Below are 71,547 nucleotides of genomic sequence, written 5' to 3'. Positions count from 1 at the left end.
AGAACCAGTAGGGAAAAAATTTGAATCTCACCACTGGGTCAATCATTGGCTTTCCCCATAAGTAGACCATAAGTTTATTAAAAGAGAGTTTATCTTTTATTTCAGTTTTTGAAATTTGTACTGTAAATAGGGATAGGAAGCAAATCAGAATGTCCAATAATGTAAACATATAATAAACATCTATGTTCAATACAACAAAAAGGAAACAACACATGGTTTTTAACATAATATATCCTGGTTAGTTGCATTCAACAACTCATTGTGATTTTACAGGAATTGTTTTTCCCCCCAAGAATGAGAAATGTGTATTTCAGATTGATGTTGACATACTGACATTGTGATTTCAAATTATTGAGCATTGGCAGGAACTGATAGGGATATTTATCCCTTTTCTATCTAATCAAAGAAAGGCACCAAATTTGACAGGGGATATGTGGAGAGATGGTCAGGTAAACTTTAAAATCAATATTTAAAATCACATTGTCCAATATGGCTACAACCATACATTATGTTCAACCAAGTTGTTGATACACCTGTTGGCTGCACTTCAACAGGCACAGATTGGCAGTGGTTATGGTGGTAGGTTGTGTGTGCACAGCTTAATGTACTGTATACTATACTGTATACTTGTGACCTATTGTGTTATGCTTTGAGAGAAAGGCAGGCAGGCTGATGTTTATTTATTTTATTTTATTTGGTTTGTCAAGTTTGTATGAGAAAACAAGTATAAGTATGAAATAATATGTAAACATATAAGTATAAGCAGGTTTAAGTACAGCATAAGAAATGAGTACAAATAAATGGGAACAATAGGACAGGGATGGTAGGCATACTGGTGCACTGATCCACGCTCCCTTACAGACCTCTGGGTTGAGGTCCATGGTAGACCGTTTGAGGTTAAAGTTACGAGGGTTTTACGATGTAACAACAGTTTCAGGCAGTGCATTCCAGGCGTTGACCACTCTGTTGCTGAAGTCGTATTTTCTGCAATCAAGTTTGGAGCAGTTTACTTTGAGTTTCAATCTACTGTTTGCCCATGTATTATTGCGGTTGAAGCTAAAGTAGTCATTGACATGCAGGACGTTGTAGCAGAATAAATATTTAATTTTCTACTGACTGTATTTTTTATACAAATATGTTTTATTTTCATTTTTTCATTTTCATTTCATACAGTCAGATGTATACTGTGCATGACTGGGGCCATATAACATTGGGCAATAAACACAGCCATCCTTGTCGAAAATACTCCCCAAAATACAAAACCAATATACCACTTCAACCCTCCATACACCCTTTCTTTCTCCCCCTCCAACTTTCCTTTCTCCCCTCCAACATTCCCCTCTCCTACTTCCCCTCCCCCTCTATCCCTCCTTTCTCCCAATACACTCCCTCCCTTCCATCTCACCCTCCTTCCGATCCTCTCTCCCACCCTCTCTACCCCTCCCTCTTCTTTCCCTCTTCTCCTCCCTTCAGTGTATTTCTACTATCTATCGATATATTCAGCTTCTTATTTTTACACTAAAATTTTTAAAAAAGCAACAGTATACAAGTGCAATCATGTTACTTAAAAATCTGGCACATACTATATTTCCCCCCTCCCCCCTCCCCCCTATGAGCCCACCTCCCTTCCCCCCTCCCAACTTCCCAGAGCCCGTACACGGTATAGCTTTTTATCAAACACAGTCTAAGATGTATTAAAACCAAGAAAATTAAAAAAAATAAATAAAGAAAAAAAAAGGGAAAAGAAAAAAAAGAAAGAGAAGAAAAAAAGTCAGTAAAATCTCTGCGTTGAACTCAGCTTCTTACCATTACACAAACTTTAAGCAGTTTACATTGTTCCTGATCTTAACTGTTTGGTTACCTGCAGGATTTCCCCAGAAGTTATTTGTTGATTCAACTTTTGCCTGTACTCTTCTCTAGCTAGGGGCCTTATCTCTTTATCTAAGTATCTGTCTATTTCTAAACCCTTAATTTTGTCCCCTTTATACCTCCTTCCTCTATAACACAATTTGAATACATTTCAAATTTTTCTTTTGGTTTCCTCTTCCAACTCTTTTCGTTTTTGCCCTTGTTTATGTCTATATATTTATTTATTTTATATTCATCAGTACTCCTCTCATATATGCTTTACTTACATCTTCTACAAATTCCCTGAATATACCCTTATTCGTATTCTGAACAAAGTATTCAGATAGCAATTTTTTACAATCATTAATATACTTTTCATATCAAAATAAACTCCCATTCGACCTCCAAGACCTTCTTGCCTGCACTACCCTTCCCAATTCCGTCCAGACTGGGTTATGATCCAAGAGAACCCTCGCCGCAATCTTTGTCTTCTTCACCCTAGAAGATAAATCATTAGTAATTTGTATAAAATTCAAAGTTGTCCATCAAGTCTTTTTCCCTTCTAGAATTAGGTCTAATGAGATATATCTTCCAAAGGGATCTGCTTCAGTTCACTCAGCCTTAATATCTTTTCTTAAGTATACAACTATACCATTTTTCTTTTGCGTAGCAGAGGTCACAAAATATTGACCAAGTTCGAGGTTGAACCGATATTTTGGATCAGTTAGTTTAATATGAATTTCTTGCAAACAAATTATATCGTTCTTGAACTGTTTGAGATAGTAAAATATTTTCTTTCTCTTCTGCAAAGAGTTCAGACATGACTCCTTGATCAATGGCCGATGATTATTGAGGTTGTTGCAATCTGCCTTGTTTTCCCATTTGTCTGGTAGTCATACAGCTAGGTCTTTGTTCTCTGGTCCCTTGCCCTTCCGGAAGGAGGAGATGGTGCTTTCTGTCTGGTAGTTGTGTGATTTGCTGCTTATCTTGTCCTTCTCGTAGTCTTTCTCCAGATCCAGATGATTCAGGGTGTCCCACCTTCAGGGTCTTATGGTAGAAATCTCGGGCTTCCCATACAGAGTTGAGACGATATTTTTGCTTATCAAATGTAATTATAATACCAAATGGCACATCCCATCTATACTGTATCTGACGGTTTCTGAGTTCTTCCACTAGAAAAGCATAATCTCTCCTGGCTCTTAGCATTTGGGGTGGTATTTCTTTCAAGACAATCAAGTCCTGTCCGCCAATTTGTAGCCTGGTATTATAAAACTCTTGTGGTATCATGTTTCTAGACTCTCTTGTAGTAAAATATATAATTACATCTCGAGGAAGTTGTCTCTGTTTTGCCACCTAAGAGTTAATGCGATAAATTTTTTCGATCTGCCAGTCAAAGTTGATCCCCGGTCTTCCCACCAGACAGTTAAAGGCCTCTGAGAAAATCTGCTTCAAGTTCTCCTGTTCGTTTTCACGCAGCCCCCTGACTCTTAATGCAAGCTCCATCTGTTTGTAGTGAATCATAACAATTTGTTTTTCTGCGTTTTCAACTTTTTGTTGCACCACTTCAATTTTGGATGTCAAGTTAGTGTTGGCTTCATCAAGAACCTCTAGCTTATCTTCCATTCCAGCAACATATTCTGTCAATACAGTTACAAGTCCCACCATATCGTCCTTTGTTTTGGCAATCCTAGTATCAAGCTTATAGCAATAGCAGTAGACTTATATACCGCTTCATAGGCCTTTCAGGCCTCTCTAAGCGGTTTACAGAGAGTCAGCATATTGCCCCCAACAATCTGGGTCCTCATTTTACCCACCTCGGAAGGATGGAAGGCTGAGTCAACCCTGAGCCGGTGAGATTTGAACCGCTGACCTGCTGATCTAGCAGTAGCCTGCAGTGCTGCATTTAACCACTGCGCCACCTTGGCTCTATCATATAAGTCTGCCTTAAATTATCATATAAGTCTGCCTTAAATTTCTTTATCTCCTCTCTAAATTCTCTAAGAGTCTCAAAAAAAATTCTTTCATTAGCGAATCTCCAGTAGGGGGCGTAGAGGGTGAAAGCTGCAGCTTTGTGCCAAGTGCGTGAGGTGTATTCCTAACAGGACGTCTCCCCAACTTTGATTTTGATGCCATTATTTCTTTTCTTCAAACAATTATTCAACAATTATTCAAACTCTGCTGGCCCGTTGTGTAGCTTGCGAGAGAAGAAAGTATTAAGTCCCCCCTTTATTTGTTCTTAGAAGTTTTTCAAAAGGTTTCAGAAAAGAGCATTGTAACAAAGCAAGTTTCAAAAGATTAGCATTGTAATGAAACAGTTCACATTCATCTCTGTTTAGAATGTCTCTATGTTAACAAGGAGGCTTTTACAGCTTTTAAAAGTTGATAAGAAAAAAAAATCTTGGAAGCTCTTCAGAAAAACAAAACTAATTAGTCAGAGAATGCTATCTGGCTGTTCCTTTGATCTTTCTCTCTGTCGGACAGTTAAGAATGTGGCATCCGCCATTTTAGGAGCTTATTTTTTTAGAAACCCGATGCACAAAGAAAGCTCTTTCTTTTTTAAAAAAAATAAAAAAAAGGACAGATAAGGTTCTCAGGTACGGACTCTGCTTGTATTAATCTCAAATAGATATATCAAAAATTGTCCTAAGCGGGGGTTCCTTACTTTGCGCCGTAGTGGTTACGGCTGAAGTTCCTGGCTCGGAGGTGTGATTCAGCCTTCGGTAGGCCCCCCTTCCGTTCGCAGCAAAAAAAAAAAAAAGCTGCAAACTTCAAAGAAAATCTCTTGCCAGCTGGATCTCTCTCTCATCTTCTTTGCCTGAAGAATGAGTTTATCTACCAGGTATTTTTTTTATATATATATATTTTATTATGTTTTCATTCTATACAATCACATATTTACTGTGCTTAATCAGGGCATATAACATTGAGTAATAAACACGGCCCTCACTTATATAGAAAATGCCCTCTACAATACAAACCCAATATACCACCTTGGCCCACCATACACCCTCTTTCAACCCCCTCCAACTTTCATTCTTCCTTCTCACACACCCCTCTACGCCTACTTCCCTTCCCCTTCTTTCTAACCCTAATCCTATCACTCCCTCTAATCCATTCCCTCCCTCCCTTCTCCTCCTCCTCTCTCTCACCCTCTCCACCCTCCTTCTTCTTTCACTCGACTCTTTCCTTCGGTATATTTCTATTACCTTCCAGTATATTCGGTTTGTTCTATTTTCGCACTAACATTGAAAAGCCACAGTATACAAATACAATCATGGAATTTAACACATATTGTATTTCCCCCCTCCCCCCTCCCCCTAAATCCCCGCCTCCCTTCCCTCCCCCCGACTTCCCAAAGACCATACGTGGTATAACTTTTGGACAATCACAGTCTAAAATATCTCTACATTGAACTCAGCTTCTTACTGTTACCCAAATTTTAAACAATTTAAATTGTTACTGATACTAAGCATAAGCTATCTGGAGTTTCTTAGTCCCATATTTACTTTTTATGTAATCAATCCATTTTTTCCAGTCTCGTTTATATCTCTCGTTTGAATGTTCTTTGAGATATGCTGAAATTTTGGCCATTTCGGCTAAGTTCATAACTTTCAAAGTCCATTCTTGAATTGTAGGTAAATCTTTCTTCTTCCAATACTGCGCCACCAAGAGTCTTGCTGCTGTTATTAAGTACAGAACCAAATTAGTCTCTGCTGCTGTAAAGTCAATACATATACCCAGTAAAAACAACTGGGGGGTGAATTTTATCCTTCTTTTGAAGATGTTTTGCAGGATCCACCATATTTTTATCCAAAATGCCTTGACATTACGACATGTCCACCATATATGAAAATATGTAGCATCACAAGAACCACATCTCCAACATTTAGGTTGAACATTTGGATACATAGAGGCAAGCTTTTTAGGATCTAGGTGCCATCTATAAAACATCTTATAAAAATTTTCTCTCAAGTTTTGTGCTTGTGTAAATTTCACATTTCTTACCCAGATTCTTTCCCATGTTTCAAGCATTATTGGTTCCTCGATATTCTGAGCCCATTTTATCATACAATCCTTAATCAGTTCCGTTTCAGAATCCATCTGTATTAGTACATTATATATCCTCTTTATATGCATTGAGCTTTGATCTCTTATTTGTTTAAACAAATTATCCTCAACTTTTACAAAGCCAATTTTTTGATCTGTTTTCCACCTAGCCTGTAGTTGACCATACTGAAACCACGTTTGAACTACCTTCTCTTCTTTAAGTACCTCTAAAGATTTTAGTTGCATCACCCCTCTTTCTGAGATAAGAAGTTGTCTATAGGTGGTTCTATCGTGTTTTTGTTCTACATTCATATTTTCAATTGCATGTCTAGGAATTGCCCACATGGGCACTTTATCATTTAATTTATGTTGATATTTTTTCCAAACCCGCAATAAAGCATTTCTTAAGATATGATTTTTAAATTTCTTATCCATTTTTTTGTTAAATAACAGGTAAGCATGCCAACCATATAACAAGTCATATCCCTCGATATTCAAAATTCTGTCATTAGTTAGATGAATCCAATCACTAATTGCAGATAAAGCCACTGCGTCGTAGTATAATTTTAAGTTAGGTAATTTCAATCCTCCTCTTTCACGTGCATCTTGCATTATTTTCATCTTTACCCTCGGCTTCTTTCCTGCCCACACAAATTTGTTAATACCCTTCTGCCATTCTGAAAGATTCGCATCTCTTTTAAGTATTGGTAACATTTGAAAAAGAAATAAAATTTTTGGTAAAATGTTCATTTTTACTGCCGCTATTCTACCCAGCAAGGACAAATGCAGTTTTTCCCACCTTTTCAACTCCAACTGTATACTATGCCAAAGTGGTTCATAATTATGCTTATATAATTTCCCATTTGAGATTAAAATATTAACTCCAAGATATTTAACTTTTTTAACTACCTCACATCTTAGCATCACCCCCAGTTCTTCCTTCTGTTTGATAGTCATATTTATAGCTAATATTTTGGTTTTTCCTAGATTTATTTTAAATCCCGAGACTTGACCATATTGATTGATCGTGTTCAATAATACCCTACTAGATTCCTGCGGTTGTTCCAATATTATGACCAGATCATCCGCAAATGCACGGACTCTGTATTCTTGCTGTCTAATCTTAATCCCTTTTAGACCGCCCAAGCCCCGTATCTTATTCAACAGTATTTCCAAAGTTATAATAAACAATAATGGGGACAGAGGACAGCCCTGTCTTGTACCTTTTTCAATTTGAAAGGAGTCTGTCAGACTTCCATTGACAATGATCTGGGCTGTTTGCTGCTGATATATTGCACCAATTGACCGTAAAAAGCCATCTCCTATCTGCATTTTTTGCAATGTCTTCAGCAGGAATTGCCAATTAACTCGATCAAAGGCTTTCTCCGCATCCAAAAATATGAATGCGGCCGGGATTTGATTGTTCTTTCCCAGGTATTCTAAAGCGTTAATAATTAATCTAACGTTGTTCTTCATCTGTCTGCCCTGTATAAAACCAGTTTGATCGGTATGTATCAATTGTTGAATTACCACCATTAGCCTATTTGCTAATATTTTAGTTAAAATTTTATAATCTACATTGAGTAATGAAATAGGTCTATAATTTTTTGGTTGGGTAAGGTCTTGGTCTTCTTTGGGTATCAACGATATGAACGCAGTCTTCCATGAAGGGGGCACTTTCCCTCCCGATTGAATTTTATTGAATAGTTCTCTGAGGGGTTCTACCATTTCTAACTATAAATTTTTATAATAAACAGCTGTTAAACCATCTGTGCCTGGTGCTTTCCCTAACTTTAATTGTTTAATTGCCTGCAAAATTTCCCCAGAGGTTATAGGTTGATTCAGCTTATGCCTATGTTCTTCTCTAACTAGGGGGATTTTCTCTTTATCTAAGTATTTGTCTATATCTCCGTCCTTAATTTTATCCCCTTTATACAACTCTGTAAAAAATTCCCGAAATACCTTTCGAATCTCTTCCTGTTGAAACACTTCCTTCCCTCTGTAACACAATTTGGATACATTTCGAGCTTTCCTTTTTTTTCTAATCTGATAAGCCAACCACCTACCGGGTTTATTTGCATTGCAGAAAGTATTATGTTTAGCATATAATAAACTGGTGGCTACCTGGTCAGAGATCAGCATATCAAACTGAGATTTTAATATAGCAATTGTTTCCCTAATCTTTGTATCTCCTGGATTCAATGTTAATTCTGACTCTTTCCCTTTAATTTCCTCTTCCAATTCTTTTTGTTTTTGCCCTTGTTTGTGTCTATGTATTTTGTTTATATTCATTAATACTCCTCTCATATACGCTTTGCTTGCATCCCATACATATTCCATAGATGTACCCTTATTCATATTGAGAACAAAATATTCCGATAGCAATTTTTTACAATCATTAACATACTTTTCATATCTAAATAAGTTTTCATTCAACCTCCAGGACCTTCTTGCCTGGGCTACCCTTCCCAATTCCATCCAGACTGGATTATGATCTGAAAGAACTCTCGCCATAATCTTTGTCTTCTTCACCCTGCAAAGTAAATCATTTGTAATTAGTATAAAATCAATCCTTGAAAGAGATTGATGTCTATTGGAAAAAAAGGTAAAGTCATATTCTTCTGCATGCCTCTCGCGCCAAGCGTCTCGCAATTCAAAGTCGTCCAGCATGTCAAAAAAAGGTTTTGGTAACTTAGCTCGGAATTTGGTGTTCGGGCGAGATGTCTTCTTATCTCTTTTGGTGTCGATCACGCCATTCCAGACACCCAATAATATACAAGACTCAAAGTCCCACTGTACTAATTTAGCATGGAGATTTCTATAAAATCCATCTTGTTGTTGATTAGGAGCATAAATTCCCAAAAGTAACGTCTTTTTCCCTTCTAGGATTAAATCTAATGCAATATATCTTCCAAAGGGATCTGCTTCAATTAGCTCAGCTTTAATGTCTTTTCTTAAGTATACTACTATGCCGTTTTTCTTTTCCATGGCTGAGGTCGCAAAATGTTGGCCCAGTTTGGGGTTAAACAAATATTTTTGATCGGTTGATTTGATATGAGTTTCTTGCAAACAAATTATATCATTCTTAAACTGTTTGAGATAATGAAATATTTTCTTTCTTTTCTGTGGAGAGTTCAGTCCGTTAACATTCCATGTCAAAATCTTAGTTGTCATTTTTGGTTGCCTGAAGCTTTTTTAGAGCCTCCCGCAAGGCCTGTCTCACCTTTGGTTTGGCTCCTCCCACAGCTTCTGAGCTTGTTGCAGTAGCTCCTTGATCAGTGGCCAACGATTGTTGAGATTGTTGCATAGTAGCTTGTTTATCCGTTTGTCTGGTGGTCATACGGTTGGATCTTTTTTCTTTGACTCCTTGCCCTTCCGGGAGAGGGAGATGATACATTTTATCTGATGGTTGTGTGGTTTGCTGTTTATCTTGTTCGTCTCGTGGTTTTTCACCATATACCAGGTATTTAGGCAGATAACGCAGCCAGGGACCCGGGGGCAGCTCGTTAAGCTGCCGCCATCAGCAAGGTCCCGCCCCGGACGCCAGACTGACTGTATTTTTTACTGCAATGCTGGAATGTTTTGTGGGGAACTATGATCACATATGATAAATAGCAAATGAACTTCATAACTTAATATTTACTTATCAAAACAGATAAGCAGAATAAATTTCAGTGGGGAAAAAAAAGAGTAGGATTGGAGCAGCTTCTAATTTTCTGCAGGCTTTTGCTTGTGGGTAGTATATGTGTGTGTGTGTGTGTGTGTGTGTGTGTTTCTGTGTGTCTGTGTGTGTCTGTGTGTGTATGTCTCTCTCTTTTTCTCTCTCTCTCTCTCTGTGTGTGTCTCTGTGTATGTAAAATCTATTCAGAATCTATTCTATCAATGTGGGACCCAACTATTTAACAGTTTCTGATGATGTCTGATTACCAAGACTTCATAATTTTATGTGTTCAAGGTCGGTCTTTGTTGCAGTTTCTCCGTTGAACTTCTGGTTATATTGTCTTACAAAGAGGGAGACTAATGAAACAGGTTTATTGGATGCATCGAGTTCAGCATGTTCACACACCAAAATCTGAACTGCCTGGGCTCTGCCCAGGATCCTACTTTTATGCCGTGTTCCACACTGTGCATTCTCAAGGTGTTTCCATACATGAGACAAGCATGACATTTCGAAAAGGGGAAGTTCATTTGGAATGTTACAGCGAAGTAGATAGGAAAAATGCAAGAAAGAGCAGTTCCTATAATGTCTTAAGCTGTCAGCAGTTTTTATCTCTGTTCTATCTCTCATCCACGTCTGGCTTCCTGTGCCCCTCCTTTACAGGGTCTTGCCACACTGTTCAGCCCTATTTTTAATACTTATGAGGAAGTTGGAAAGTTCACTCCATCTAAAAGTCAACTTTGGGACTCCAGGGCACTAGAATGAAAAGCCAAGCTAATATGAATTTATAAGGTCCATTCTATTAAGACCACCTAACCTGGCCAGCCACTGGTGGGTTTACCTGTGCACCCCCTCCTGCATCAATATGATAAATAGCAAATGAACTTCATAACTTAATATTCACTTACCAAAGCAGGTAAGCAGAATAAACTTCAGTGGGCAAAAAAAAAGAGCAGGATTGGAGCAGCTTCTAATTTCCTATAGGGTTTTGCTTGTGGGTAGTGTGTGTGTGTGTCTGTGTCTGTGTCTGTGTGTGTGTGTCTCTGTGTGTGTGTGCGTGTCTGTGTGTGTGTGTCTGTCTTTCTCTCTCTCTTTCTCTCTCTCTCTCTCTCTGTGTCTGTGTATGTAAAATCTATTCAGAATCTATTCTGTCAATGTGGGATCCAGCTGTTTAACAGTCTCTGATGATGTCTGATTACCGAGACTTCATAATTTTATGTGTTCAAGGTCGGTCTTTGCTGCAGTTTCTCCGTTGAACTTCTGCTCACATTTTCTTACAAAGAAGGAGGCTAATGTACTTTCGAAAAACTGTTGTAATATACAGAAAGTGTTCAATCGGGTGAATGGATGAGGCAGACTCAGGCTTAGCAACAAACAACATCTCTTTATTGGAATCAACTATGTACAATCCAGCAGCGCTCTGTTTGATGGCAGCCCTTTTATAGGGAGCTTCAAACGGCTCGGCCAATCACCATTTAGTATTTTCCCGCCAGATCCATGGACCTTGGTGGAACCTACCATACTGACTGTCAGTATGTAACAGAAAGTTTGACGTGACACGAAAGGCTTCTGAATACAAAAAAAAATGGGGTGGAGTTTCTTTCTGGAATATGGCTAGGACCAAATGTTTATGACCAAAGTTTGCATTCTAAAATTGACATAAAGTTTATACATTCCAAAAAATATTGTTTGACCCAATAGAAGCATTTAATTAAAAAAAATTATTCCAGCAATTATATTTTAGAAAAAAATGTATTTTACAAAGAAAGCAATTTGTTTGTAAGCTGCAAATGTTTAAATAAGCAGTTACTGAGGTTTCACATGAAATCTTACAGTACTTGAAAAGTAATAGTCTCAGCTTCCTGTAAGTGAAAATTCACTATGGACACGGGGGTGGGCCGGAGCATTACGGTCCTAACAGGGAGGGGCAGATATGGCGGAGACTTTAGGGCTGGCCATTACCGGGGAAGGAGGGCTCGCTACGTTACAGAGATCCCTCCTTCCGGCCCTATGAGTCCCACTCCAAGGCCAGATGGTGTGAGAATCAGGACCCTGGTCTCAGGCTGCTGTCGCTAAATGCCAGGTCTGTAGTTCACAAGGCTCCCCTCATCTGGGACCTAATTTTAGATGAGAGGGCAGACCTGGCATGTATTACTGAAACCTGGCTGGGCCCGGAGGGAGGAGTCCCCCTCACTGAAATGTGCCCAGAGGGTTTTCAGGTGCTTCATCAGCTGTGACCCCAATAAAGGGGTGGGGGTGTGGCTATTGTTATTCGAGAGTCTCTAGTACCTCGTAGGATCCCTGCTCTGGAGCTTGTCGGGTGTGAGTCCTTGCTGGTGAAGTTGGACCTCAAGGGTCAAGTGGGCTTGCTGTTAACGTACCTGCCTCCCAACAGCATTGCAGCAGCCCTCCCCTCGCTCCTCGAGTCAGTACCTGAGCTGGCAATTGAGTTCCCCAGGCTTATGGTTCTGGGGGATTTCAATTTGCCTTCGCTCGGTGAACACTCTGATGGAGCGCAGGAGTTCATGGCTTCCATGAAAGCCATGGGCTTGACCCAAGTAATTCGGGCCCGACTCACTCGGCGGGTCACACGCTCGACCTCGTATTCCTCTCGGAACAGTGGAGTTGTGATCTTGGTTTGAGGGGTAGCGAGACCTTACCCCTGTCATGGTCGGACCACTACCTACTGAGGCTTGACTTTCGGAGACCAAACCCCCACTGTAGGGAGGAGGAACCGATTAGGTGGTTCCACCCCAGGCGCCTTATGGACCTTTTGGGCTTTCAGACGGAGCTTGGTGTTGTTCCTGATACCCTCGCTCACAGTCCGGCGGAGACTCTGGTTGCTGCCTGGAATTCAGCAGCGGCAGAGGCTCTTAACCGGATTGCGCCTTTACGGCCGATCCGAGGCAGTGGATTCAGGAGGGCTCCTTGGTTTACTGAGGAACTCCAGGAGATGAAGCGCCGAAAGTGACGCCTAGAGCAACGATGGAGATCCAGTAAGTCTGAGTCAGACTGAGCGCTTTTAACATCCAGCATCAAAGTCTACCTTCGGGCAATCAGGACGACAAAAAGAACACACATTGCCTCTGATAGCTTCCGCTGACTCGCGCCCAGCCGCCTTGTTCAGGATAACCCGTTCCCTCCTAAATAGGAGGGATACGAGCGATCCTTTGCAAGGCAGAGCTGAGGACTACGTCCAATTCCTCGCGGATAAAGTTCCTCGGCTTCCGATGGACCTGGACTCCAATTGCACAGAGCCAGCCGAGGCACCAGGGGAGAATCTGGATGGACATCACTGGATTGATTTTCAAGCTGTTACCCCTGAGCACGTGGACAAGGCCATGGGAGCCGTAAGTGCCTCCACATGTGTACTGGACCCGTGCCCCTCCTGGCTGGTTGCTAACAGCAGGGAGGTGACACGCGGCTGGATCCAGGCCGTTGTTACCGCCTCCCTTCGGGAGGGGTTCTTTCCCCCCGCTTTAAAGGCGGTGGTGGTGAGACCCCTTCTGAAGAAGCCATCTTTGGATTCAGCTGTTTTAAACAACTATCGTCCAGTCTCCAACCTCCCCTTCGTGGGGAAGGTTGTTGAGAAATTGGTGGCCTTTCACCTCCGGCAGTCCTTGGAGGAAACCGATTATCTAGATCCCTTCCAGTCGGGATTTAGGCCTGGCTACAGCACGGAAACCGCTTTGGTCACGCTGACCGATGATCTCTGGAGAGCCAGGGATGGAGGTCATGCCTCCGTCCTAGTGCTCCTTGACCTCTCAGCGGTCTTCGATACCATCAACCATGGTATCCTTCTGCGACGACTGCGGGAGGTGGGGGTGGAAGGCACTGTTTTACGGTGGTTCTCCTCTTACCTCTCGGACAGGTCGCAGTCGGTGTTGGTCAGAGGGCAGAGATCGACCCCTAGGCCCCTGAATTATGGGGTGCTGCAGGGTTCGGTCCTGTCCCCCCTCCTGTTTAATATCTACATGAAGCCGCTGGGTGAGTTCATTCGACGGCACGGGATAAAATACCACCAGTTTGCGGACGATACACAGTTGTATCTGTCCGCCCCGTGCCAACTCAGTGAAGCGGTTGACGTGATGTGCCAGTGCCTCGAGGCTGTTAGGGCCTGGATGGGGGTTAACAAGCTTGTACTCAATCCGGATAAGACTGAGTGGCTGTGTGTTTCCCTCCTACTAATTGGCCAAGTTTTCCATCTCTCAGGCTGGGGGGTCAAACAGTACGCCCCTCAGACAGGGTTCGCAATTTGGGAGTCCTCCTGGACCCACAGCTGACTTTCGAACACTACTTATCGGCTGTGACCAGGGGAGCATTTGCCCAGGTTTGCCTGGTGCACCAGTTGCGTCTCTACCTGAACCGGGAGGCCCTCACTGTAATGCAATTAATAAAATTGAATAGCATTTTAGGCAGTAAAAAATTTATGATGGAAACAATGTCCAATTATGTTCACTGAGTCTTCTTGGAGCCACACCTTCTTTGGGGTTGATATGTTGGTGAGGAGTGCATTAAAACTGAATTTGTATGAGTTCCTTTGCAATTTAGCTTAGCACTAATACCCACATGCTCCCAGAGAGAGAGTGTTTATCAGATTGTTCAGGAGCCTAATACTAATACAACACAACCTTCAATAATAGGGTTTGGAATAAAAGATACAATGGTACAATGGTGATGATGATGATGATGATGATGATGATGATGATGATGATGATGATACGGAAAAGATGTGATAAAATCAAGAATGGAGAGTTGGGAGAACAAAGCACTGCCTGGCCAATTTCTGGAAAAAATAAAAGATAAAGTGGACAGTGAACAAACTTGGTTATGGTTAATAACTGGTACATTAAAGAAAGAAACAGAGTCACTAATCTTGGCTGCGCAAAAACAAGCTATCTGCACAAATGCCATTAAGGCCAAAATCGAAAAATCCTCTGATGATGCCATTTTTAAAAATTCTATACACAATACTTTGAAATATATTGTGCATAGAATTTTTAAAAATAGTTTTACTTCAATTTAATCTGTGTGGAACAGTTTGAAATGTTTTACTTCAATTTATTCTGTGTGGATTCTTTTTTTAAATTGTCTTAGACTATTTAAAAAAAGATTCTATCCAAAATAAATGGAAGTGAAACCATTTTTAAAAATTATATGCACAATATTTTGAAATATATTGTGCATAGAATTTTTAAAAATAGTTTTACTTCAATTTATTCCATGTGGAATAGTTTGAAATATTTTACTTCAATTTATTCTGTGTGGATTCTTTTTTAAAAATTGTCTTAGACTATTTAAAAAAAAGATTCTATACAAAATACAAAATACCAGCTGCAGTTATTTACTTAAGAACTGTGGCAAGATGGCTAAAATATTGGCATATCTTAAAGATCACTCAAATGAGAAATATAAATGAGACTAGAAAAAATGGATTGACAATATACAAAAGAAATATGGGACCAAGAAATTCCAGTTAGCCTACGCTTAAGATCAGAAATGATTTAAATTGTTTAAAGTTAGCTCAGCAAGAAGAAGCTAAGATCAATGTAGAGATGTCATTAATTTCTTTATTTCTTTTTTCTCAATAGATTTTAGACTGTGTTTGTTAAAAATCCATACTTTGTACGGGTTCTGGGAAGTTGGGGGGGGGGGAGGAGGACGAAGGTTGGAGGGGAGGGGGAGGGAGGGGGGCATACTTTAGGCTAGACAAGAATTTGGTGGTAAACTAGAACTATTTTGACACACAAAAAATTGTATTCCGATGTCTTACTGATTGAGGAATGATGAAATGTTTGTTTTAAAAGAAATAAAACTTTTGAACCATAAAAAAAAATAAGTAAGTCCTTATTTAAGATAAGGATTATGTTAATAATTGATTTATTTCCTTGTTCTCACCTAGAATGACACATGCTACGTACAATGTTTCTCATCTTGGCAACCTTAAGCTGTGTTGAAATCAATTTCCAGAATTCCTCAGCCAGGGTACATCTATTTGAAATGGCCAAATTTGAAACACTGACCTAATGGAAAACCTCCAGTTTTAATACATATGTAAATGGCAGTGGTGGATTCTGGATCCCAGTGCAACCAGTACGGTGCAACGGGGCCCGGCGTCCACCACATGAACGTGCTCAGCATGCGCACACATGTCCTTACCTCCTGTGATGCTCCGTGACGCCTCTGTGATCCCTCTGCGATGCTCCAGCTGCTTGGAGGAGCGTCCGGCAGGCGCTGTACCCCCTATGCATGTGCGCGGAAGCGCCAAAGAGCTCAAATACCGGTAAGGAGCATGGGCGGGCGGACAGGCCCTCTGGAGCACTGTACTGGAATGGTACCCGGTGCTTCCGGCAGGCACTGGTACACCCGTACTAGGGAGTACCAGTTATAATCCACCACTGGTAAATGGACTCTTTCAAGACCACCTGGTTTTATCTCTCATTCTAAAGTTGCATTCTGTTGATTTCTAAAAGTTGACATCAAAATCTATTACATTCAATGGCACAGTTTTTGTTCCCTTTAGTGTCTGAAATTACCACTCTATGCAATGTAAGGGAGATAAATTGAAATGTGTCCATTAATGCATTTTTGGCTTGTAATAAATTATACAAATTATGCAAATTATTTTTCAGTATATCTTTATACTGAATTAGCATTAGCTCAGCAAGTCAGACTGATTTTATAGGAATTAAAGTTTCTGCAAGATTCAGAAATTTACGTATTTGAGCTTACTATTAACCTCACTTTCTGCTTTGTGAGTATCACCCAGAAATCTTTTAAGCTGTTAATTATAGAGGATGTAATTTCTGAAATCATTAAATTAGTAAGTTACAATTTTTTTAACTTAGTACAACATGGTACATTGATTCAGACATTCAGTGAGCTGTTTACAGTAACTGAGGAGTTGTTGTTGTTGTTGTTGTTGTTGTTGTTGTTGTTGTTGCATTTGCCAGGACTGAGAGATAGCAGTTTGGTGTAATGGTTAAAACCCCTGGCTGGAGATTGGCTGGACCTCTAATCCTGTCTTAGTCAGAAAGCCAATTGGATGACTCAATTCTTGACAGTCAGGTCCAGAAATAATCAATACAGGTATTCCTTGACTCAGGGCGGCTCACAATCCAAGTCAGGGAAGGGGATACAGATAAGGGATAAAAAGACGAAAAAAACAATACACAATTTAAAAGCACACAACAACCATACCATTCGAGGAGGGGGGCAAAAGCTCTTTAGCCCCAGGCCTGTCGGAACAGCCAGGTTTTAAGGGCTTTGCGGAAGGCCTGGAGGGTGGTGAGGGTTCGAATCTCCACGGGGAGCTCGTTCCAGAGGGTCGGAGCAGCCACAGAGAAGGCTCTCCTCCGGGTAGTCGCCAGCCGGCATTGGCTGGCGGATGGAATTCAGAGGAGGCCTAATCTGTGGGATCTAATCGGTGTATTGGAGGTAATTTATGAATCTTTTTGGACATGGTTCTTAAGCAGACCACTGTAGTTGTTAAGTGAATCACATTGTTGTTTAACTAAGATGATTAAAGCCCTGGAGACTAAAGCATATGAAGAAAGGTTGGAAGATTTGGGTTTGGCTAATCTAGAGAAAAGAAGAACTACAAGAGACATGTTAACAGTGTTCCAATATTTGAGGTGCTGCCACAAAGAAGCGGGGGATCTATTTAAAAGGCAGCCGAAGGCAGGACAAGACACAATGGATGTAAACTAATCAAGGAGAGAAGCAACCAGGAATTAAGGAGAAACTTCCTAACAGTGAGGATAATTAATCAGGGAAACAGCTTGTCTTCAGAAATTGTGGGCGCTCCATAACTGGAGATTTTTAAGAAGAGACTGGACAGTCACTTGTCTGAAATGGTATAGGGTCTCCTGCTTGAGCAAGGGGCTGGACTAGAAGGTCCTCTAAGGTCCTTTTTAGCTGATCAGGCATATCCTCTTTTGACTTATGTCTTAGTTTCAAGAAGAACTAGAGACTAGCATCTTTCAATGACCATGGGGAAATGGCGGGGGGGGGGGCTTTGACTTTTTCAGGGAATAAGTGTCATTCTCCCCCCCCGGCCTTTACTGAATTAAAAGTTTCTGCAAGATTCATAAACTTATGTATTTGAGTTTACCATTAACCTGACTTTCTGGTTTCTGAGTATCACCCAGAAATCCTCTAAGCTGTTAATTACAGAGGATGTAATTTCAGTAAGTGGCAAGATTATTTTTTAAAAACTTAGTACTTCATGCGACATTGATGTTTACAGTAAGTGACATTTTTGTTCGGACTGAGTGGCAGGAAATTCAGTGTAGTGGTTAAGATTGGCATGTACTCGAGTCCTGTTCTAGGAAGAAGAAAGCAGAGACGAAGGACTTCTGAAATTTTGCCAATGAAAGTGGAGAATGTGGTCCAGGAAGTTCCTAAGAATTAAGGCTGATTTAAGTGTAAGACCAATGAATTGTAAATCATGACTTCATGAGGGTGGTACTGCAGATACTTATAAAAGAGTCCTGGTTTCTAGGAGGTCACAAATTCTGAAGACATTTCTGTTTCAAGAGGCCAACTGGTTTACTCTTCCATGGATCTCTCTGTCAGCACTGCTCTTCTCCTGACCATCTCCTGCTGCCTGGGGAATACTGAAGCCGGAAGTTATATACTCACTGTACCAAATGGGGGTCGCTGGGGTGACTGGGGCCCAAGTGAGTTTTGCCAGGGAGACTATGCAAATGGCTTCTCCCTGAAGGTAAAAAATTATTTTTCAGATGGTCTTTTACTTCTTTCTATTTCCTTGAAATTAACTCTTCAGTTTTCCACTTTGTGTTTTAAGAAAGGCCATAACATATGTGTTGATGCTAACATTTTTTTGATTCCATAATCAAAGAGAGGCATCGATTGTCCCATATTGATGGGTAAATGTTGGAAATTCCGAGAACTGAAGGCTGAACGAAACCAAGGCCTGATCTGGAAGTTTATCAGAGTCTCATTTTCCTAGGTAGAACCACGCCAAGGGAAAGGTGACGATACAGCTCTGAATGGAATCCGTTTGTACTGTAAGAAAGGCAAAACAATTGAGTCTACAGTTGGACCGTGAGTAACCATCTTTCTTGTCCTATATTATTTTCTTGTGAGGAGATGACTGATTGCTATTAATTTTGGAAGGGGATGCACTGGAAATAAATGAATTAATAAAGCTGATTGTCATGCACTGTTGTGCAATGGTCTCTCTGAATTAGAAGCTGAGACATGGTTGGAGACTTGTTTATTCTGGAGAAGTCCCAAAATAGCTGCTAATATTTTGTGCACCACAGCAAGTGTATCTCCAACCTTTGGCCTTTCTTGACGTGCTCATTGCTCTTTCCTGACATTCATTCATGCTCCCAACACCCCTTTATTGATTCAATGACCCTTGGTGGTACAGTGGTTTGAAGGCTGTACTGCATGCTACTTCTGCTGCCTGCCGGCTGCCTGCAATTTGTATTCCTTATTTTTTTCCCTAGAAGCTTATGGCAGCAGCCACAAGATCCACTTTCCTTGTTTTTCTCCCCCTACAACAGCCCAACGAGTTAAGTCAAAAGTCAATTATAGTCCCAGAGGTAATGAATTTTGATACTCAGACATAGAATTCAACAGGTTCCTAGTCCCAGATTTTAGCCATTATGCTTGAGTCTTGAGGCCTGATGACAAGAACTTAATCAAGAAACCAAAGAGATGTGCATCTATCTTTTATTGGCAGGTGGGGAGAATGGACCATCACCCAGTTCTGCAAATCAGGCCACCTGGTTTCTTTTTCTCTGAGAGTTGAAGGCCGTCAAGGAAGGGGTGATGATACGGCAGCTAACAACATCCAGTTCTCCTGCAGTGATGGTCTAGTCATGACGGGCCATGGCCTGAATTGGGGTGATTTTGGCCCATGGAGCCGTCGCTGCCCTGGTATATGTGGGATACAAACAAAGGTGGAGGGAAGACAGGGCAGGCGTGATGACACAGCACTCAATGACGTGCTTTTTTATTGCTGTTAATGGCTGATACATGTTTTGTCACGTGGAAATACGCTTTTGCTATCCATTTCCAAAAACTGTTAATTATAGTCTAATATTAACTTGAGGAGAGAGTAAAATGTTTGTGCAAAATGTGGTAGTACAAGGTAATCCTCCCACCCCTCTGTGTATTTTGAAATGGGCTCATATTGGAGAGAAAAAAATGTGGTGGCAGAAACCTCAAGCATTGCAAAGATTGATTATCTCCTCTCTATTATTTTGAATCAAGTCACAGAAGCAAACTGTAATTCTGTACTACTGCTGTCTTGCTTGCAAATAAAATTGTTTTGCATCTTCAAAGTAATTCCTTTCTTTCATTGAGCCACGTTTTGGGCCCTGATAATACGTATGTATTTCTTTGGGTTTATTTATTCTTGCATTTCACTTCAGAGAATACAAAGAAAATAAACTATAGGTGGACCAGCACCAGTTAAAAACCAACAAAAATTGATGATATATGTGTTTTTATTAGATGTGGATAATGAGCTTCAAAAGTTTTCTTTTTAGACAAAGCTGAAAAATCATCACTTATCCAAATCACTACTTTTCTGTTCTTTAAACACTTACATGAAAATGTCTCTCCTCCAATCCCATGCCTTTCATTGGCTCTGAATTTTTATCTTTATGTATTTATTGATTTCATGTGTACATCATTGCAACTTAATCAGGCTCTTGGTTGCTTACAAATTGACAGAAACTCACTTTGGGATAAATTGAAATATAACTAAAATCCCTAAATCTAAATAACTCAAGAACATGTTGCCCTGAAACTCTTCAGAAATGGTCCATCCTTAGCTTCTTCTTGAAGGTAGCTGAAAGTTTATCAAAGGTCAAGCAAGATGCCTCTTCCTGAGGTCTGGAACTGAAAAGCCATCCCTTGACCTTGTGAATATGAGGAACTCTCAGCTGCTTATCCCAACATGACCACAAGCCTAATTCCACTAGGAAAATGTGTCCTTTTGTTAACTGATATTAATACCAGACCAACAATGAAGTCATAAACAATCTCCCAATCCAGGAACTACCAATTCAGTCAAACAATCAAGAAGTAAGCAAAAGGCTGGTCAATAAACAACTAAGAAGAAAACTACACTTCCACCATCAAAGCTGTTACGTAAACAGAAATCAAACCCTCCTCACTTCTAGCACTGAAGATATCTCTTTGTTTTAATGAAACATCCACAATAAACCAACCAAGCAGAATTTCAGCATCTTACCTCAAATTCACGAGATCAGAGAATGGTTTCCAACAAGAATAGAATAGAATAGAATAGAATAGAATAGAATAGAATAGAATAGAATAGAATAGAATAGAACAGAACAGAACAGAACAGAACAGAACAGAACAGAACAGAATTCTTTATTGGTCAATTAATTTTTCTTTGGTGTATATGCTCTCAATGTACATAACGAAAAATAAAATAGAATACATTCATCAAGAATCATAAGATACAACACTTAGTAATAGTCACATGTTACTAATAAGCAATCAAATTATACTAGGAAACAATCAAATTATACTAGGAAACAATCAACAAACAATCAAATTATATTGGGAAAAAATAAAATATAAAATTTAAATATACAAGCAATGTGGTTATAGTCATAAGTGGGAAGAGATAAGTATTTCATTTTTTTCATTTCATTTCATTTATACTTTATTTGTATGCCGCCCTTTTCCCTGAGGGGACTCAGGGCGGCTCACAGTTGAAGGGGGGGGGGAGACAGACAAGTTACAAACATAGAGTCATACACTGTTAAAAACACAACAGTCAAACCATTCGAGTGGGGTTTCAAGTCTTTAGCCCCAGGCCTGTTGGAACAGCCAGCTTTTAAGGGCTATGCGGATCTCCGTGCCCCTCCCCTCCGTGAAATTGAGGAAGGAACAGTCGCTACTTCTCTAGCCTTAGTATTTCCTGCAGCTCTATGGTACTGGGTCATCTTTTCTTATCAAATGAGGTAAAAGGGGCGCGGGGAGGTCCATTTTCTTGCTTTAACGTTTTAATATCTTCAATGAAAATACTGAGACAGAGAGAGAGGTTAGACAGAGTGTCTTTTGTCTTTCCCCGGTTAGGATTTCTTAAGCAAATCCACTGGGCTTTCAACGTGAAGCCAGAAAATGGGCTTCATGTTTTAAAAACGCCCTGGGACACGGGACAAATTGTTAAAAATCGTGACTGTCCTGCCAAAATCGGGACATCTGGTCACCTTATGCATATGCTCTCAGTGTACATAATGAAAAATAAAATAGAATACATTCATCAAGAATCATAAGATACAACATTTAGTAATAGTCACGTTATTAATAAACAATCAAATTATACTAGGAAACAATCAAATAATACTAGGAAACAATCAATCAACAAGCAATCAAATTATACTAGGAAAAAAATAAAACATTATAAAATTTAAAGATACAAGCAATGTGGTTATACTCATAAGTCGGAAGGAAGATAAGAATAGTAGCCATATAGTCTTAGGAGGTAATATGACAGTGTTGTGGGAATTAGTTGTTTAGTAGAGTGATGGCATTCAGAAAAAAATCTGTCCTTGTGTCTAGTTGTTCTGGTGTGCAGTGCCCTATGGGTTCGTTTTGAGGGTAGAAGTTGAAACAATTTATGTCCAGGATGTGAGGGGTCTGTAGTTATTCTCACAGCCCTCTTTTTGACATGTGCTGTATATAGGTCTTCAATGGAAGGCAGGTTGGTAGCAATTGTTTTTTTTTGCAGTTATCCATTAAAGTTAATTATTTAACTAAATAATGCCCCTCGACTGGTATATGTGGGCTGCAAACAAAGGTGGAGGATGTACAGAGGAACCGTGATAACACAGCACTCAATGATGTGCATTTTTTCTGCTGTTAATGGCTGAAACATATTTTGTCCCCTAGAAATATGCTTTTGCTATACATTTCCAAAGACTAATTATAGTCCAATATTAACTTGAGGAGAGAGTATCTGTTTGTGTAAAATGTGGCAGTACAAGGTAATTCCCCCTCCACACCATGCATGTCTTTAAATGGGATCAGATTGGAGAGAAAGAAAATGTGGACTTATCTAGTGGCGATACAGGTGGCAAAATGTGCACATTTTCCCACTCTTATGGCATCCGCAGAATCTCGCCCAGCCGCCCTGTTTAGGATAGCCCACTCCCTCTTGAAAGGGAGGGATGCGGATGAACCCTTACAGGGTAGAGCTGAAGAGTTCGTTCAGTTTCTGTCGGATAAAATCGCTCGGATCCGGATGGACCTGGACTCCACTTGGACGGTACCAGTCAAGGCGCTGGGGGAAGGTCCTGATTAGATTTTATGGAGCGAGTTTCAACTTGTCGCTCCTGAGGAAGTGGACAAGGCCATGGGAGCGGTGAGTCCCTCCACCTGTTTACTGGACCCGTGTCCCTCCTGGCTGGTCTCGACACGTGGCTGGCTCCAGAGGATTGTTAACACCTCTCTTCTGGAGGGATCCTTCCCACATCCTCTAAAGGATGCGGTGGTGAGACCCCTCCTCAAGAAACCATCCCTGGATCCAGCCATTTTTGAGAAGGCCACCACCTTCTCAACAACCTCATGTTCGTAGGGAAGGTTGTTGAGAAGGTGGTGGCCTTTCAACTCCGGCGGTCCTTGGATGAAGCAGATTATCTGGATCCCTTTCAGTCAGGTTTCAGGCCTGGTTACAGCACAGAAACTGCTTTGGTCACGCTGATCGATGATCTCTGGTGGGCCAGGGATAGAGGACATTCCTCTATCCTAGTGCTCCTTGACCTCTCAGCAGCCTTTGATACCATCGACCATGGTATCCTTCTGCGATGGTTACGGGAGGTGGGAGTGCGAGGCACCGTTTTAAGGTGGTTCTCCTCCTACCTCTTGGACAGGTCGCAGTCGGTGTTGGTTGGAGGACAGAGGTCGACCCCTAGGCCCCTCAATTATGGGGTGCCACAGGGTTCAGTCCTGTCCCCCCTCCTATTTAACATCTACATGAAGCCGCAGGGTGAGATCATCCGGCGGCATGGGATTAAATATCACCAATATGCGGACGATACTCAATTGTATCTGTCCGCCCCGTGCCAACTCAGCAAGGCAGTGGAAGTGATGTGCCAGTGCCTGGAGGCTGTCAGGATCTGGTTGAGAGCAAACAAGTTTGCACTCAATCCAGACAAGACCGAGTGGCTATTGATGCTGCCTCCCAAGTTTAGTCCAGACATTCCACCTCTTAGCCTGGGGGGTGATATTATACACCCCTCAGAGAGGGCCCGCAATTTGGGTGTCCTCTTGGATCCACAGCTGACGTTAGAGCACCATCTGTCAGCTGTGACCAGGGGCGCTTTTGCCCAGGTTCGCCTGGTGCACCAGTTGTGGCCCTATCTTGACCAGGAGGCACTTCGAATAGTCACTCATGTCCTCGTCACCTCAAGACTGGATTACTGTAACGCGCTCTACATGGGGCTGCCCCTGAAGAGCGTCCAAAGCTGGTCCAGAATGCAGCTGCGCGAGCGATATGTATCTAGATACACCCATATTACACCTATCCTCCGCGAGCTACACTAGCTTACTATTGGTCTCCGGACGCGCTTCAAGGTGCTAGTCGTTACTTTTAAAGCCCTTCATGGTTTAGGACCTGGATACCTGAGAGACCGCCTCCTGCCACTTACCTCCCAACGACCAACAAGATCGCACAGGTTGGGCCTCCTCCGGATGTCAATCGGACAATGCCGGCTGGCGACTCCCCGGGGGAGGGCCTTCTCTGTTGCTGCGCCGGTCCTGTGGAATGATCTACCTGCAGAGATCCAGACCCTTACCACTCTCCTGGCCTTCCGTAAAGCCATCAAGACCTGGCTGTTCCGGCAGGCCTGGGGCTGTTGATTGACATCCAGCCCCACTTAGATGGAATGGGTGATGTGAATTTTAATATTGTATTTTTTATTTTTATTTCTATTTTTAAATTTAAATGTTTCTTGTCTGTTGTGAGCTGCCCAGAGTCCTCTGGGAGTGGGCAGCATACAAATTCTAATAAACTTGAAACTTGAAACATGCCTTTCATTGGCTCTGAATTTTTATGTTTACGTATTTATTGATTTCATTTGTACATCATTGCAACCTAATCAGGCTCTTGGTTGCTTACAAATTGACACAAACCCAGTTTGGGATAAATAACTAAAATCCCTAAATGTAAATAACTAAAGAATGTGTTGTCCTGAAACAACTTCTTCTTCTTCTTCTTCTTCTTCTTCTTCTTCTTCTTCTTCTTCTTCTTCTTCTTCTTCTTCTTCTTCTTCTTCTTCTTCTTCTTCTTCTTCTTCTTCTTCTTCCTCCTCCTCCCTCCTCCTCCTCCTCCTCCTCCTCCTCCTCCTCCTCCTCCTCCTCCTCCTCCTCTTCTTCTTCTTCTTCTTCTTCTTCTTCTTCTTCTTCTTCTTCTTCTTCTTCGTCACAACTACCATGCTCAATATGGGGCTTGTCAATTCAAGGGTGGATTAATTTTCTGACCTTCCCAAACCTCTGGCTGGCCTGTTTTTTGCCTTCCCTAAGTCTCTCTATGCACTCTGCATTTACCTACATCCAAAACAGCCAGTTGATGCAATCCAAAAACAATGATTTTTGGAACAAGACATTCGGACATGTTCTCTTCAGGTCATAAGTTACACTGTATAGGGCAGATTGACTACAACTGATTAGAAAAAGTTTCCGTGACATTATTATTTCGCCGTGATATAGTTCAGCAATTTGTTCTGACAGTTAATTTTCAGAAATAATTTCAACAATTAGTTTCAGCAATCAGTTTAAAAAGCATATTTTGAGCACTTAGCTTCAACATTTGTTCTAGATCCACCTAAATCATGGGCCAGCAACCCGCAGTTCTAGAGTCACATGTGGCTTGTTCATCCCTCTCCTGTGGTTCTATGTTGCCAGTTGGCTCCAACATTGACAGGGCTTTCGGTTAGGAAAAATGATGCTGCCCTAGGAGAAGACTCTATGATGGTGGAACCGAACTTGATGTGCAGTCAGGTGAGGCAAGTGAGGCACAGCCTCACCTCTCATCATGAAAAGAAAAAAAAACATAAAAGGAAAAATAAATTAAATGCTTGTATTTATCTAGTGATCTATACCATAAAGTTATTTCCCATTTAACTTCACCAGTTTTACATTATTTGGTATCAAAATTGCAGAATTTTCACATTTACCATTCAACTAGGAAGGCGAGAGCTTGCAGTGAGGCTGCAGTGAGTTCAACCTCTTAGCAATAGCAGTTAGATTTATATACCTCTTCATAGGGTTTTCAGTCCTCTCTAACTGGTTTACAGAGTCAGCATATTGCCCCCACAGTCTGGGTCCTCATTTCACCCATCTCGGAAGGATGGAAGACTGAGTCAACCTTGAGTCGGTGAGATTAGAACCGCTGAACTGCAAATATCAGTCAGCTGTAGTGGCTTTCAGTACTGCACCCTAACCACTGCGCCACCTCGGCTTAGGCTGAGGTGAGGTTGAGCTAGCTGCTACCTCACCATGGATGACTCTGCTTAACTGTTTAAAAAAGCCTCTACAAAGCACCCTCTACCATGAGGCAGGAGAACTGTGTGCCTCACCTAGTCTGACTTTTTAGGCATTTTATAATCGCTCAGTATGAGCAGAGTTAAGTAGGGGCTGAAAAGCCAAAAAAAGTCAGACTAAGTGAGGCACAAAGTTCTCCTGCCTCATAGTAGAGGGCGCTCGTTCTTCCTGTGACTCAGTGGCAGCAGAATAAGTGACAGCCACAGAGCCCAACTCATGCAGTCAAGATGTAATGACATCAGTGCCTCACCAGCCATAAACCTCACTGCACGTCACTGCAACCCAACCCTGCTTTGGAGTGGTCCGGCCACTCCAAGAATATTACATTCAGTTCTGGGCCCTTTGGAAGAACATTGATGAACTGAATGTACAGAAAAAAGCAATTCATATGTTAAGTGACTTCAGAGAAAGAGATATGAGGAAGTGTTGGAAAGGACTAAGCATATGAGGAAGTATGTTCCGCCTACCAAACAGAAAATTATGGGGCAATAGTTGCCCTCAAGTATCTGAAAGGCTGAAATGCAGAAAAGGGGGAAGGTTTGTGGGGTTCGTTCTTCAAGAGGATACAAGGAACAATGAGTTTAAATTATGAAGATTTTCCTAATTGGAAGGAAACAGGAATGGGCCACTTTGCTTGAAAGTTTGTAGACTTTTTCAATGAAGGGTTTTAAACAGATATTGAATATCCAGGGAAATGAATGAGATGCCCTGGAAGAACCTTCTCAGTTTTTAGATAGTCAGGCTACTGTTGAATAAGGCTTAGGTTCCAAGGTCCATTTGTGATCACTGGGAGAGAACTATCTCTTGAGTTGTTCTGAAACTATTAAAATACTCTTCAGCCCCTTTGCTGCTTTCAGGAAAGGTCTGTATTTCCATTCAATCAAGACTTTTCACTGGGAGTTAATCCATTTATTAGTATAAAGGCTCTTAATCAGGGGTGGGCTTCAAAAATTTTAGCAAGAGGTTTTCTGCTGGGTTGCTGGGTGGGCGTGGCCATGATGGGCATGGACTAGTTGCCTTCTGTACCACAGTACGTTTAGGGTTAGGGTTAGGCTTTCCTTGAGCCTCTGGGAGGGCGAAAACAGCCTCCCCAGACTCCAGAGGCTCTCTGGAAGCAGGAAATGGGCCCGTTTCTAGTCTTCCGGAACTTCCAGTTGGCCCGTTTTTTGCCCTCCCCAAGGCTCTGCATGTGCCCTGCTCTTACCTGCAGTCAAAAGAGATCATGTGGGGACTCCTGGGCTGGGAGGGCTGGGCGGGGCCAGCCAGTTGATGCAATCCAAACATAATGATTCTTGGAACAAGATATTAGGACATGTTCTCTTCAGGTCATAAGTTACACTGTATAGGGCAGATTGACTACAACTGATTAGAAAAAGTTTCCGTGACATTATTATTTCGCCGTGATATAGTTCAGCAATTTGTTCTGACAGTTAATTTTCAGAAATCATTTCAGCAATTAGTTTCAGCAATCAGTTTAAAAACCATATTTTGAGCACTTACATTTAGCATTTGTTCTAAATCCACCTAAATCATGGATCAGCAACCCACAGTTCTAGAGCCGCATGTGGCTTGTTCATCCCTCTTCCATGGTTCCGTGTCACCAGTTGGCTCCACCATTGATAGGGCTTTCGGTTAGGACAGGTAGAGGAAAAAGGATGCTGCCCTAGGAGGAGACTCTATGATGGTGGAACCGGACTTCCGATTGACTCCAGAATTGGACAGGGGGCTTCCGTTTAGGACTGTGTGGCTCCTTGAGTGTTTAGAGTTGCCGACCCCTGAACTAAATAATCCATTTCAAAACTTAAAGACAATAAATATAGTCAGTAGAATTTCTTGGTTAACTCTTCTGCAGAAAAAGACCCACATAGACATATTGATATGCAAATTGTTGAATTGAATGGTGGCAAGACTATATGAGATAAATATAATAAAGTATTAAATAAAAATGGGTACATTTTGAAGAACTTAATGGGCTAAAGAGTTTGTAGTTTTGAAAATGTGGAAATTTTCCCGGGCATTTTACATACTTTAAAAAAATCTTTTAAAAAAATCTTTTTAGCAAAAAAACACCCCAAAAACCATTTCACACAGTCACAGTTGTTGGGTTTGCTGCATCCCTGCAACTGTTCTTGGAATGACCACGCAATGATGGGATCAGCATGGACACAGGATTAATAACGTTGTCTTCCCTCAATACCACATAGAAAATATTGTGTGTTTTACTCAATGTAGTAAAAAGAAAGCGGTCTATTTTTTCTAATGGCTGAAAAGCTACATAATGGTAACCCATAATATGGTTTGTTTGAGTTAGTAATATGTAAACCTCTGTTGTGCTGCACAAACTATGGCTTATTGCAGAAGTAAGTAATTCATCATTCCCAAGTCTCTTCTGACTGTAATTATTAAAAATAGCATCTTAACTTCCTTCCATTTTCAAGAAATCTCTTTGTGTGATCACATTATGCACAATTTAATGATTGTTGATATATTGTTTGGTATATTGTTAGAATTCAGACTATTAATTTCATAGTCAGAATTCTAACAATATACCAAACAATAAACATCTAGAATAGACCACACTTAAAAAAAAATCTGTAGGTTCTCTTTCACAAATGGTTCTTCTTCTTCTTCTTCTTCTTCTTCTTCTTCTTCTTCTTCTTCTTCTTCTTCTTCTTCTTCTTCTTCTTCTTCTTCTTCTTCCTCCTCCTCCTCCTCCTCCTCCTCCTCCTCCTCTTCTTCTTCCTCCTCCTCCTCTTCCTCTTCTTCTTCTTCTTCATCATCATTATCACAACTACCATGCCCAATATGGGGTTTGTCAACTCCTGTCCTGATGTTAAGTGTGGCCCATGGCTACTGAAAGGCTTGTTTTTATAGTTTTTATAGTTCAGCATCTTTAATAAACACAATTAAATTAAGCATTGGCTAAGAATTCAGTGGACTAGAGCAAAATGCAAATAAACTAGAACTTATTTTCAGAGAACAATGACAAGCAGGTTTTTTAATGTCCTGGCTCCATCTAAGTGAAGGATATAGACGGTGGTCAGGTTTCATGTCCCTGCCCCTACTTCTGTCCCACCTACAAACACTTGTTCCATTTAAAATCTTTCCAATTCTTGCAGTAGGAAAATTAACTGCAGGAAGACAGTAAGTATAGCTGTAGAGAGCAGTCAAAGGAGACCAGGGAGATTAAGTCAGCATTACATACATCTAGTTGTTTGGAAGAGTAGAAATATGGGTGGTTTAGTGGAATATGGATACCTTTTTCCTGTTCTAAGTATTAGTGTGAACATAAAAGTGAGAAATGCCTTTCACATTTGAGGAGGAGGGAGAGACTGAGAAATTAGAGCAAAGAAAAATCTATAGAGTGTGAAAAATAGAAAAGCTACCGAGTAAGAAAGGAGGAAAAAAACATTAAGGTGTGCCTTAATGCGCGTGCGTCTTTTGATGTGTGTGCCAATTTTGAATGTTCAAAACGTTTAACGGGCGCACTTGCAAAGTGGCTGGATTGACAATCTCGCCTATGTACAAGTAATGGCCTTGAAGGCAAGACAACCCAATACAACCCCATGTGTCAGAATGTAAACTGATCTTCCAGAATTTCTAGGTATTTTCACAGAGTCCAAAAGCAGGATTTCCTCAATGAAAGGGACCAGGCAAATTACTTACTTATTTATTTTCACTCCATGCATTCAGGAGCTCATTTCCTCTTTTCCCCAACAGTCTTGGCAGGAATCTTGAGATGAGAGGGACTGTCTCAAAATCATCCAGTGGTTATATATTGACTATTTTTTTTCTTTTATTTATTGTGCTGCTTAGTATTAATGCTTTATTTTGTTATATGTTACATATCATATATATATGTATGTATGTATGTATGTATGTATGTATGTATGTATGTATGTAGTTTTACAACCCCTGGTATGCCCAAATACAGGAGGAAGCAGACTGCTTCCTTTCTCTGTCTATCGGCTTGTCACAAGAGACCATCACGACAGAGAGCCATTATTTTACATTTGTGTTGCATTTGTGCTGATAAATAAAGGGAGACTAGTATAGATCTATTTCAAGCTATTTAGCTCTCATCATCTAGCCATACCGTTTCTGGGATTTGAACCTGTGCTGTATTACATATATTAAGCAGTTGTGTTAACCACTAAGCCACAAGGTTCTCCTCCTTTATCAGCTGAGCCAGGGAAATAGGTATGCATTTAGTGTTACAACCCCTGGTATGCCCAAATATATATTCCCTCCTTCAGCCTGCTTTCATCTATCATTTCAAAGATTCTGTATGTATCTAAAAGTCAAATATCAAAGTTGGATCATCTGTCTAATTACACCTTTTGGTTACTTTTAGAGGTGATAAATAGAAAGGATGGAATGCATTTTGGCTCATAAAATTGTACAAATGAAGGAAATAATATGAATTGTTTCTCAGCATAGCTTTCTCAGTATCAGCTCAGCAACTCAGACTGATTTTACAGGAATGAAAATTTCTGCGAGATTAAGAAAATTATGCATTTGAGTTTATTGTTAACCTCACTTTCTGGTGTCTTGCTATAACACAGAAATCCTCTTAAGCTGCTAATTGTGGAGGTTTGGTTAAGACAGCAGGCTGGGGACTGACTGGTTCTCTAGTCATGTCTTAGGTACAAAGCCAACTGGGTTGGTTCCTCTATCTCAGCTCTAGGCCGATAGAGGCAGTGACAAACTGTTTGTAAAATCTTACCAAGAAAACTGCAAGATCAAATCCCTGGAATTAAGGGAGATGAAAAGCCATAAAACAAAAGAATGGAAAAGCATGATTTCATGAGGGTGGTATTGCAGATAGTGATTTGAGTGATTTCCGGTTTCTAGGATGCTACAATTTCTGAAGACTTTTCTGTTTCAAGGAGACTGGTTTCCATGGATCTCTCTGCCAGCACTGCTCTTCTCTTGACTATCTCCTGCTTCCTGTGGAATATAGAATCTCGACCTCAAAGTCTACAGTATTCTTCCCTGATCAGTGTGCCGAATGGGGGTGGATGGGGTGATTGGGGACCGAGCGAGTTTTGCGATTATGGCCTTGCTAAGGGCTTCTCCCTGAAGGTAAAAGTTTACTTTTCTGATGTTCCTTCACTACTAAATATTCTCTTGAACTTAGTTCTTCAAGCTTATCTTTCAAGAAAGGCAATCAAGAAGTAATTGTGTTGATGCTTTACACTTCCGATTGTACAATTAAAGAAATGTATTGAGTTTGGAGTGGAATATTGTGTGGCAGATCTAACCTTGATCCAATGCATTGACCAATATTTCTGAGAATTGAAATCTGAAGGACAGCAAGGGGAGAAAGGCTGATCTAGAACTTTACCAAGGTCATATTTTCTTAGGTGGAATATGAGCAAACGGTAGGTGACAATACAGCTTTGAATGGAATCCGCTTGTACTGCAACGATGGCACAATACTCGAGTCTAAAGTTGGACCGTGAGTAACTGATTTTCGTATCATATTTTATTTCCTTGTCATGAAGACGGAGAGGATGAGTTGCTGATGAGTTTCTGAATGAGTTGCTGATGATGAGACATGGATGAGAGATTTTTGTATTCCTGAGTTGTGCAGTGGTGTAACTAATAGTTTGTGGGCCATAGTAAGGATATCTCATTTAGGCTGTTCTTCCCTAGCGTGCATTTACTCCAACATGACCCCTTGTAGACTTGAGTTTCCCACATATTTCTCCCACTGTGCAGTTCATGAATCTATTTGCCTTCCTTGTAACTAGAAGACCTCCAAGGTCCCTTCCAATTCTGACATTCTCCTTTCAATGTCCAGAGGTAAAAGGTAAAATCAAATAAAACCCTTGCATTAGTTAGCTTTCTTGTATACCTTATGGATGCTTGAGCTGCTAATAACAAGCAACTCAAAGTTGATTAAGAGCCTTTATACTACTTATAAATGGATTAACTCCAACTGAAGAGCCTTGATTGAATGGAAATGCAGACCTTTCCTGAAAGTAGCAAAGGTGTTCCTAAGCTCTTTTCATAGCTTAGGAACAACTCAAGTTCTCTCCCAGCGTTGACAAGTGGACCTTGGAACCTAAGCCTTATTCAAGAGTAGCCTGACTATCTAAAAACCGAGAAGGTTCTTCCAGGGCATCTCATTCATTTCCCTGGATAGCCAATATCTGTTTAAAACCCTTCATTGAAAAAGTCTTCAAACTTTCAAGCAAAGTGGCCCATTCCTGTTTCCTTCCAATTAGGAAAATATTCATAATTTAAACTCATTGTTCCTTGTATCCTCTTGAAGAACAAACCCCACAAACCTTCCCCCTTTTCTGCATTTCAGCTTTTCAGATACTTGAGGGCAGCTGTCACGTTGCCCCATAATTTTCTCTTTTGTAAACAAAACATACTCAATAACTCTAACCATTGCTCATATCTGTTTCTCTGAAGCACATTAACACTGCAATTCCTTTCTTCTGTACATTCAGAAGACCAAGACTGCAGTGCTGTGCTTACATGTGCAAGGGATGTTAATGAAGAACAGGAGTGTGGTTGCTATTAATGTCATATGCTTGAATCAGTGGTGGGTTCTTCCAGTATGGCTCGGTATGGGCATACTGGTGGTAGCTGGGAGCAGCAGCCACCATACTGGAACGGTGGGCTGTTTGGCCCACCCGCCTGCCCACATTCCTTACCACTTTTTGAGGACATCAGGCCAATTGCACATGCACACAAAGCGTGCAGCACCTGAGTGATCTGCGCTGAGCAGCTGAGTGTTGCTGGGTGGTGGCACATCCATGTGTGCGTGGAGTGCATGTCCATCAAAGACACCCAGCCCCATCACAGCGTACCAGTTGTGATGGGATCTGGAACCCACTACTGACTTGAAACCTGGGCATAGCTCTTCGAAATCAAATTCCAGGCTATTCGGTCCCCATACTACGGAATGTTTTTGTTGGTGTATTAAAGAATGATGAAAATATTATGCTGGTTCTGAGGTATGGTTTGGAAAATATAGAGACCATAGGTTGCCTTTAAGCTTAAGGAAGTCCCAAGTACAGTGGTGGGTTCTGAATCCGATTCCACCTGGTATAGTTGGAACAGGCCCAGCGGCATCCGCATAGACGTGTACAATGTGTGTGCACACATGCATAGCGCACACATGCATCTTAGGGCTTCCATGAGCCTCCGCTATGCTCCTGCTGCTCAGCAGAGCATCGCGCAGGTGCTGTACGTGCCATGCGCATGTGCAGAAGCGCTGAAGACTTAAAAAACCAGTAAGGAGCTTGGGCGGGTGAGTGGGCCATCCGGAGCACCGTACTGGAATGGTATCCGGTGCTCCGGGCAGGCTCTGGTACATCCGTACCAGGGCGTACCATCTGCAACCCATCACTGCCCGAGTAACACTAATTCTGTACTTTTTACTACATAAGTAACCCACCCAGAAAAGCTGGTACACAAGACATAAACATGTCACCCAGAAAGGCTGGCCCTCAATAGACAATTAGCTTGGTACGCCACAGATAAAATGGAGCAAAATTAGCTAGTGATATTCTTGATACTTTTTGTACTTTTGGGTGGTTTCCTAAGGACACTGGAGGTTCTTGGGTGTCTCAGGACATTGTGTATTCACCTGCTACTTTCCACAGTTTAAGAAGTTTGTAGTGATAATGGATGCCTCTGCATGTACACACCTTCTGTGCTTTCTGCAGATTCCTGGTCAACAGTAACTGTGTATCATTTGCAATAGTTTGAAGTTTGAAGTTTGAAGTTTTGTTTTATTTATATACCTTTTACCTCTTTATCAGATTATTTAATTTGGTTCATTGCAAATGAACTCAGCAATCAAAATGCCTCAAATCAGGATTAGGGCAGCATTGACATATGAGATGTTGATTCAACTTTCTTTATTGCATAAGGGAAGCTGAGATAGAACTCAGACTTCCAATTAGAAACCGAGGCACTGAATTTCCATAGGGGATTTGCTAGCTGAATAATGACTCACTTCTTCAATTAATCAATCAATGATTCTAAACATGACACAGATTAGGAGAAGCCTCAGAAAAGCAGTCAAGGGAAGAATTATTTATCCCATTTTATGCCCAGCTGTCAAAAGACCCCTTTACTCCACCTTTTTCTACAATAGCACCAAAGAATTAGGCTGACTATCAAATTTACCCAGAATTGTGTAATGATAGCAAAAACTAGACTTTAACTTGATTCCTAGCCCAAAATTTTAGCCACTATGCCTGAATCTCTTGGATTGATGGTAAGTCTTTAAGACACTAAAAGATGCTTTGTTCTTTTTGACAGGTGGGGAACCTGGACTCCAAAAAAAATCTGCATTGGTGGCTATCTGGTTTCTTTTTCTCTGAGAGTGGAAGGACTTCGAAAACATCTTGATAATTCAGCAGCTAACAACATCTGGTTCAAGTGCAGTCATAGCAATATGACCATAATGGGCAGTGGCCATACACGGGGTAAATTTGGCCCATGGAGTGAGAGGTGCCCGTTAAATGGTATATGTGGGATGAGAACACGGGTGCAGGATAAACAGGGAATAATAGGTGATGACACAGGACTCAATGATGTGATGTTTTTCTGCTGTTAATGGTTGATACATGTTTCCTCACCTATAAATATACTTCTGCTATGCACTCTCAAAGACTGTTAATTACCATATTTTTCAGAGTAGAACATGCACCGGAATATAAGACGCACCAACCTTTTGAAGAGGCAAATTAAAAAAAAAACATTTTTTGAGGAAGAAGGTGGGGCTTAGCAGTGAGAAGATGGAGTTTCAGGCTATTCCTGAAATTCCTCTATTCCGAAGGATTTTTGGACGGGTTTTTGGACCCTAGCTGTCCCGGAGACGACAGTGAAAGGTGAGGGGAGACCCAGTGACCTCACAGACATTCGCAAAGTCTCTGGGGGGGGGTATTAACCCCTCTTGCCAATTCCTTTTTGGATTAGCTGTATGCTAACTGAAACTGCAGGTTGCCCCTAAGAATGGTAGAAGTGATGTCATCTGGTAAGCTGATTTTATTATTCAAAGAGAGATGGTCCGCACTAAAAGTTTAAGCTAATCAAAGAATAGAAGAACTTAGCGGCGAATTGGTCTTTTTTTTTTAAATGGATTTATGGCCGGTGGTTACTTTATTTCTTAAACGCTTTAAGGAATTCTTCGACATTCCCCCCCTTGACTCTTTCTAAGTGGTTGTAAAGCTAACCTTCTACTAATTAGCCTTTTACAATCTGACACTTTTATTGCTTGGCTGTGTTTAAGATCAGATAAGAACGCACAGTTCCCAGCGTGTTTTTATTTGCAAATTCTAACTACGACACATCATGGCGTCGGAATATTTTCCTAAGGGCACACTCCAGATTCTTCTTTCCGCATGTCGAAAGCTGTTTGATTCATTTCAAAAATTGGAAAAAAAATTGGATTACATGACTTTAAAATATGAAGGAAAAGGTGAGATCACTGAATGTTTGAATGTTCCTGAAATACAAATGGAAAATGTGAGAAATGGTGTCTGGTCTATCTCAGAGGAAGAAAGGAATGCCATGCTGGAAAGGGGGGGAGCTATAAAGAAGATTCATTTTAAGAGACAGAGTGCAGGAGAAATGAAAACTCCACCCTTGAGAATTAAAGTCAATTTGAAAAGTTTTACAAGCCTGGGACAACATTATTATTTCATCAGTGACATTCAGAGCAAAAAGGTGCGAAGATATCTCTGTTTGGACTTGCTTATAAAAACATTTGGTAAATTTATTCAACGAATGGCAATCGGATTGAGAAGATTTTGCTACTGGAGAGACATGGGCTGACAGATGGAAGAATACAACTTAAAATTAGCTAAATCTGATTACTTTTATTTGTAATAGATATAGCTGAATAATAATTGATATTGATAGTAATGTATATAATGTGGAGTTGGCTGATAGACTGAAGAATACAATTGAAAATTAGCTAAATCTAATTACTCTTTTTTTGTAACAGACATAGCTGAATAATAATTGATATTGATAGTAATGTATATAATGTGGAGTTGATATAATAAATAACAATTGGATATGAGAAAACATTTTTTGGATTATACATAAAGAGTATCAATTACAATAATTATCACTATTAAAAAACTAAATAAAATATATACAACCAAATGTTAATTAATACTGGGAAAATGTTATGATATATGATATAATTAAATATTATGGATGTTCAGCTAAAATAGGATATGAGGATTTGATGTTAATAGAGGATTTTACAAGCAAGTAAATGAAATGTCAGCATGTGTTATGGATTAATTTTTTGGCATAGTTAAGGATGATGTTTAAATAACTAGAATTAACTAAAACTGGAGGTATAATGAGGTTAATATGGTAAACATTTGAGTTAAGATATTTGAATTAATATGAGTTAATGGAAGAGATGCACCAAAGCATGTTGTAACCAGTTGATATACTTTTTCTTTTTTATAATAGATACCTGTGTTTTTTTTTGTTTTTTTGTTTTTTTTCCCCCTGCCTTGTCCTTTGTCGTTTTTGTCTTTTTTTTATTTCTTTCTTTCTTTTCTTTTTTTTTTTTTTGCTTTTCCTTTTTGATTTTTTCTTTTCCCACTGGAGTGGGCATGTACTGTTTAAGATTATTACTTTTATTAATATTTTTAAATAATAATTACAGTCAAATGAAAATGGATATATAACGATATGTATGAATATTTGAGTCAAAATGCTTGAGTTAATATGAGTTATGTTTGTTGACTGTGGAGGAGATGTACCAAAGTTTATTTGTAATCGATTGATACATTTTCTACAGATGTAAAGAAAGGTGTTGTACTTGTTTCAAATTAAAATTAAAAAAACATTTATTAAAAAAAAACATTTTTGCACTCTGCAGACCTCCCAAAAATGGCCCGTTTTTTGCAGAAAAGGGCCCATTTCTTTATAAAAAGCATGAATAGCCCTTAGGAAGCTTGTAGAGTGCTCCTGGGGGGGGGAGGGAATAAGCAAAAAATGACCAATTTTTCACAAAAATGGACCCATTTTTTGTCAAAAAGAGGGCATGGATAGCCTTTAGGAGGCTTATAGAGTGCTCCTGGGGACTGGGGGAGGGAAAATTGAGCAAAAAAATGGTCTGTTATTTGCTCATTTCTACCCTTCCCAGCCCCCAGGAGCTCTCGGAAAGCCTCCTAAAAGCTACGCATGGCCATTTTGGTGAAGGGGGTAAGGTTTTGGGAGGGAAAAAAAATGCTGTATTGAGTATATAAGACAAACCCAGATTTTCAACCTCTTTTTTGAGGGAAAAAGGTGCATCTTATACACTGAAAAATACAGTATAGTTAAACATTAACTTGATAATAAAGGGTGTGTTTGTGTGTAATGTGGTAGTACATGGTAACCTTTCCCCCAGGTGTGACCTCTTCAAACAGTCCAGATTGGAGAGGCATAAGTAGCAGAAACCTCAAGCAACTGTCTTCCCTCTCATCATTTTGATTCAAGTCACAGCATCAAACTGTAATACCATACCATGCTTGCTTGCATGCAAATGAAATTATGTTGTATCTTCAAAGCCATTTCCCTCTTTCAATAAGCCAGGTTTAGGCCACAGTAATATGTACGTATTTATTAGGGTTTATTTGGCTTTGTACTTTGCATTTTACTACAGAGAACAAATAAATATTAGAGAAAAGATACTATTACTGGGTCAGGATTGGTTAAGAAACAGAGAAAATTAATGCTAAAAATATTTTGAGTTTTTAATAAGATATTAAAATGATGAGAAAATATATTGACAAGAACTTGGCATGGGGTTTTATACAGCCAGCAAGATCCCCTATTGCAGCCCCTGTGTTATTCAGAGAGAAAAAGGATGGTGGTCTGCGTCTATGTGTAGACTTTCGAGGTATAAACGGAGTGTGTGTAGAGCATATGTACCCGCTGCCACTCATAAAGGATATGCTGGCCCATTTATCTGAGGGAGTGATTTTCACTAAGTTAGATCTGAGGGCGGCTTATTATCGTGTCAGGATCTGAGAAGGGGATGAGTGAAAGACAGCCTTTAACTGTCCCTTGGGAGCTACCAATATTGCGTAGATATTGGTGAATATGTGAATGCCGGAACGTGACAATATCATGGTATAGATGTCAAATAAATTTATTAAAGACAAATTAACAAACAAATCTCACCTGAAGAAACATTACTTGCAACATATTGTCAAAGAGGGGAACACATTTTATAGTGTAGGAATCTTTTGATTGAAAGCATAGATTTTAAGATTGTAATAATACTCTGTTTCCCTGAAAATAAGACCTTCCCATATAATAAGCCCAATCGGGCTTTTGAGTGCATGTGCTAAAATAAACCCTCCCTCGAAAATATTGCAACACAGCAACAGCCATGAGTTGATCACGCTCACTATCTCCTACAACTCAAAAATAATAAGACATCCCCAAAAATAAGTCCAAGCGCTTATTTTGGGGGTCAAAAGAAAATAAGACCCTATCTTATTTTCAGGGAAACACAGTATGTCATTATAAATCAGATCTGGAAAACAATACGAAAGAGTAAAGAGAGGGAAGTTTGTTATAGTGGTTAAGGCATCAGGCTAGAAACCAGGAGACTGAGAATTCTATCTTAGGTATGAAGCTAGTAGGTGTCTGTGAGCCAGTCCTTCTCTGTCAGCTCTAGGAAAGAGGCAATGGCAAATCACCTCTAAAAACTTGCCAGGAAAACTGGAGGGACCCATCCAGGCAGTTGGCAGGAATCAAAGATCAATTTAAAGATGTTGGAAGAAATCTCCTTGGTTTATTCCCCAGATGGGAAGCAGTCACCAGCGCTGAGAAGAAATTGACACCAAAGCAAGCTTCCAGAAAGCAGAACTCTTTAATTCAGGAAGGCAAAAGAAAGTAGTGACACAGCTCAATCGTTCCTGGCTAGCTAGCAGATTGGGGAGACAAACCCATGCCTTTTTATACTTGATTTTCTTTTGAAGCTCCTACAGTTTGATGGGTTTTAAAGTGCCTCTAATTGAAGTGATTGCTCTGGGTTCCTTCCCAACTAGGTCCATGATTGTCCAAAAGTTATCTTGAGTCATTCCTAAGTGCTCCTATTCAAACCAGGGAGCAGCACTGTCAAAGAATCAGTTTTGGCAGAAAAATCTGCAGATCATTGGTAAGAGAAAAAAGAAGCACTTACCACACAGTAGCCATTGTGGAAGGGAGTCCTTTCTGATACTTTAAATCCAGTGGTTCTGCTTATACTTTCCAGGACGCTAAAGAACAAATGCAGTCTCTCTATATGACAATGTTTTAGATTTGTGAACTTTGCTATTGTATCTTCTCTTAGTCTTCTTTTCTTTAAGCTAAGAAATTTTCTGTTCAGGAATAACATCTGCATTTGGCCACATCTGATTCCAATAATGAGTTCTAGCTATTTTTCTTTTCCTTCTACCCCACATATTTGCAATGAAACCACAATGTTTGCCCTAACACCTGTTCGCCCTGTATTCATTTATTTGGCTGAATACGACTACAATCCAGTGGTGGGTTCCAGATCCCGTTCCAACTGGTACAATTGGAATGGGCCTGGCGGTGTTCACATGGACATGCACAGTGCACACATGCATCTTAGCACCTCTGTGAGCCTCTGCGATGCTCCAGCTGTTCAGCGGAGCATTACGCAGGCACTGTGTGTGCCATGATTGTGTGTGGAAGCATCGAAGACTTAAAAGACCAGTAAGGAGTTCGGGCAGCTGGGTGGGCCCTCCGGAGCACCGTATCGGAATGGTATCCAGTGCTCCGGGCAGGCTCCGGTATGCCCATACCGGGGCATACAGCCTACAACCCACCACTGCTACAATCCACCATGGTCAGGTTTTTTTACAGTCTAGATTGTCACAGATCTTTCCAATCAATTTAAGATTAGGAAATATGGAGGTGAGAGTCAGCATGCCCCTTCTCAATTTCTTGTTCTTCTTTTTCTGTTTTGCAAATATCTGAAGAACACTAAGCGACTCAATCAAAGTTCTAAAATATCAAAAGCTACTTATTTATTGGTTGGGATGTTCATTTCTTTGCCTTCTGCTTTGCTTTATTATATTGGGGAGTACTCCAAGTAGCTAATAAAATTTAAACAGTGCAACAGAGTATAAAATAAAAAAATAAAAAATGAAATTTCGATTGATTTGTAAATGTAGGTTTAGGTTTAGGTTTAGGTTTAGATTTAGGTAGTTTTATTTATATGCCGCCCTTTTCCCTGGGGGGACTCAGGGCGGCTTACAGTTCAAAAGGAAGGGAGGACATACAAATTAAACACATAAGACAGTACATCGTTAAAAACACAACATTCATACAATTCGGGTGGGTTGAGATCTTTAGTCCCAGGCCTGTCAGGACAGCCAGGTTTTGAGGGCTATGCAGAAGGTCTGAAGGGTGGTGAGGGTACGAATCTCCACGGGGAGATCGTTCCATAGGGTCGGAGCTGCCACCGAGAAGGCTCTCCTCCGCGTGGTTGCCAGTCGACACTGACCGGCTGATGGAACTCGGAGGAGGCCTAATCTATGGGATCTAATTGGTCGAGAGGAGGTAATTGGCAGTAGGCGGTCTCTCAAGTACCCAGGTCCAATACCATGAAGGGCTTTATAAGTGACGACTAGCGCCTTGAAGCGTATCCGGAGACCAATAGGCAGCAAGTGCAGCACACGGAGGACAGGTGTTACGTGGGTGAACCGAGATACACCCACGATTGCTCGCGCGGCTGCATTCTGGACAAGCTGAGGTCTCCGAATACTCTTCAAGGGCTGCCCCATGTAGAGCACATTGCAGTAGTTTTCTATTAAATGTTTTTATTTATTGGTGCATTTCACTTCAGAGAATACAAAGAAAATAAACTATAGGTGGACCAGCACGAGTTAAAAACCAACAAAAATTGATGATATACGTGTTTTTATTAGATGAGCTACAAATGTTTTCTTCTTAGACAAAGCGTCCAAAGGATCACTTATCCAAATCACTACTTTTCTGTTCTTGAAATACTTACATAAAAATTTATTGAGATTGATTTGATTTTATTGAGTTTGTATGCCGCCCTATTCCCGAGAGACTCAGGGCGGCTCACAATAAAAAGGGAAGGGATACAAAAAATAAAATAAAACAACAATTTAAAATTCTACAACAGCTGTAACCTCGAATGGGGCTGGATAGTTCAACGGCCCCAGGCCTGCCGGAACAGCCAGGTCTTAACTGCTTTGCGGAAGGCCAGGAGGGTAGTAAGGGTCTGGATCTCCACGGGGAGATTGTTCCAAATATCTCTCCTCCAATCCCATGCCTTTCATTGGCTCTGAATTTTTATGTTTATTTATTTATTGATTTCATTTGTACATCATTGCAACTTAATCAGGCTCTTGGTTGCTTACAAATTGACACGAACCCAGTTTGTCAAAAAGTTTATCAAAGGTCAAGCAAGATGCCTCTTCCTGAGGTCTGGAACTGAAAAGCCATCCCTTGACCTTGTGAATATGAGGAACTCTCAGCTGCTTATCCCAACGTGACCCCAAGCCTAATTCCACTAGGAAAATGTGTCCTTTTGTTAACTGATATTAATACCAGACCAACAATGAAGTCATAAACAATCTCCCAATCCAGGAACTACCAACTCAGTCAAACAATCAAGAAGTAAGCAAAAGGCTGGTCAATAAACAACTAAGAAGAAAACTACACTCCCACCATCAAAGCTGTTATATAAACAGAAATCAAACCCTCCTCACTTCTAGTACTGAAGATATCTCTTTGTTTTAATGAAACATCCACAATAAACCAACCAAGCAGAATTTCAGCATCTTACCTCAAACTCATGAGATCAGAGAATGTTTTCCAACAAGAACAGAATAGAATAGAATAGAATAGCACAGAACAGAACAGAACAGAATTCTTTATTGGTCAATGAATTTTTCTTTGGTGCATATGCTCTCAATGTACATAATGAAAAATAAAATAGAATACATTCATCAAGAATCATAAGATACAACACTTAGTAATAGCCACATTTTACTAATAAGCAATCAAATTATACTAGGAAACAATCAAATTATACTAGGAAACAATCAATCAACAAACAATCAAATTATATTAGGAAAAAAATAAAATTTAAAATTTAAATATGCAAGCAATGTGGTTATAGTCACAAGTGGGAAGAGTTAAGTACTAGGAAGGAAGATAAGAATAATAGTCATACAGTCTTAGTAGGTAATATGACAGTGTTGTGGGAATTAGTTTTTTAGTAGAGTGATGGCATTCAGAAAAAAATCTGTCCTTGTGTCTAGTTGTTCTTATGTGCAGTGCCCTATGGGTTCGTTTTGAGGGTAGAAGTTGAAACAATTTATGTCCAGGATGTGAGGGGTCTGTAGTTATTCTCACAGCCCTCTTTTTGACTTGTGCAGTATATAGGTCTTCAATGAGATTGAAGATGTGGGCCAATTGGTCAGCACAGACTTTATGCAAGAAGGTAAGTAAGTAAGTAAGTAAGTAAGTAAGTAAGTAAGTAAATCTTTATTGCAGTCAAAGACCAGCAATACACATTAGTTTTTACACTGTGTTAAAAAATACTGACATTAAGATCTAATTAAAAGGTATTGACGGTAAAAAAGGAAAATAACATACATGTTCTCAGATAGTTTGGGTCACTCCCTGGTTTACCTGGGTGGAACACTGTTAAATATAGGAGTAAATACAATGGTCCAAAGATTGTTAAAGATATGTCCAGATAATTGGTACAAGATGACAACTATACTTCTGTAGCCAATTTTTTTCTTATGGTTTTCTTATGACTTATGGCTCAGCACAGACTTTATGCACGATGGAGTTAGCTTGTCTGGGTCTGGAGCTTTTCCTGGCTTTTGTCTGTGAAACGGATCTTGCACTTCCTTTTCTGTGATAACCAGGTGTTGTGAACCCAATGGAATGGGGTCTGTTATAGTAGGTTTTGGTTTTGTTGGTGTTACTAAGAAAACAGAGGTCAGAACTATGTCTTCAACAAGGCTCCATCCCATTGTTTTTAGTTGAAACAGGTATGGTTTTGTTAGGGACCCCCTCATTGGGGGTCTTTGCTCTCTTTCTCCATGTCTTTGGGTTTGAAGGTTGCATTTCTCCAGCTTCCCTATGGTGTCTGTGTCCAGCTTCGGTATTGCTAGTCTGGAGTTTCCCCAAGGCTGACACTCCACTGGTTCAACTGGTTTCAAACACCAAACCATACAAGCATGACATTTTATAGTAAGTGAAGCTTCTGTGTGGTTTTTAAAAGCAGCCCCACATAGATTGAATTGCTGTGGTCTAAACAATTACGCTATACGGTTGAGTATTATCAACTTTTTAGATTAGATCCAGAGAGTAATTTCTTTACAGTCATGGCTTTCAAAACCATTCCTCTAAGCACGATGAACTCTGAAATTAATCCATGATTTCTGAATTGTTTAAGAAAGTTTAGATGATATTGTTAAATGTTAACATGACAAGAATCAATACATCACAGTGAAATTATGCTTTGAAATAAGGCATTCACAAAAGTCCCTACAAGCAAATTCTTTTTCTAAATGGGAGATCAGAACACTGTGGTTTTTTTTAAATTTAATTGACTTTTCTGGGCTGTTCCCTATCTCTGCGGAGTAAAAATTGATGCAGAACTCAGGTAATGTGAACAGCTGGAAAGTAAAACAATAGCTAAATAATCCTTATCTTAAGTAAGGATTCTTCCTAAATATAGGCTGGTAAATAAAACAGTTTATGTTGGGTCACATCAATCATTGTATTTCCCCATAAGTAAGCAATTTTATTAAAAGATAGTTTATGTTTTATTTTGGTTTTTAAATGTGCACTGTAAATAGTAATAGGAAGCTGAACAGAACTGTCCAATAATGTAAACATATAATGAATAATACATTAAAAAGGAAACAACACGTGGATTTTAGCATAATGTATCCTGGTTAGTTACGTCGCAGAACTCATTGTGACTTTGCAGTAATTGTTTTTTCTCCCCCAAGAGTGAAAAATATGTATTTAAGACCGTTGCTGACATACTGACATTGCATCTCAGAATTACTGAGCATTGGCAGGAACTGATAGGGATATTTAGTCCTTTTCTATCTAATCAAAGAAAGGCACCAAATTTGATATGGGATATGAGGAGAGATGGTCAGTTAAACGAGGCTAGGGCCGGGTCTCTGAAGGAGCGGAAACAGGACTGGCAAAGGGAGAGCAGGCGGCATGCAGGAAGAGGACATTTGACAGATTAGGCCAAGCCTGGGCAGAAAAACAAGTTTCCTATTTTTCAGATTATAAAATGCACTGGAGTATAAGACGAACCAAGGTTTTGAAGAGGAAAATTTTTAAAAAAGTTTTTGCACTCTGCAAACCACCCCAAAATGACCCCTATTTTTGCAAAAAAACAGGCCTTTTCATTTCATGAATAGCCCTTAGGAGGCATGTAGAATGTTCCAGTGGGGGGCAAAATTGAGCAAAAAAGGTCCATTTTTTGCTCATTTCTGCCCTCCCCAGCCCCCAAGAGCACCCTGAAAGCCTCCTACAAGCTATGCACGGCCATTTGGTGAAGGAGCAGGATTTCAGGAGGCAAAAAATGCTGTATTCAGTATGAGATTTTCAACCACTTTTTTGAGCGAAAACGGTCTTATACTCTGAAAAATACAGTCGGTAGAAATTCATTTTTTTTCCTACCGGGTTTTGTGGCTATGACTTGTTGTTGTTGGTCATGCGACTGAGTGGGTGTGACCATGAGTGAGATTGACCTAGTCACATGACACCCCCCCACCACCAAGCCATGCCTACAGAACCAGTAGGGAAAAAAATTGAATCCCACCACTGGGTCAATCATTGGCTTTCCCATAAGCAGATCATAACTTTATTTATTTCCATACCTGAGGTCTGGAACTGAAAAGCTGACCCTTGATCTTCTGAAAATGAGGAACTATCAGCTGCTTATCCCAACATGACCACAAGCCTGATTCCCCTAGGAAAATGTGTCCTTTTGTTAACTGATATCAATACCAGACCAACAATGAAGCTATAATCAATGTCTCAATCAAGGAACTACCAACTCAGACAAACAATCAAACAGTAAGCAAAAGCCTGGTCAATAAACCACTAAGAAGAAAATTAGACTCCCACCATCAAAGCTGTGTGTAAACAGAAATCAAACCCTCCTCACTTCTAGCACTGAAGATATCTCTTTGTGGTAATGAAACATCCACAATAACCAACCAACCAAAATAGCAGCTTCTTACCTCAAACCCACGAGATCAGATAATGGTTTCCAACAGTGGTGGGATTCAAATAATTTAACAACCCTAATGATTTCTTCCAACAACCAGTTCACCAAACTGCTCAGAACGTTAACAACCGGTTCTCCCGAAGTGGTGCTAACTGGCTGAATCCCACCACTGGTTTCCAACAAGAATAGAATAGAATAGAATTTAAAAACCAAAATAAAACATAAATTACCTTTTAATAAAAGTGTTTACATATGGGGAAAGGCAATGATTAATGTGACTCAACATAAACTGTTTTATTTAGCCAGTCTATACTTAGGAAAAATCTTTATTTATGATAAGGGTTATTTATCTACTGTTTTACTTTCCAGCTGTTTACATTACCTGAGTTTTGCCGAAATATTTGTCCTGCAGAGATAGAGAAGCCCAGAAAAGAAAATTAAAATTAAAATAAAAAACCCACAGTGTTCTGATCTCCCATTTGGAAAAAGAATGTGCTTGTAGGGACTTTTGTAAATGCTTCATTTCAGAGCGTAATTTCAGTGAGATATGCAGTGGGTTAATATTTAACAATATCATCTAAACTTCCTGAAACAATTTGGATATCATGGATTAATTTCAGAGTTCATCATTCTTAGAGGAATGATTTTGAAAGCCATGACTGTAAAGAAATTACTCTCTGGATCTAATCTAAAAAGTTGAAAATACTCAACCTTATAGCATAATTCTTTAGACCACAGCAATTCAATGTATGTGGGGCTGTTTTTAAAAACCACACAGAAGCTTCACTTAATACAAAATGTCATGCTTGTATGGTTGGGTGTTTGAAACCAGTTGAACCAGTGGAGTGTTCGCCTGACGCCTTGGGAAAACTCCAGACTAGCAATATCAAAGCTGGACACAGACACCATAGGGAAGCTGGAGAAAACAGGTAATATAGTACAGCCTTCAAACCTAAGGACATAGAGAAAGAGAGCAAAGACCCTCAATCGGGGTCCTTCCCTAACAAAGCCATGCCTGTCTTAACTAAAAACAATGGGATGGAGCCTTGTTGAAGACACAGCTCTGACCCATGTTTTCTTGTTGGAAACAATTCTCTGATCTCTTGAGTTTGAGGTAAGAAGGTGCAATTCTGATTGGTTGATTTATTGCAGATGTTTCATTACCAACAAGGAGATATTTTCAGTGCTAGAAAGGAGTAGGGTTTGATTCAGTGATGGGTCTCCATTTTTTTTTACTACCGGTTTGCTTGTGTACGCACGCATGTGCGATACTTCTGTGCATAAACGGAAGTCTCTGGATGGGTGGGTGGAGCCTCTCATTGCCGCTACTACCAGTTCACCAGATCTGAGCCAAACTGGGAGCAATCCACCTCTTGTTTGATTTTTTTTTACACACACTGCTTTGATTGTGGGAGTATAGATTTCTTCTTAGTGGTTTATTGACCAGGCTTTTGATTACTGCTTGATTGTTTGTCTGAATTTGTAGTTCCTTGATTGGGACATTGTTTATGGCTTCATTGTTGGTCTGGTATTAATGTCAGTTAAGAAAAGGACACATTTTCCTAGTGGAATCAGGCTTGTGGTCATGTTGGGATAAGCAGCTGAGTGTTTCTCATTTTAGAATTACAATTGGGTTCTGTGACTTGAATCAAAATTATACAGAACAGAGAATCAATCTTTCCAATGCTTGAGGTTTTGTGCCCCCACATTTTTCTTTCTCCAATCTTAACCCATTTCAAGACACATATGGGGGTGAGTGATTACCTTGTACTACCACATTTTACATGAACATACAATCTCTTCTCAAGTTAATATTGGACTATAATGATCAGTCTTTGGAGATGTATAGCAAAAATGTATGTCTAGGTGTCAAACCATATATTTCATTGAATGTTGTGTCATCAGTCTTGCCCTTGTTTTCCTCCACTGTTATATGTATTCCACATTTTAAGTATGTGTGGTGGGTCTGGCATAGACTGGGGGGAGATGGTAATCATCAACAAACACATTTATTCAGTAACAGCCACATAACAGCAAAAGGAACTGATCAGAGGCGTGAACAGCGCAACCGATAATAGCTATTTATATGCTAGCTATTAACCAACCAACCAATTGGAATGTGATGAGCTTTCCGCACTCGCTGCATACTTTGACCAATCAGGAAAGGTCATGCATGTCCATGTTCCTGAAACACCAGACACAACACCACATATACCAGTCAAGGGGCAGTGACTCCTCCATGAGCCAAAATCACCCCTATCATGGTGAACTGGATGTTGTTAGCTGCCGTGTCATCACTATCTCTTTGAGGGAGTTTCACTCTCAGAGAAAAATAAACCAGGTAACCTGAGTTGTAGAATTTTGTGGTGGTCCAGGATCCCCACCTGCCAATAAAAGATGGATACACATCTCTTTGGTGTGTTGATTAAGCTCTTATCATCAGGCCACAAGACTCAAACATAATGGCTAAAATCTGGGACTAGGAACCAGTTGAATTTTATGTCTGAGTATCAAAATTATCTCTGGGACTATAATCGACTTTCAATTTAATTCATTGGGCTGTTGTAAGGAAAAAAAATAAGGGAAGAGGATCTTGTGGCTCCTGCCATAAGCTCCTAGGGGAAAAAAGGAATACATTTTTAAAATCCCAAATCTTCCCTTGACTACATTTCCAAGATTACTCACAGTCCATATCACATTCAGAAACCATTAGAACACAGACTTCTTATTCCGGAAATTGCAGTATTGTAAGCAGTGGTGGGATTCAATTTTTTTTTACTAGCGGTTCTGTGAGCTTTACGGGCGTGGCATGGCTTGGTGGACATGGCAGAGGAAGGATACTGTAAAATCTCCATTCCCTCTTCACTCCAGGGGAAGGTTATTGCAAAATCCCCATTTTCTCACGATCAGTTGGGGCTCGGGAGGCAGAGAATTGATGGGGGTGAGGCCAGTCAGAGGTGATATTTACTGGTTCTCCAAACTACTCAAAACTTCCTCTACCAGTTCTCCAGAACCTGGTCAGAACCTGCTGAATACCACCTCTGGTTTGGACCATTTGCTGAGTTTGTTGAGTATTTCAAGCAAGGCCTCGTCATCAGTTATTGCTAGGAAAACTTACTGAGAGCTGAGAGCACAGCTGCTCACACACAACCTCTTTTGACTTATCACTTAGTTTCAAAGAGAACTAGAGACTAGCATCTTTCAATGATTGGGGACTTCAGAGAATATGTGTCCTTCTTTCCCTCTTTTGCTAACAATCATGGACGGTGTTGTCTCCTGGCAAGTAAGAAAGAATTCTGTTGCCTGCATGTTTAATTGAGAGAAAGACTATTCCAGATCCCTAAAGAAGATCCAAGCAGTTACTATGCAATCATATAAATGGACATCAAATACATTCAATGGAGCTACAAGCAGTTGTAAAAGAGTGCAGAGAAGAGCAACAAAGATGATTAGGGGCCTGGAGGCTAAAACATATGAAGAACGGTTGCAGGAACTGGGTATTTCTAATTCAATGAAAATGAGGACGAGGGGAGACATGATAGCAGTCTTCCAATATCTCAGGGGTTGCCACAAAGAAGAGGGGGTCAAACTATTTTCCAAGGCACCTGAGGGTAGGACAAGAAGCAATGAGTGGAAGCTAATCAGACAGAAGCAACTTAGAACTGAGGAGAAATTTCCTGACAGTTAAAATAATTAATCATTAGAATAACTTGCCTCCAGAAGTTGTGAATGCTGCAACACTGGAAGTTTTTAAGAAGATGTTGGACAACCATTTGTCTGAAGTAGTGTGGGGATTCCTGCCTAGGCAGGGGGTTGGACTAGAAGACCTCCAAAGTCACTTCCAACTCTCCTATTCTATGTAAACTTCTGAAATTTTGCCAATGAAAGTGCAGGGTGCAATAAAATCTTGCCAAATAAAGTGCAGGATGCGGTCCAGGATGTTCCTAAGAATTAAGGCTGATTCAAATGTACAGAACAAATAAATAAATAAATCATGACTTCATGAGGGTGGTACTGCAGATACTTATAAAAGATTCCTGGTTTCTAGGATGCCGCAATTTCTGAAGACATTTCTGTTTCAAGAGGCCAACTGGCTTACTCTTCCATGGATCTCTCTGCCAGCACTGTGCTTCTCCTGACTATCTCCTGCTGCCTGGGGAATACTGAAGTCAAAAGTCATAATTATATACTTACTGTACCAAATGGGGGTCCCTCAGGTAACTGGGGCCCAATTGAGTTTTGCCAGGGAGGCTATGCAGTTGGCTTCTCCCTGAAGGTAAAAATTTATTTTTCAGATGGTCTTTTATTTCTTTCTATTTCCTTGAAATTAACTCTTCAGTTTTCCACTTTGTGTTTTAAGAAAGGCCACAAGATATGTGTTGATGCTTAACATTTCTTTGATTCCATAATCAAAGAGAGGCACCGATTGTCCCATATTGATAGGTAAATGTTGGAAATTCCTAGAACTGAAGGCTCAACGAAACCAAGGGCTGATCTGGAAGTTTATCAGAGTCTTATTTTCCTAGGTAGAACCAGGCCAAGGGAGCAGTGACGATACAGCTCTGAATGGAATCCGTTTGTACTGTGACCAAGGCAATCCAATTACGTCTACAGTTGGACCGTGAGTAACCAACTTTCTTGTCCTTTATTATTTTCTTGTGAGGAGATGACTGATTGCTATTAATTTCAGAAGGGGGTGCACTGGAAATAAATGAATTAATAAAGCTGATTTTAATGCACTGTTGTGCAATGGTCTCTCTGAATTAGCAGCTGAGACATGGTTGGAGACTTGTTTATTCTGGAGAAGTCCCAAAATAGCTGCTAATATTTTGTGCACCACAGCAAATGTATCTCCAACCATAGGTCTTTCTTGACGTGCTCATTGCTCTTTCCTGACATTAATTCATGCCCCAAACACCCCTTTATTGACTCAATGACCCTTGGTGGCGCAGTGGTTTGAGTGCTGTACTGCATGCTACTTCTTCTGCCTGCTGGCTGCCTGCAATTTGTATCCATTATTTTTTTCCCTAGAAGCTTATGGCAGCAGCCACAAGATCCACTTTCCTTGTTTTTCTCCCCCTACAACAGCCCAACGAGTTAAGTTGAAAGTCAATTATAGTCTCAGAGAAAATGAATTTTGATACTCAGACATATAATTCAACTGGTTCCTAGTCCCAGATTTTAGCCATTATGCTTGAGTCTTGAGGCCTGATGACAAGAGCTTAATCAAGAAACCAAAGAGATGTGCATCTATCTTTTATTGGCAGGTGGGGAAAATGGACCATCATCCAGTTATGCAAATCAGGCTACCTGGTTTCTTTTTCTCTGAGAGTGGAAGGCCCTCAAGGAAACGGTGATGATACGGCAGCTAATGACATCCAGTTCACCTGCAGTGATTGTCAAGGCATCGTGGGCGATGGGCTGCTTTGGGGTGATTTTGGCCCATGGAGCCATCGCTGCCCCTCGACTGGTATATGTGGGATACAAACAAAGGTGGAGAAAGAACAGGGCGGGGGTGATGACACAGCACTCAATGATGTGCGTTTTTACTGCTGTTAATGGCTGATACATATTTTGTCACATGGAAATACGCTTTTGCTATACATTTCCAAAAATTGTTAATTATAGTCTAATATTAACTTGAGGAGAGAGTAAAATCTTTGTGCAAAATGTGGTAGTACAAGGTAATCCTCCCACACCTCTGTGTATTTTGAAATGGGCTCATATTGGAGAGAAAAAATGTTGTGGCAGAAATCTCAAGCATTGCAAAGATTGATGATCTCTTCTCTATCATTTTGAATCAAGTCACTGAAGCAAATTGTAATTCTGCATTACTGCTTTCTTGCTTGCAAATAAAATTGTGTTGCATCTTCAAAGTCATTCCTTTTTTTCATTGAGCCACGTTTTGGGCCACGATAATACGTATTTATTTCTTTGGGTTTATTTATTGGTGCATTTCACTTCAGAGAATACGAAGAAAATAAACTATAGGTGGACCAGCACGAGTTAAAAACCAACAAAAATTGATGATATACATGTTTTATTAGATGAGCTACAAAAGTTTTCTTCTTAGACAAAGCCTACAAATGATCACTTATCCAAATCACTACTTTTCTGTTCTTGAAATACTTACATAAAAATTTATTGAGATTGATTTGATTTTATTGAGTTTGTATGCCGCCCTATTCCCGAGAGACTCAGGGCGGCTCACAATAAAAAGGGAAGGGATACAAAAAATAAAACAAAACAACAATTTAAAATTCTACAACAGCTGTAACCTCGAATGGGGCTGGATAGTTCAACGGCCCCAGGCCTGCCGGAACAGCCAAGTCTTAACTGCTTTGCGGAAGGCCAGGAGGGTAGTAAGGGTCTGGATCTCCACGGGGAGATCGTTCCAAATATCTCTCCTTCAATCCCATGCCTTTCATTGGCTCTGAATTTTTATGTTTATGTATTTATTGATTTCATTTGTACATCATTTCAACTTAATCAGGCTCTTGGTTGCTTACAAATTGACACAAACCCAGTTTGTCAAAAAGTTTATCAAAGGTCAAGCAAGATGCCTCTTCCTGAGGTCTGGAACTGAAAAGCCATCCCTTGACCTTGTGAATATGAGGAACTCTCAGCTGCTTATCCCACCATGACCACAAGCCTAATTCCACTAGGAAAATGTGTCCTTTCGTTAACTGATATTAATACCAGACCAACAATGAAGTCATAAACAATCTCTCAATCCAGGAACTACCAACTCAGTCAAACAATCAAGAAGTAAGCAAAAGGCTGGTCAATAAACAACTAAGAAGAAAACAACACTCCCACCATCAAAGCTGTTATATAAACAGAAATCAAACCCTCCTCACTTCTAGTACTGAAGATATCTCTTTGTTTTAATGAAACATCCACAATAAACCAACCAAGCAGAATTTCAGCATCTTACCTCAAACTCACAAGATCAGAGAATGGTTTCCAACAAGAATAGAATAGAACAGAACAGAACAGAATTCTTTATTGGTCAATGAATTTTTCTTTGGTGCATATGCTCTCAATGTACATAACGAAAAATAAAATAGAATACATTCATCAAGAATCATAAGATACAACACTTAGTAATAGTCACATGTTACTAATAAGCAATCAAATTATACTAGGAAACAATCAAATTATACTAGGAAATAATCAATCAACAAACAATCAAATTATATTAGGAAAAAAATAAAATATAAAAATTTAAATATACAAGCAATGTGGTTATAGTCATAAGTGGGAAGAGTTAAGTACTAGGAAGGAAGATAAGAATAATAGTCATACAGTCTTAGTAGGTAATATGACAGTGTTGTGGGAATTAGTTGTTTATTAGAGTGATGGCATTCAGAAAAAAATCTGTCCTTGTGTCTAGTTGTTCTGGTGTGCAGTGCACTATGGGTTCGTTTTGAGGGTAGAAGTTGAAACAATTTATGTCCAGGATGTGAGGGGTCTGTAGTTATTCTCACAGCCCTCTTTTTGACATGTGCTGTATATAGGTCTTCAATGGAAGGCAGGTTGGTAGCAATTGTTTTTTCTGCAGTTATCCATTAAAGTTAATTATTTAACTAAATAATGCCCCTCGACTGGTATATGTGGGCTGCAAAGAAAGGTGGAGGATGTACAGAGGAACCGTGATAACACAGCACTCAATGATGTGCGTTTTTACTGCTGTTAATGGCTGAAACGTATTTTGTCCCCTAGAAATACGCTTTTGCTATACATTTCCAAAGACTAATTATAGTCCAATATTAACTTGAGGAGAGAGTATCTGTTTGTGTAAAATGTGGCAGTACAAGGTAATTCCCCCTCCACACCATGCATGTCTTTAAATGGGCTCAGATTGGAGAGAAAGAAAATGTGGACTTATCTAGTGGCGATACAGGTGGCAAAATGTGCACATTTTCCCGCTCTTATCGCATCCGCAGAATCTCGCCCAGCCGCCCTGTTTAGGATAGCCCACTCCCTCTTGAAAGGGAGGGATGCGGATGAACCCTTACAGGGTAGAGCTGAGGAGTTCGTTCAGTTTCTGTCAGATAAAATCGCTCGGATCCGGATGGACCTGGACTCCACTTGGACGGTACCAGTCAAGGCGCTGGGGGAAGGTCCTGATTAGATTTTATGGAGCGAGTTTCAACTTGTCGCTCCTGAGGAAGTGGACAAAGCCATGGGAGCGGTGAGTGCCTCCACCTGTTTACTGGACCCGTGTCCCTCCTGGCTGGTCTCGACACGTGGCTGGCTCCAGAGGATTGTTAACACCTCTCTTCTGGAGGGATCCTTCCCACATCCTCTAAAGGATGCGGTGGTGAGACCCCTCCTCAAGAAACCATCCCTGGATCCAGCCATTTTTGAGAAGGCCACCACCTTCTCAACAACCTCATGTTCGTAGGGAAGGTTGTTGAGAAGGTGGTGGCCTTTCAACTCCGGCGGTCCTTGGATGAAGCAGATTATCTGGATCCCTTTCAGTCAGGTTTCAGGCCTGGTTACAGCACAGAAACTGCTTTGGTCACGCTGATCGATGATCTCTGGTGGGCCAGGGATAGAGGACATTCCTCTATCCTAGTGCTCCTTGACCTCTCAGCAGCCTTTGATACCATCGACCATGGTATCCTTCTGCGATGGTTACGGGAGGTGGGAGTGCGAGGCACCGTTTTAAGGTGGTTCTCCTCCTACCTCTCGGACAGGTCGCAGTCGGTGTTGGTTGGAGGACAGAGGTCGACCCCTAGGCCCCTCAATTATGGGGTGCCACAGGGTTCAGTCCTGTCCTCCCTCCCATTTAACATCTACATGAAGCCGCAGGGTGAGATCATCCGGCGGCATGGGATTAAATATCACCAATATGCGGACGATACTCAATTGTATCTGTCCGCCCCGTGCCAACTCAGCAAGGCAGTGGAAGTGACGTGCCAGTGCCTGGAGGCTGTCAGTATCTGGTTGAGAGCAAACAAGTTTGCACTCAATCCAGACAAGACCGAGTGGCTATTGATGCTGCCTCCCAAGTTTAGTCCAGACATTCCACCTCTTAGCCTGGGGGGTGATATTATACACCCCTCAGAGAGGGCCCGCAATTTGGGTGTCCTCCTGGATCCACAGCTGACGTTAGAGCACCATCTGTCGACTGTGACCAGGGGCGCTTTTGCCCAGGTTCGCCTGGTGCACCAGTTGTGGCCCTATCTTGACCAGGAGGCACTTCGAATAGTCACTCATGTCCTCGTCACCTCAAGACTGGATTACTGTAACACGCTCTACATGGGGCTGCCCCTGAAGAGCGTCCGAAGCTGGTCCAGAATGCAGCTGCGCGAGCGATATGTATCTAGATACACCCATATTACACCTATCCTCTGCGAGCTACACTAGCTTCCTATTGGTCTCCGGATGCGCTTCAAGGTGCTAGTCGTTACTTTTAAAGCCCTTCATGGTTTAGGACCTGGCTACCTGAGAGACCGCCTCCTGCCACTTACCTCCCAACGACCAACAAGATCGCACAGGTTGGGCCTCCTCCGGATGTCAATCGGACAATGCCGGCTGGCGACTCCCCGGGGGAGGGCCTTCTCTGTTGCTGCGCCGGTCCTGTGGAATGATCTACCTGCAGAGATCCGGACCCTTACCACTCTCCTGGCCTTCCGTAAATAGCAGTAGACTTATATACCGCTTCATAGGCCTTTCAGGCCTCTCTAAGCGGTTTACAGAGAGTCAGCATATTGCCCCCAACAATCTGGGTCCTCATTTTACCCACCTCGGAAGGATGGAAGGCTGAGTCAACCCTGAGCCGGTGAGATTTGAACCGCTGACCTGCTGATCTAGCAGTAGCCTGCAGTGCTGCATTTAACCACTGCGCCACCTTGGCTCATCAAGACCTGGCTGTTCCGGCAGGCCTGGGGCTGTTGATTGATATCCAGCCCCACTTAGATGGAATGAGTGATGTGAATTTTAATATTGTATTTTTTATTTTTATTTCTATTTTTAAATTTAAATGTTTCTTGTCTGTTGTGAGCTGCCCAGAGTCCTCTGGGAGTGGGCAGCATACAAATTCTAATAAACTTGAAACTTGAAACATGCCTTTCATTGGCTCTGAATTTTTATGTTTACGTATTTATTGATTTCATTTGTACATCATTGCAACCTAATCAGGCTCTTGGTTGCTTACAAATTGACACAAACCCAGTTTGGGATAAATAACTAAAATCCCTAAATGTAAATAACTAAAGAATGTGTTGTCCTGAAACAACAACAACAACAACAACAACAACTACTACTACTACTACTACTACTACTACTACTACTACTACTTCTTCTTCTTCTTCTTCTTCTTCTTCTTCTTCTTCTTCTTCTTCTTCTTCTTCTTCTTCTTCTTCTTCTTCTTCTTCTTCTTCTTCTTCTTCTTTGTCACAACTACCATGCTCAATATGGGGCTTGTCAATTCAAGGGTGGATTAATTTTCTGACCTTCCCAAACCTCTGGTTGGCCTGTTTTTTGCCTTCCCTAAGTCTCTCTATGCACTCTGCATTTACCTACATCCAAAACAGCCAGTTGATGCAATCCAAAAACAATGATTTTTGGAACAAGACATTCGGACATGTTCTCTTCAGGTCATAAGTTACACTGTATAGGGCAGATTGACTACAACTGATTAGAAAAAGTTTCCGTGACATTATTATTTCGCCGTGATATAGTTCAGCAATTTGTTCTGACAGTTAATTTTCAGAAATAATTTCAACAATTAGTTTCAGCAATCAGTTTAAAAAGCATATTTTGAGCACTTAGCTTCAACATTTGTTCTAGATCCACCTAAATCATGGGCCAGCAACCCGCTAGAGTCACATGTGGCTTGTTCATCCCTCTCCTGTGGTTCTATGTTGCCAGTTGGCTCCAACATTGACAGGGCTTTCGGTTAGGACAGGTAGAGGAAAAATGATGCTGCCCTAGGAGAAGACTCTATGATGGTGGAACCGAACTTGATGTGCAGTCAGGTGAGGCAAGTGAGGCACAGCCTCACCTCTCATCATGAAAAGAAAAAAAAACATAAAAGGAAAAAATAAATTAAATGCTTGTATTTATCTAGTGATCTATACCATAAAGTTATTTCCCATTTAACTTCACCAGTTTTACATTATTTGGTATCAAAATTGCAGAATTTTCACATTTACCATTCAACTAGGAAGGCGAGAGCTTGCAGTGAGGCTGCAGTGAGTTCAACCTCTTAGCAATAGCAGTTAGATTTATATACCTCTTCATAGGGTTTTCAGTCGTCTCTAACTGGTTTACAGAGTCAGCATATTGCCCCCACAGTCTGGGTCCTCATTTCACCCATCTCGGAAGGATGGAAGACTGAGTCAACCTTGAGTCGGTGAGATTAGAACCGCTGAACTGCAAATATCAGTCAGCTGTAGTGGCTTTCAGTACTGCACCCTAACCACTGTGCCACCTCGGCTTAGGCTGAGGTGAGGTTGAGCTAGCTGCTACCTCACCATGGACGACTCTGCTTAACTGTTTAGGTGAGGCAGGAGAACTGTGTGCCTCACCTAGTCTGACTTTTTAGGCATTTTATAATTGCTCAGTATGAGCAGAGTTAAGTAGGGGCTTAAAAGCCAAAAAAAGTCAGACTAAGTGAGGCACAAAGTTCTCCTGCCTCATAGTAGAGGGCGCTCGTTCTTCCTGTGACTCAGTGGCAGCAGAATAAGTGACAGCCACAGAGCCCAACTCATGCAGTCAAGACGTAATGACGTCAGTGCCTCACCAGCCATAAACCTCACTGCACGTCACTGCAACCCAACCCTGCTTTGGAGTGGTCCGGCCACTCCAAGAATATTACATTCAGTTCTGGGCCCTTTGGAAGAACATTGATGAACTGAATGTACAGAAAAAAGCAATTCATATGTTAAGTGACTTCAGAGAAAGAGATATGAGGAAGTGTTGGAAAGGACTAAGCATATGAGGAAGTATGTTCCGCCTACAAAACAGAAAATTATGGGGCAATAGTTGCCCTCAAGTATCTGAAAGGCTGAAATGCAGAAAAGGGGGAAGGTTTGTGGGGTTCGTTCTTCAAGAGGATACAAGGAACAATGAGTTTAAATTATGAAGATTTTCCTAATTGGAAGGAAACAGGAATGGGCCACTTTGCTTGAAAGTTTGTAGACTTTTTCAATGAAGGGTTTTAAACAGATATTGAATATCCAGGGAAATGAATGAGATGCCCTGGAAGAACCTTCTCAGTTTTTAGATAGTCAGGCTACTGTTGAATAAGGCTTAGGTTCCAAGGTCCATTTGTGATCACTGGGAGAGAACTATCTCTTGAGTTGTTCTGAAACTATTAAAATACTCTTCAGCCCCTTTGCTGCTTTCAGGAAAGGTCTGTATTTCCATTCAATCAAGACTCTTCACTGGGAGTTAATCCATTTATTAGTATAAAGGCTCTTAATCAGGGGTGGGCTTCAAAAATTTTAGCAAGAGGTTTTCTGCTGGGTTGCTGGGTGGGCGTGGCCATGATGGGCATGGACTAGTTGGCCTTCTGTACCACAGTACGTTTAGGGTTAGGGTTAGGCTTTCCTTGAGCCTCTGGGAGGGCGAAAACAGCCTCCCCAGACTCCAGAGGCTCTCTGGAAGCAGGAAATGGGCCCGTTTCTAGTCTTCCTGAACTTCCAGTTGGCCCGTTTTTTGCCCTCCCCAAGGCTCTGCATGTGCCCTGCTCTTACCTGCAGTCAAAACAGATCATGTGGGGACTCCTGGGCTGGGAGGGCTGGGCGGGGCCAGCCAGTTGATGCAATCCAAACATAATGATTCTTGGAACAAGATATTAGGACATGTTCTCTTCAGGTCATAAGTTACACTGTATAGGGCAGATTGACTACAACTGATTAGAAAAAGTTTCCGTGACATTATTATTTCGCCGTGATATAGTTCAGCAATTTGTTCTGACAGTTAATTTTCAGAAATCATTTCAGCAATTAGTTTCAGCAATCAGTTTAAAAACCATATTTTGAGCACTTACATTTAGCATTTGTTCTAAATCCACCTAAATCATGGATCAGCAACCCACAGTTCTAGAGCCGCATGTGGCTTGTTCATCCCTCTTCCATGGTTCCGTGTCACCAGTTGGCTCCACCATTGATAGGGCTTTCGGTTAGGACAGGTAGAGGAAAAAGGATGCTGCCCTAGGAGGAGACTCTATGATGGTGGAACCGGACTTCCGATTGACTCCAGAATTGGACAGGGGGCTTCCGTTTAGGACTGTGTGGCTCCTTGAGTGTTTAGAGTTGCCGACCCCTGAACTAAATAATCCATTTCAAAACTTAAAGACAATAAATATAGAGTCAGTAGAATTTCTTGGTTAACTCTTCTGCAGAAAAAGACCCACATAGACATATTGATATGCAAATTGTTGAATTGAATGGTGGCAAGACTATATGAGATAAATATAATAAAGTATTAAATAAAAATGGGTACATTTTGAAGAACTTAATGGGCTAAAGAGTTTGTAGTTTTGAAAATGTGGAAATTTTCCCGGGCATTTTACATACTTTAAAAAAATCTTTAAAAAAAATCTTTTTAGCAAAAAAACACCCCAAAAACCATTTCACACAGTCACAGTTGTTGGGTTTGCTGCATCCCTGCAACTGTTCTTGGAATGACCACGCAATGATGGGATCAGCATGGACACAGGATTAATAACGTTGTCTTCCCTCAATACCACATAGAAAATATTGTGTGTTTTACTCAATGTAGTAAAAAGAAAGCGGTCTATTTTTTCTAATGGCTGAAAAGCTACATAATGGTAACCCATAATATGGTTTGTTTGAGTTAGTAATATGTAAACCTCTGTTGTGCTGCACAAACTATGGCTTATTGCAGAAGTAAGTAATTCATCATTCCCAAGTCTCTTCTGACTGTAATTATTAAAAAATAGCATCTTAACTTCCTTCCATTTTCAAGAAATCTCTTTGTGTGATCACATTATGCACAATTTAATGATTGTTGATATATTGTTTGGTATATTGTTAGAATTCAGACTATTAATTTCATAGTCAGAATTCTAACAATATACCAAACAATAAACATCTAGAATAGACCACACTTAAAAAAAAATCTGTAGGTTCTCTTTCACAAATGGTTCTTCTTCTTCTTCTTCTTCTTCTTCTTCTTCTTCTTCTTCTTCTTCTTCTTCTTCTTCTTCTTCTTCTTCTTCTTCTTCTTCTTCTTCTTCTTCCTCCTCCTCCTCCTCCTCCTCCTCCTCCTCCTCCTCCTCTTCTTCTTCCTCCTCCTCCTCTTCCTCTTCTTCTTCTTCTTCATCATCATTATCACAACTACCATGCCCAATATGGGGTTTGTCAACTCCTGTCCTGATGTTAAGTGTGGCCCATGGCTACTGAAAGGCTTGTTTTTATAGTTTTTATAGTTCAGCATCTTTAATAAACACAATTAAATTAAGCATTGGCTAAGAATTCAGTGGACTAGAGCAAAATGCAAATAAACTAGAACTTATTTTCAGAGAACAATGACAAGCAGGTTTTTTAATGTCCTGGCTCCATCTAAGTGAAGGATATAGACGGTGGTCAGGTTTCATGTCCCTGCCCCTACTTCTGTCCCACCTACAAACACTTGTTCCATTTAAAATCTTTCCAATTCTTGCAGTAGGAAAATTAACTGCAGGAAGACAGTAAGTATAGCTGTAGAGAGCAGTCAAAGGAGACCAGGGAGATTAAGTCAGCATTACATACATCTAGTTGTTTGGAAGAGTAGAAATATGGGTGGTTTAGTGGAATATGGATACCTTTTTCCTGTTCTAAGTATTAGTGTGAACATAAAAGTGAGAAATGCCTTTCACATTTGAGGAGGAGGGAGAGACTGAGAAATTAGAGCAAAGAAAAATCTATAGAGTGTGAAAAATAGAAAAGCTACCGAGTAAGAAAGGAGGAAAAAAACATTAAGGTGTGCCTTAATGCGCGTGCGTCTTTTGATGTGTGTGCCAATTTTGAATGTTCAAAACGTTTAACGGGCGCACTTGCAAAGTGGCTGGATTGACAATCTCGCCTATGTACAAAGTAATGGCCTTGAAGGCAAGACAACCCAATACAACCCCATGTGTCAGAATGTAAACTGATCTTCCAGAATTTCTAGGCATTTTCACAGAGTCCAAAAGCAGGATTTCCTCAATGAAAGGGACCAGGCAAATTACTTACTTATTTATTTTCACTCCATGCATTCAGGAGCTCATTTCCTCTTTTCCCCAACAGTCTTGGCAGGAATCTTGAGATGAGAGGGACTGTCTCAAAATCATCCAGTGGTTATATATTGACTATTTTTTTTTGCTTTTATTTATTGTGCTGCTTAGTATTAATGCTTTATTTTGTTATATGTTACATATCATATATATATATATATATATATATGTATGTATGTATGTATGTATGTATGTATGTATGTATGTATGTATGTATTTAGTTTTACAACCCCTGGTATGCCCAAATACGGGAGGAAGCAGACTGCTTCCTTTCTCTGTCTATTGGCTTGTCACAAGAGACCATCACGACAGAGAGCCATTATTTTACATTTGTGTTGCATTTGTGCTGATAAATAAAGGGAGACTAGTATAGATCTATTTCAAGCTATTTAGCTCTCATCATCTAGCCATACCGTTACTGGGATTTGAACCTGTGCTGTATTACATATATTAAGCAGTTGTGTTAACCACTAAGCCACAAGGTTCTCCTCCTTTATCAGCTGAGCCAGGGAAATAGGTATGCATTTAGTGTTACAACCCCCGGTATGCCCAAATATATATTCCCTCCTTCAGCCTGCTTTCATCTATCATTTCAAAGATTCTGTATGTATCTAAAAGTCAAATATCAAAGTTGGATCATCTGTCTAATTACACCTTTTGGTTACTTTTATGTTTAACGGGCGCACTTGCAAAGTGGCTGGATTGACAATCTCGCCTATGTACAAAGTAATGGCCTTGAAGGCAAGACAACCCAATACAACCCCATGTGTCAGAATGTAAACTGATCTTCCAGAATTTCTAGGCATTTTCACAGAGTCCAAAAGCAGGACTCTGGTGATAAATAGAAGGTGATAAATAGAAAGGATGGAATGCATTTTGGCTCATAAAATTGTACAAATGAAGGAAATAATACGAATTGTTTCTCAGCATAGCTTTCTCAGTATCAGCTCAGCAACTCAGACTGATTTTACAGGAATGAAAATTTCTGTGAGATTAAGAAAATTATGCATTTGAGTTTATTGTTAACCTCACTTTCTGGTGTCTTGCTATAACACAGAAATCCTCTTAAGCTGCTAATTGTGGAGGTTTGGTTAAGACATCAGGCTGGGGACTGACTGGTTCTCTAGTCATGTCTTAGGTACAAAGCCAACTGGGTTGGTTCCTCTATCTCAGCTCTAGGCCGATAGAGGCAGTGATAAACTGTTTGTAAAATCTTACCAAGAAAACTGCAAGATCAAATCCCTGGAATTAAGGGAGATGAAAAGCCATAAAACAAAAGAATGGAAAAGCATGATTTCATGAGGGTGGTATTGCAGATAGTGATTTGAGTGATTTCCGGTTTCTAGGATGCTACAATTTCTGAAGACTTTTCTGTTTCAAGGAGACTGGTTTCCATGGATCTCTCTGCCAGCACTGCTCTTCTCTTGACTATCTCCTGCTTCCTGTGGAATATAGAATCTCGACCTCAAAGTCTACAGTATTCTTCCCTGATCAGTGTGCCGAATGGGGGTGGATGGGGTGATTGGGGACCGAGCGAGTTTTGCGATTATGGCCTTGCTAAGGGCTTCTCCCTGAAGGTAAAAGTTTACTTTTCTGATGTTCCTTCACTACTAAATATTCTCTTGAACTTAGTTCTTCAAGCTTATCTTTCAAGAAAGGCAATCAAGAAGTAATTGTGTTGATGCTTTACACTTCCGATTGTACAATTAAAGAAATGTATTGAGTTTGGAGTGGAATATTGTGTGGCAGATCTAACCTTGATCCAATGCATTGACCAATATTTCTGAGAATTGAAATCTGAAGGACAGCAAGGGGAGAAAGGCTGATCTAGAACTTTACCAAGGTCATATTTTCTTAGGTGGAATATGAGCAAACGGTAGGTGACAATACAGCTTTGAATGGAATCCGCTTGTACTGCAACGATGGCACAATACTCGAGTCTAAAGTTGGACCGTGAGTAATTGATTTTCGTATCGTATTTTATTTCCTTGTCATGAAGACGGAGAGGATGAGTTGCTGATGAGTTTCTGAATGAGTTGCTGATGATGAGACATGGATGAGAGATTTTTGTATTCCTGAGTTGTGCAGTGGTGTAACTAATAGTTTGTGGGCCATAGTAAGGATATCTCATTTAGGCTGTTCTTCCCTAGCGTGCATTTACTCCAACATGACCCCTTGTAGACTTGAGTTTCCCACATATTTCTCCCACTGTGCAGTTCATGAATCTATTTGCCTTCCTTGTAACTAGAAGACCTCCAAGGTCCCTTCCAATTCTGACATTCTCTTTTCAATGTCCAGAGGTAAAAGGTAAAATCAAATAAAACCCTTGCATTAGTTAGCTTTCTTGTATACCTTATGGATGCTTGAGCTGCTAATAACAAGCAACTAAAAGTTGATTAAGAGCCTTTATACTACTTATAAATGGATTAACTCCAACTGAAGAGCCTTGATTGAATGGAAATGCAGACCTTTCCTGAAAGTAGCAAAGGTGTTCCTAAGCTCTTTTCATAGCTTAGGAACAACTCAAGTTCTCTCCCAGCGTTGACAAGTGGACCTTGGAACCTAAGCCTTATTCAAGAGTAGCCTGACTATCTAAAAACCGAGAAGGTTCTTCCAGGGCATCTCATTCATTTCCCTGGATAGCCAATATCTGTTTAAAACCCTTCATTGAAAAAGTCTTCAAACTTTCAAGCAAAGTGGCCCATTCCTGTTTCCTTCCAATTAGGAAAATATTCATAATTTAAACTCATTGTTCCTTGTATCCTCTTGAAGAACAAACCCCACAAACCTTCCCCCTTTTCTGCATTTCAGCTTTTCAGATACTTGAGGGCAGCTGTCACGTTGCCCCATAATTTTCTCTTTTGTAAACAAAACATACTCAATAACTCTAACCATTGCTCATATCTGTTTCTCTGAAGCACATTAACACTGCAATTCCTTTCTTCTGTACATTCAGAAGACCAAGACTGCAGTGCTGTGCTTACATGTGCAAGGGATGTTAATGAAGAACAGGAGTGTGGTTGCTATTAATGTCATAAGCTTGAATCAGTGGTGGGTTCTTCCAGTATGGCTCGGTATGGGCATACTGGTGGTAGCTGGGAGCAGCAGCCACCATACTGGAACGGTGGGCTGTTTGGCCCACCCGCCTGCCCACATTCCTTACCACTTTTTGAGGACATCAGGCCAATTGCACATGCACACAAAGCGTGCAGCACCTGAGTGACCTACGCTGAGCAGCTGAGTGTTGCTGGGTGGTGGCACATCCATGTGTGCGTGGAGTGCATGTCCATCAAAGACACCCAGCCCCATCACAGCGTACCAGTTGTGACGGGATCTGGAACCCACTACTGACTTGAAACCTGGGCATAGCTCTTCGAAATCAAATTCCAGGCTATTCGGTCCCCATACTACGGAATGTTTTTGTTGGTGTATTAAAGAATGATGAAAATATTATGCTGGTTCTGAGGTATGGTTTGGAAAATATAGAGACCATAGGTTGCCTTTAAGCTTAAGGAAGTCCCAAGTACAGTGGTGGGTTCTGAATCCGATTCCACCTGGTATAGTTGGAACAGGCCCAGCGGCATCCGCATAGACGTGTACAGTGTGTGTGCACACATGCATAGCGCACACATGCATCTTAGGGCCTCCATGAGCCTCCGCTATGCTCCTGCTGCTCAGCAGAGCATCGCGCAGGTGCTGTACGTGCCATGCGCATGTGCAGAAGTGCCGAAGACTTAAAAAACCGGTAAGGAGCTTGGGCGGGTGAGTGGGCCATCCGGAGCACCGTACTGGAATGGTATCCGGTGCTCCGGGCAGGCTCTGGTACATCCGTACCAGGGCGTACCATCTGCAACCCATCACTGCCCGAGTAACACTAATTCCTGGTTTCTGTACTTTTTACTACATAAGTAACCCACCCAGAAAAGCTGGTACACAAGACATAAACATGTCACCCAGAAAGGCTGGCCCTCAATAGACAATTAGCTTGGTACGCCACAGATAAAATAGAGCAAAATTAGCTAGTTTTTGTACTTTGGGGTGGTTTCCTAAGGACACTGGAGGTTCTTGGGTGTCTCAGGACATTGTGTATTCACCTGCTGACTTTCCACAGTTTAAGAAGTTTGTAGGGATAATGGATGCCTCTCCATGTACACACCTTCTGTGCTTTCTGCAGATTCCTGGTCGACAGTAACTGTGTATCATTTGCAATAGTTTGAAGTTTGAAGTTTTGTTTTATTTATATACCTTTTACCTCTTTATCAGATTATTTAATTTGGTTCATTGCAAATGAACTCAGCAATCAAATGCTTCAAATCAGGATTAGGGCAGCATTGACATATGAGATGTTGATTCAACTTTCTTTATTGCATAAGGGAAGCTGAGATAGAACTCAGACTTCCAATTAGAAACCGAGGCACTGAATTTCCATAGGGGATTTGCTAGCTGAATAATGACTCACTTCTTCAATTAATCAATCAATGATTCTAAACATGACACAGATTAGGAGAAGCCTCAGAAAAGCAGTCAAGGGAAGAATTATTTATCCCATTTTATGCCCAGCTGTCAAAAGACCCCTTTACTCCACCTTTTTCTACAATAGCACCAAAGAATTAGGCTGACTATCAAATTCACCCAGAATTGTGTAATGATAGCAAAAACTAGACTTTAACTTGATTCCTAGCCCAAAATTTTAGCCACTATGCCTGAATCTCTTGGATTGATGGTAAGTCTTTAAGACACTAAAAGATGCTTTGTTCTTTTTGACAGGTGGGGAACCTGGACTCCAAAAAAAATCTGCATTGGTGGCTATCTGGTTTCTTTTTCTCTGAGAGTGGAAGGACTTCGAAAACATCTTGATAATTCAGCAGCTAACAACATCTGGTTCAAGTGCAGTCATAGCAATATGACCATAATGGGCAGTGGCCATACACGGGGTAAATTTGGCCCATGGAGTGAGAGGTGCCCGTTAAATGGTATATGTGGGATGAGAACACGGGTGCAGGATAAACAGGGAATAATAGGTGATGACACAGGACTCAATGATGTGATGTTTTTCTGCTGTTAATGGTTGATACATGTTTCCTCACCTATAAATATACTTCTGCTATGCACTCTCAAAGACTGTTAATTACCATATTTTTCAGAGTAGAACATGCACCGGAATATAAGACGCACCAACCTTTTGAAGAGGCAAATTTAAAAAAAAAACATTATTTGAGGAAGAAGGCGGGGCCTAGCAGTGAGAAGATGGAGTTTCAGGCTATTCCTGAAATTCCTCTATTCCGAAGGATTTTTGGACGGGTTTTTGGACCCTAGCTGTCCCGGAGATGACAGTGAAAGGTGAGGGGAGACCCAGTGACCTCACAGACGTTCCTCACAGTCTCTCGGGGGGGGGTATTAACCCCTCTTGCCAATTCCTTTTTGGATTAGCTGTATGCTAACTGAAACTGCAGGTTGCCCCTAAGAATGGTAGAAGTGATGTCATCTGGTAAGCTGATTTTATTATTCAAAGAGAGATGGTCCGCACTAAAAATTTAAGCTAATCGAAACCAAAGAATAGAAGAACTTAGCGGCGAATTGGTATTTTTTTTTTAATGGATTTATGGCCGGTGGTTACTTTATTTCTTAAACGCTTTAAGGAATTCTTCGACATTCCCCCCCCCTTGACTCTTTCTAAGTGGTTGTAAAGCTAACCTTCTACTAATTAGCCCTTTACGATCTGACACTTTTATTGCTTGGCTGTGTTTAAGATCAGATAAGAACGCACAGTTCCCAGCGTGTTTTTATTTGCAAATTCTAACTACGATACATCATGGCGTCGGAATATTTTCCTAAGGGCACACTCCAGATTCTTCTTTCCGCATGTCGAAAGCTGTTTGATTCATTTCAAAAATTGGAAAAAAAATTGGATTACATGACTTCAAAATATGAAGGAAAAGGTGAGATCACTGAATGTTTGAATGTTCCTGAAATACAAATGGAAAATGTGAGAAATGGCATCTGGTCTATCTCAGAGGAAGAAAGGAATGCCATGCTGGAAAGGGGGGAGCTATAAAGAAGATTCATTTTAAGAGACAGAGTGCAGGAGAAATGAAAACTCCACCCTTGAGAATTAAAGTCAATTTGAAAAGTTTTACAAGCCTGGGACAACATTATTATTTCATCAGTGACATTCAGAGCAAAAAGGTGCGAAGATATCTCTGTTTGGACTTGCTTATAAAAACATTTGGTAAATTTATTCAACGAATGGCAATTGGATTGAGAAGATTTTGCTACTGGAGAGACATAGGCTGACAGATGGAAGAATACAACTTAAAATTAGCTAAATCTGATTACTTTTATTTGTAATAGATATAGCTGAATAATAATTGATATTGATAGTAATGTATATAATGTGGAGTTGGCTGATAGACTGAAGAATACAATTGAAAATTAGCTAAATCTAATTACTCTTTTTTGTAACAGACATAGCTGAATAATAATTGATATTGATAGTAATGTATATAATGTGGAGTTGATATGATAAATAACAATTGGATATGAGAAAACATTTTTTGGATTATACATAAAGAGTATCAATTACAATAATTATCACTATTAAAAAACTAAATAAAATATATACAACCAAATGTTAATTAATACTGGGAAAATGTTATGATATATGATATAATTAAATATTATGGCTGTTCAGCTAAAATAGGATATGAGGATTTGATGTTAATAGAGGATTTTACAAGCAAGTAAATGAAATGTCAGCATGTGTTATGGATTAATTTTTTGGCATAGTTAAGGATGATGTTTAAATAACTAGAGTTAACTAAAACTGGAGGTATAATGATGTTAATATGGTAAACATTTGAGTTAAGATATTTGAATTAATATGAGTTAATGGAAGAGATGCACCAAAGCATGTTGTAACCAGCTGATATACTTTTTCTTTTTTATAATAAATACCTGTGTTTTTTTGTTTTTTTTTGTTTTTTTCCCCCTGCCTTGTCCTTTGTCGTTTTTGTCTTTTCTTTCTTTCTTTCTTTCTTTCTTTCTTTCTTTCTTTCTTTCTTTCTTTCTTTCTTTCTTTTTTTTTGCTTTTCCTTTTTGCTTTTTTCTTTTCCCACTGGAGTGGGCATGTACTGTTTAAGATTATTACTTTTATTAATATTTTTAAATAATAATTACAGTCAAATGAAAATGGATATATAACGATATGTATGAATATTTGAGTCAAAATGCTTGAGTTAATATGAGTTATGTTTGTTGACTGTGGAGGAGATGTACCAAAGTTGATTTGTAATCGATTGATACATTTTCTACAGATGGAAAGAAAGATGTTGTACTTGTTTCAAATTAAAATTAAAAAAACATTTATTAAAAAAAAAACATTTTTGCACTCTGCAGACCTCCCAAAAATGGCCCGTTTTTTGCAGAAAAGGGCCCATTTCTTTATAAAAAGCATGAATAGCCCTTAGGAAGCTTGTAGAGTGCTCCTGGGGGGGGGGAGGGAATAAGCAAAAAATGACCAATTTTTCACAAAAATGGACCCATTTTTTGTCAAAAAGAGGGCATGGATAGCCTTTAGGAGGCTTATAGAGTGCTCCTGGGGACTGGGGGAGGGAAAATCGAGCAAAAAAATGGTCCGTTTTTTGCTCATTTCTACCCTTCCCAGCCCCCAGGAGCTCTCTGAAAGCCTCCTAAAAGCTACGCATGGCCATTTTGGTGAAGGGGGTGAGGTTTTGGGAGGAAAAAAAAATGCTGTATTGAGTGTATAAGACAAACCCAGATTTTCAACCTCTTTTTTGAGGGAAAAAGGTGCATCTTATACACTGAAAAATACGGTATAGTTAAACATTAACTTGATAATAAAGGGTGTGTTTGTGTGTAATGTGGTAGTACATGGTAACCGTTTCCCCAGGTGTGACCTCTTCAAACAGTCCAGATTGGAGAGGCATAAGTAGCAGAAACCTCAAGCACTGTCTTCCCTCTCATCATTTTGATTCAAGTCACAGCATCAAACTGTAATACCATACCATGCTTGCTTGCATGCAAATGAAATTATGTTGTATCTTCAAAGTCATTTCCTTCTTTCAATAAGCCAGGTTTAGGCCACAGTAATATGTATGTATTTATTAGGGTTTATTTGGTTTTGTACTTTGCATTTTACTACAGAGAACAAATAAATATTAGAGAAAATATACTATAACTGGGTCAGGATTGGTTAAGAAACAGAGAAAATTAATGCTAAAAATATTTTGAGTTTTTAATAAGATATTGAAGATGAGCTAAAAGAGCATTTTCTTCTTAGAAAGTAATGTTCTAGTAGGCATGTATGTTATATTGTCAAATTGTTAGTATTTTTTAAGCAGCGTAAGGTGTAAGAATTATTCCAGGTTATCACCTTAAAATATATTATAAATTGCACCTTTATAAATGTGATGGCATTCCTTTTTTTAGTGGCTTCCTCTAACTAATCTTCTAATCCTGCTCAGAAAGTCATCAGAATCAGAGGTGTCTTATATCTGTCAGCCCTCAGGCTGCCATCCAGGGGGAACCTGTCCATCACCATGCCTGCTCGGCCATGCTTACATGCCACTAACACTGCCACATTGATGTTGCCTTGCTGATGTCGATTGAGCCTGTAGCTGCATGTGGCTGTAGCTGCATGTGGCTCTTCTACTCGGGTGCAACTGCCTACTCTGATGTAACTCTTTTGCTCAGATGCGGTTAACCACGAAAGAGGCTATGATGACACTTAGTGGGGGTGTGGCTGAGGGTGTGGGTCATGGTGATTGGTGATGGTGGGTGGGTGTCATCTGGGTGGAGTTGTGGGTGGAGCTGGGTGGGATAATGGTATATATATATGGGTGATAGTGTTAACTTGGTTAGAACTGACTTGGATTTGATTACCTTTGCATTATTGTCATTTAGTGCTGGTTATCATGTAGTTTCTTAGATAGAGATAAAGGTTTTTCACCAAACAAACTGAATCTCTGTTTGTATGCAATGTGTATGCCGGAACGTGACAGAAAAGTCACTTCTCACCCCCTATCAATACTTCACTTTGCACAGTTCCTGTTTGGTCTGAATGATGTCTGAAGGAGCAGAGGCAGCAGCAGTGGTCCTACCTGAGGTCACTCCTTTGGTTGTTCCAACACAGAAGGAGGAAACAGAGGTAGCTGTAAGACGTAAGGAGAATCCCTTGGTAGACCAAGCCTCTGCCATGGGGCTATTCCTACATGTCAACCAGTGGTGCTAGTGAATGAGTGGTGGAAGCATACAGGGTTAACAACCAGCTCAGAACTACCTGTGCCTTCTCCCCAGTGGGGTCACTTCACTTGGTGGAGAGAAAGGAGGGTGACTGAAGATGAAGAGGGTCATTGGAGCTACTCCACTGCCTTGGGTATCCGGACAATGGATTGTCTGAGGGAGTGGTTTGGGGAGGCTAGCTTCCGTGATAGCAGTTCTGGTTATCAAGAGAACAGAGGGGACGGCTGGTCAGATAGCAGGAATACAACACAGCCCCCTTTCCAGCCTATCCCTCACTTCCGTCTAGCCAGTCCAAAGTTGAGGTTGGGTGCATCCCAGGAATATACCCAGGCCAGTGGCAGGGACCTGGACCACAATTGCCTTCGAGAATTCCACCCAAACAGCAAAGGGAACCACTAAGTGATGACAGAAGTCAACGTTGGCTGCCACAAGCAGTATCTAGTGACCATATACTCGGCCAGCTGGAAGTGGACAAGACTAGGAGATCGTGGGGGGTCAGCAGCAGGAGGTAGAGATGTTGAAGGGTGTGGACCAATTGGTAGGGGTCCCAGAGCAATACACTGATTTAGCTGAGGTTTTTAATGAAAAAGAGTGCAATGTTCTCCCTCCACACCGTTCTACTGACTGTGCTATCGAAATTGTGCCAGGAGCCAAGCTCCCCAAGCCAAGGATGTAGTCTGTGACACCCAAAGAGTTAGAGGAGATGAGAAAATATATTGACAAGAACTTGGCATGGGGTTTTATACAGCCAGCAAGATCCCCTATTGCAGCCCCTGTGTTATTCAGAGAGAAAAAGGATGGTGGTCTGTGTCTATGTGTAGACTTTCGGGGTATAAATGGAGTGTGTGTAGAGCATATGTACCCGCTGCCACTCATAAAGGATATGCTGGCCCTTTTATCTGAGGGAGTGATTTTCACTAAGTTAGATCTGAGGGAGGCTTATTATCGTGTCAGGATCTGAGAAGGGGATGAGTGGAAGACAGCCTTTAACTGTCCCTTGGGAGATATCAATATTGGGTAGATATTGGTAAATATGTGAACACCAGAACGTGACAATATCATGGTATAGATGTCAAATAAATTTATTAAAGACAAATTAACAAACAAATCTCACCTGAAGAAACATTACTTGCAACTTATTGTCAAAGAGGGGAACACATTTTATAGTGTAGGAATCTTTTGATTGAAAGCATAGATTTTGAGATTGTAATAATACTCTGTTTCCCTGAAAATAAGACCTTCCCGGATAATAAGCCCAATCGGGCTTTTGAGTGCATGTGCTAAAATAAACCCTCCCTCAAAAATATTGCAACACAGCAACAGCCATGAGTTGATCACGCTCACTGTCTCCTACAACTCAAAAATAATAAGACATCCCCGAAAATAAGACCAAGCGCTTATTTCGGGGGTCAAAAGAAAATAAGACCCTATCTTATTTTCAGGGAAACACAGTATGTCATTATAAATCAGATCTGGAAAACAATATGAAAGAGTAAAGAGAGGGAAGTTTGTTATAGTGGTTAAGGCATCAGGCTAGAAACCAGGAGACTGAGAATTCTATCTTAGGTATGAAGCTAGTAGGTGTCTGTGAGCCAGACCTTCTCTGTCAGCTCTAGGAAAGAGGCAATGGCAAACCACCTCTAAAAACTTGCCAGGAAAACTGGAGGGACCCATCCA

At 40.5% G+C, this 71,547-nt stretch overlaps 4 protein-coding genes across 4 annotated transcripts; all 4 read left to right on the top strand.

The window, feature by feature from the left end:
• Positions 1–18,063: 18,063 nt before the first annotated feature.
• On the top strand, positions 18,064–19,872 carry LOC148044315 (vitelline membrane outer layer protein 1-like). Its single transcript, XM_087721163.1, has 3 exons — positions 18,064–18,278; positions 18,528–18,622; positions 19,269–19,872. Exons 1-3 carry the CDS (start codon positions 18,114–18,116, stop codon positions 19,552–19,554), a joined length of 546 nt encoding a protein of 181 aa, XP_087577289.1. The 5' UTR covers positions 18,064–18,113; the 3' UTR covers positions 19,555–19,872.
• Positions 19,873–31,012: 11,140 nt separating this feature from the next.
• On the top strand, positions 31,013–34,921 carry LOC148044314 (vitelline membrane outer layer protein 1-like). Its single transcript, XM_087722083.1, has 3 exons — positions 31,013–31,198; positions 31,480–31,574; positions 34,403–34,921. The coding sequence occupies exons 1-3, from the start codon at positions 31,016–31,018 to the stop codon at positions 34,698–34,700; spliced, it is 576 nt and encodes a 191-aa protein (XP_087578209.1). The 5' UTR covers positions 31,013–31,015; the 3' UTR covers positions 34,701–34,921.
• A 14,555-nt stretch (positions 34,922–49,476) lies between these two features.
• On the top strand, positions 49,477–51,228 carry LOC148044313 (vitelline membrane outer layer protein 1-like). The gene is made up of 3 exons (XM_087721162.1): positions 49,477–49,647; positions 49,898–49,992; positions 50,639–51,228. Exons 1-3 carry the CDS (start codon positions 49,477–49,479, stop codon positions 50,928–50,930), a joined length of 558 nt encoding a protein of 185 aa, XP_087577288.1. The 3' UTR covers positions 50,931–51,228.
• A 10,772-nt stretch (positions 51,229–62,000) lies between these two features.
• On the top strand, positions 62,001–65,674 carry LOC148044312 (vitelline membrane outer layer protein 1-like). The gene is made up of 3 exons (XM_087722082.1): positions 62,001–62,186; positions 62,468–62,562; positions 65,377–65,674. The coding sequence occupies exons 1-3, from the start codon at positions 62,004–62,006 to the stop codon at positions 65,672–65,674; spliced, it is 576 nt and encodes a 191-aa protein (XP_087578208.1). The 5' UTR covers positions 62,001–62,003.
• Positions 65,675–71,547: the final 5,873 nt, after the last annotated feature.

The sequence above is a fragment of the Thamnophis sirtalis genome, unplaced genomic scaffold (genome assembly GCF_051295495.1).
Source record: "Thamnophis sirtalis isolate CommonGarterSnake01/CBP01778 unplaced genomic scaffold, rThaSir2_p1.2 scaffold_8, whole genome shotgun sequence".
In the NCBI taxonomy this organism is placed as follows: Eukaryota; Metazoa; Chordata; class Lepidosauria; order Squamata; family Natricidae; genus Thamnophis; species Thamnophis sirtalis.
Note: the sequence above shows the minus strand (reverse complement) of the source record. Positions and strands in the feature narration are given on the sequence as shown.

Coding starts and splice junctions, on each gene's coding strand:
- LOC148044314 (XM_087722083.1), top strand. CDS start 31,016: ATGGATCTCTCTGCCAGCACTGCTCTTCTCTTGACTATCTCCTGCTTC. Junction 31,199..31,479: donor CTAAGGGCTTCTCCCTGAAG/GTAAAAGTTTAC, acceptor ATATTTTCTTAG/GTGGAATATGAGCAAACGGT. Junction 31,575..34,402: donor CTCGAGTCTAAAGTTGGACC/GTGAGTAACTGA, acceptor TCTTTTTGACAG/GTGGGGAACCTGGACTCCAA.
- LOC148044313 (XM_087721162.1), top strand. CDS start 49,477: ATGGATCTCTCTGCCAGCACTGTGCTTCTCCTGACTATCTCCTGCTGC. Junction 49,648..49,897: donor CAGTTGGCTTCTCCCTGAAG/GTAAAAATTTAT, acceptor TTATTTTCCTAG/GTAGAACCAGGCCAAGGGAG. Junction 49,993..50,638: donor ATTACGTCTACAGTTGGACC/GTGAGTAACCAA, acceptor TTTTATTGGCAG/GTGGGGAAAATGGACCATCA.
- LOC148044315 (XM_087721163.1), top strand. CDS start 18,114: ATGGATCTCTCTGTCAGCACTGCTCTTCTCCTGACCATCTCCTGCTGC. Junction 18,279..18,527: donor CAAATGGCTTCTCCCTGAAG/GTAAAAAATTAT, acceptor TCATTTTCCTAG/GTAGAACCACGCCAAGGGAA. Junction 18,623..19,268: donor ATTGAGTCTACAGTTGGACC/GTGAGTAACCAT, acceptor TTTTATTGGCAG/GTGGGGAGAATGGACCATCA.
- LOC148044312 (XM_087722082.1), top strand. CDS start 62,004: ATGGATCTCTCTGCCAGCACTGCTCTTCTCTTGACTATCTCCTGCTTC. Junction 62,187..62,467: donor CTAAGGGCTTCTCCCTGAAG/GTAAAAGTTTAC, acceptor ATATTTTCTTAG/GTGGAATATGAGCAAACGGT. Junction 62,563..65,376: donor CTCGAGTCTAAAGTTGGACC/GTGAGTAATTGA, acceptor TCTTTTTGACAG/GTGGGGAACCTGGACTCCAA.